The sequence below is a fragment of the Nicotiana sylvestris genome, chromosome 6, assembly GCF_000393655.2.
Source record: "Nicotiana sylvestris chromosome 6, ASM39365v2, whole genome shotgun sequence".
Lineage (NCBI taxonomy): Eukaryota > Viridiplantae > Streptophyta > Magnoliopsida > Solanales > Solanaceae > Nicotiana > Nicotiana sylvestris.
The window spans coordinates 69,964,654-70,036,742 of record NC_091062.1 but is presented as its reverse complement, the minus strand read 5'-3'; the positions used below and the strand labels follow the sequence as shown (position 1 = coordinate 70,036,742).

Genomic DNA, 72,089 nt, shown 5'->3' with positions numbered 1-72,089 from the left:
ATTGCTAAACTATTAGGTGTGTGCCTGTATGAATTTCATAGTTAAATAATTTCAGTTTGGTTAGTTCATATTATCAGAATAAGGTAGTTCAAAATCACATTCAACTTGAGTTGGGTTATGTATTAGATATTGACCACAACATATAATAATTTGCAAATTAGCACTCACTGTTTAGTTTACATAAATCAAAATAAGTCACTAGATATTGAACCAGCTTGGACTACAGTTAGGACTATCTTAGGCAGTTTTGAACAGTTTTCCTCATACCTGTAGCCATTTGAATTGGTAAATAGTTAATATTGAGAATCGTTTCGATTTAGTTGATTGGTAAAGTATAACTTTGAACTCACGAAAACGGGAATAGAAATAAATTGAAGTTTGTGATTTTGAGTCCTGTTAGTAACAAAGATCCGCAAGTATTAGGAAAACATAATTAGCCAGTAATTTCGTAGAGTCAGTAGGTCTGCCATATTTGAAGTTTGATTTGATGTAGTAAAGTTAAGGTCATTAATTCAATAAGCATGAGTTGAGTTCGAACAAGGCGTGTTAGAGTTCCTTTAAATGTAATAGATTTCTCCAAGTGTCGATCAAGTTTTAACAAACTTTCGCAAGCATTAGTATTTAAGGTTGGTTTTAATTTCAAATAGTTATAAACAATTAATTCTAGCGGTTCAATTCATCTAGTAAGGTGGGTCTAAATTGGTAGAGAGTAATTAGTTTCGTTTTGATATTATTGTTTGTCAATTCTGTATCCTATTTATAATTTCAATTTTTTTTGTAATATTCACTTATAGAATAAGATACGAAACAATCTCCCTTTGTACAAGCTCGATTGCAATTTTTCATTTGCATTTGTCTTAAACTAATAACTAATAAGTTTCGTCCTTTTTTAAGCATGTAATTAATTTGGAGATTTTCTTTTATTTTAGAGACGAACTTAATAGAAAAATGTAGTCACTTAGGGTTGTCCTTTTAAAATAAACGAGATGAGCCTCGCCAAATAAAACGCACAAATTGTGGGGCCCTTAATAGATGGTTATCTTAAATGTTTAGATTTCGAGATAGGCCGTATAGCGAATTTCACGGCTTTTTCTCAAAAATAATAACGCGTTAGCATCTTTAGGCGTGTATTTAATAATATTATCTCCCTAAACTCGGGTACACATTTATGTGACCCAAATCCAAATCTCAACGAAGTTGAAATGTGTCAATAACCACGGGTGCATTGATGTGACGTGGTTCAAGACCCGTTTTCACGACGTTGCAAGTCTTTTTTTAAAAAAAATAATAATAAAAGCGGGTAAAAGTTAAAATTTGCACATAAGTTCATAATTGTATAAAATCAGATAATTAAGCCAGATATGACAGTTGAGCGACCGTGCCAGAACCACGGAACTCGGGAATGCCTTACACCTTCTCCCGAGTTAACAGAATTCTTTATCCGGATTTCAGGTTCGCGGACTGTAATACAGAGTCAATATTCTCCTCGATTCAGGATTCAACCGGTGACTTGGGACACCATAAATCTCCCAAGTGGCAACTCTGAATTAAATAATAAATCCCATTTCGATTGTCCTTTAATTGGAAAAACTCCCCTAATCCCTCTGTGCCCCTGCGGGCGCGGGTAAAAAGGAGGTGTGACAATGAGCGCATGGACTTGGTGCATATAAGAATGACAGTCCAAAAGTAGAGAATGGAACGATATTATAATCGAAGTGCTAGTTGTTGGTTGCTTCTCATCCTTCATCGCCATCAGCTTTATCTTCATCTTCACCAACTCTTCCATCAACAACTGCCATCATCTCCACTGGCCGTATCTGGCCGAGAATAGGGTGTTCCTCTTCCCCAGTCCCCAGTTCATGGGAATTTGGGGCAAAATTATGTAGCCCCCTCTGAAGATCCGCAAAGGAAGGGGAACTTTACTCTCTCGGTCTCCACCAGACGCAACTTGCTATCTCAGCTAGTGGAACTTGATAATTATCTGAAGCCTTTAGCTTCAGAGATAGATTAGGAAAAGATATAGGCTCTCTTGGGAGAGTGCTTGTTGAACAATTCCATGCACAACGCTGTAGTGGTACATACTTTACTTCCTTTGCTATTTCTTTTATTTTTTCCTAAAAATATCTTGAGCTTGCCCTTCTTGTTTTATAGGCCAACTTTCTTGCTTTTGAGGGCATCCAAAGGTTGATCCGGGAAAAGGAAGATCTTATATCCGCACGGGATCGGCTTTTGGCTGAGCGGGAGCAAACTGCCGCTCGCCTCTCAAAACTGGAAGCCAAAGCTGCTGAGGCCATTGTATTGGAGGCTCATTTTGCAGCAAAGCGATCAAGAAGTGGTAACCTTTAGCCAAGAGATTTCCATGTTGAGGGTTAAATTTGAAGAGGCTAAGGCCAAATGGGTTGAAGTTCATAATGTCGTTCTTGCTGCATCTGATTGTAAGGCTGCCTCTACTGAAAGATTGATCAATTTAGAGGCAGCCTTGAATTCCAAGACTAAAGAGCTTGTTGTTGCAGGGATGAAATATGCCCAATTGGAGAAGTACAAAAAGACCATTGAGCATAATAGAATTTTCAGCTCTACTATCTGTGAACTTGTTGTTAGCCTCAAGTCTGTTAGATCTGACTGGGAAAACGTTTCCGCCGAAGTTAACTAACTTAAAGAAGAGCTCAAGTGCCAAGAGGCTTCCCTCGTTGTTGAGAAAATTTATGTTATGTATAGCATTCCAGTTGTTGGGCAACTTTTCTCCATCTTGATTCTCCAATTCGTACGAACCTTTTTCGGTGACAGCTGAAACCCGGTAGGGGCCTTCTCATGTTGGACCTAGCTTTCCTGCATTGAGCTCCCGGGCATTTTGAGTTACTTTCCTTATGATCAAGTCTCCTACTTTGAAATAACGTAGGTTGTCTCTTTAATTATAATATCGTTCAATTCTCTGCTTTTGGGCTACTATTCTTATATGCGTGAAGTCCCTACTGTCGCGCCCCCTTTTTCTACTTGCGGAGTCCGGGTTTCGACATTTAAGGGGGTAGTAACTCATTTCCTTTTGGGTATTGGGTATTTTGAAGAGTCGCCACCTAAAGAATTATGGTGCGTTAGGGCACCTAGAGCTATTAACTCTTGGATTGGTTTGCATTACCAGAGATTTAGGGTAAGAGCTCGAAATAACCTCGAGGGAAAGGTGTTATGCACCCCTCTTGGTCCACAACTGTGGGTCCCGACCGAACTTATACTTACGAATTAGTCCTTTAACAGATAAGTAGTTGAAATAAATAAATAAAGCATGTTGGGCATTGTATGACTCAAATAATAAGACATAGAATTTGAACAGGTTGTATTCATAAAAGAAAGTAAAGTCTTTAAGCAAAAGGGATTTGGAAAGAGGGGTCCTAGGTTGGTTAGCCTACAGGATCACCCCACGCAATGTCCGGTAAACACTCCTCAATGAGGGGCTACACGTGGTACTAGCGCGTAGTCATCATATCCTGTTTTACCCAAGTCCCTCCCCTTGATCATAGCCTAAATCGTTCTAATAACCTTGATAATGTCCTACGCGTGCACTACTCGTCCCTTCCTTGTGGTTAGGACCTTTAAAGCTGGGCAGTTCTAGACAACCCTTAAGGTGCTTAAAAGGAGAAAATTCTAGGAGACAGGCAAGAACAATTTAGGACTACATATAAAGCAAGTTAGAGGCTCACAGTTACCTCCCCAAGCATATCACATAAGTGCACGTCTTCAAACAACATTCAAACACTTAAGAAAATAAATCCTAGAATATGACATCTAAGTGAGCAAAGGTTATAAGTACTGAATTAGGCCAATATGTGAAGGATCCTATTTAACTTGCCTATTGATTAAACCTGTTAAATCTGAACAACTTTAGATAGCAAAAATAGTTTTGGAGTTGCAGAATTTAAACTTGCCCTATAGGCTTGCCTAAACGCTAAATAGTGGTATCCCAAGAGCATAATAACTACGTTTGATATAGTAAAACAGTGGGCAGATTTTAAAACGGACTCTTGAATCCCTATAGGCATGCTTTCTAATAGTATATTAGGGCAGTACTCGAAAGAATTCATCTAAGGAAAACAAACCACTTATTAGACCAGTTTCGAAGTAAACTAACATGAATTGAACTGACTTATTGAAACTAAACTGATTTTAGACTTATAGGCAGAATTTCTGACGTTGTTCCCTATAAGCATGATATCAAGTTGTTAAGAGCTGATGTTAGAAACTTGTAGGCATGAAAACAAATGTAACTACCCGTTATAATAGAAGTTGAACTGGATCACATTCTATAGACATGGTATCTACTTGTGAAGTTGATTTTAAAACCTATAGACATGATTTCTATTATCGAAACCACTTGAAACCTATAGGCATGATTTCTAACATGGTAAGACAAACATAGCAAATATAAAATCCTATAGGCATGGTTTCTACCCATATTACCCCATAAATATGTAACTACCCACCCCTTTTTCACTAATCACCCCAATATTGGTTTGCAAATTATTACAAACCAGATGAATGAATTACATAAATAGATAAAGAAAAAGAAGAAGTTACACTATAGGGAGCCTGAAGAAGGCCCAAGTGATTTCTCAGACCTCCAATAGCCTCAAATGCCAATTTCATAGATAATATTATTGTCTAGGTATGCCAGAGTTCCCTAAGGATCTCAAGGACCGGGCAGTGCTCACACCTAGATCAAATTAAGTTAGTGCAGTGTGGAAGGGCCAACCTTAGTGTGCCAGAGTTCAGAGGAATCTCAAAAGGGTCCCAAGGCAGTACACACACTGGAGGGGGCATAACCTAGGGTCTTAGGAGTAGAGTGCGAGTGCTTGACATAGTTTGAAAGGGGGTTTAGTAGGAAAACAGTGTTAAAAGAGATTTGCTTGAAATAGTTTTGTAAAAACAACATACGGAGTTATTAAATAAGACAATTTTGAAAAGGGTAAGATGATCAACAATCAACAAACCAAATACAGAACCAGAAGAGGTTCATCAGCACTTCAATACATGGGGGTAATGGGGTAAGTATAGGGCACATAGTAAGCACAGATGCACATAGGTACAGAATCAGAGAAGCCTTGAAAGGGGTTCAAGGGATTTTAAGCTACAACATGAACTTCAGAGTTTAATACAGAATCAAACAGTCTTAGGATAGTCAACTACTTTACACAGGAAGGTGCATGCCAGAAATAAGAGAAACATAGTCACATTGGGGTATATACTAGAAAGGGATTCATGAGCAGGCTAATCCTAAGGGGGTATACTCAGAAGCATGCAGTAAAGAAGATAGTGAAGTAGATATGTTAGTTGTAGGTTGAACAACAACACCACAGACATAAGCATATTAGTAATATGATAAATTGAAGTAGTAGGGGAAGCATATTGTTTTGGGGATTTGAATTGAAATTAGAACATACCAGTAAAGAGTCAGTAAACACAAAGTGAAAAAGCACCCAATAGTTAGCCTTGGCTTGTAGCTGGCTAACTTAGAACAGTAGTAAGTAACACAAAAGATAGCAGAAAGCTTTAAGTGAGAGAGAGAGAGTTTTTTGAACCAATGTGTTCGTGTGTTCTGTTAATAAAAAGCATGGTATTTATAGTTTGAAAATAGGTAGAAAATAAGGCAAGAATCAAAGTTTAGCAATGATTATGGAATCATGTACTAATTAGAATCAAATCAATGCAAGTACTCCCTTAATTAAGGGGTAATTAACCAACGGTAAAGAGTAGGACATGTTTAAGGAAAGAAAATCAAGTAAGGCATTAGGTACAAAATAGACAATTAGGGGTAAATACACAAGGGTTCAATTAAGGAAACAATTAGTTAAGAATCAACAAATAATACGGTTGACCAAATAAGGTTACAGAATATGGAAATAATCGAGAATCAGCATATAGCAAATCAGTGAATCAAGGACTCGAAATAATACTGATTTAAGGAGTATAACATAGGTTCCCATGAATAAGTAAATAAGCCAAGTTTAAACAAGAAGAGTTGAATGTCTAAAGGAAAGTTATCAGATCAAGCCAAGAAATAAGGAACTCAGAATCAATCGAAGAGAGAGTCATGATTCAGTGCTTAGCATATAAATAAAGTAAGACAAGGATAACCAGAGGTCGACACATAACTCTAGCAAGCACGGAAGTTAAACAATACTGGTTTGATGAGAGAGAGGCAAGTATTGAACAGTAAAGATGAACACAAGCACATAGAATCGATGTAAATTAGGCTAAGAAACTCAATAGAAACATATTCAAGGCAATATGGTCACAAAAACTCAAAAACGAGAACTGGTCAGTCATGCTGATACACAGAACCAAACGAAGAAACCTAAAAAAATTAGGGCTTTCAACATAGACGAGTTAAAGATGTAGTAAAATCATAGAATTAGTCAAAATGTGCAAGAAATAGAGGTTTAAACACAAAGAATTAGTTAAACAAGGTTTTAAAAGAAGCTCTGAAACCCTAGTTTTTAGAAAAAAGTGAAAAACACTTGAAATCAACGATTCTTGTAAAGAGTCTCAAGGACAGTGTAAAACATTAAAGAAACAAACTCAAATCATCCTAGATCTGTACAGATCTAAGAGGTATAGAAAAGAAATTAGGATTTCGAAAGAAACCCGTATAGAGATGAAGAAACCAGTCTAAAAACCCAAGGATTGTAGCAAATACAACATGATTTTGCTTGAAATCACATTGGAGTAGCCAAGAACAGGCAGTAGATGAACCCTAGATGCAAGTCGGCGTGGCTCTAGGCCCTTGAAGACCTTAGAGAAGGCAAGCATAGCATGAGAGGAGCCATTGGATGCTTAAGAGACGATGAGAGGTCACCGGAGATGGCCGGAGATGGGAGGCTAGCCTTTGAAAATTAGGGTTAGGTTGAGAGTGTTTTGAGATAGGAGAGGATCTTAGGGCGGCGGATATGGAAAAGTGATTAGGGTTAGGGGGTCGTTTGGAATTAAAAAGGAAAGAACAAATACGGGTTGTTGATCTTTTAGATCAACGGCCATGATCTGATGGGTTCTGGGTCAGGTAAAGGTATTTATGGCCTGGGTGGGTGGTTTAATCTTAAATTGGGCTGGGTTGGGTTAAAATTAGGCTAAAATTGAAATGCAATTTGGCTAGGTTTTAAATAGCCAATTTAACCCTATATAATTTATAATAAATAATAAATGATTTTTAAAAAATAATTTCGTGTACTAAAATAATTTAAAATAGATATTTAACATTTTAAAAATATAGAAGATCAATTTTATGCATATAAATGTAATTATACATTAATAGGGCTAATATTGCAATTATATGCAAATTAGTTTTAAAAAATGCAAATGCAATTATAAAAATGCACTAAAAATACTTAAGCACTATCTTGGCATAAATATCAGATTTATATGGCTAAATTACTACAACAATAATTTGAAGGATAATTATTGGGAATTTTATAAGTAAAAGGAAGAAATAAATTAATTTAAGACCTTTTAAAATTATAGACAAATTATAAAGACCTTGTGCATGCTTATATATGCCTATATATATGCTATTTTGAAAGTATATATGTATATTAAAATATATTGGGAAAGATTGAGTATCAACACCTGCCCTCATCGAGTAGTTCCAAGTTGACAAACATTGCTTCATTGTTTGACTCTTCATTTGCTTAAAATTATCTCAAGGTGGGATCCCCTACATCTACCGGGATTAAGGCTTCTTCTTCGTACACAAAGGAAAATGGAGTTTCTCCTGTGCTTGATTTGGCCGTTGTTTGGTATGCCCATAAAACTCCGGGTAGTTCCTCAGGCCATTTACCTTTAGCTGCTTCCAACCTTTTCTAGGTTTTGTATAATCACTTTGTTCGTTGACTTTGCTTGACCGTTTGCGCTCGGATGGTAGGGTGAATATGTGATCCCCTTTTTTCATATCTTCAAGGAACTTTGTGATCTTTGCGCTAATAAATTGCGGCCCATTGTCGCATGCTATCTCTTTTGGTATTCAGAACCCACTTATTATGTTCTCCCACAAGAAATCCACCACTTCGCATTCGCCGATATTCTAATAAGGACCTGCATCCACCTACTTAGAAATATAGTTAGTGAAAATTAAAAGAAATCTTACTTTACCGGGAGCCGGCGGCAGTGGTCTGACGATGTCCATACCCCATTTTATGAACGGCCACGAAGATAGAACTGAGTGTAGTGCTTCTGCTAGTTGATGTAACATCAGTACATAGCATTGGCACTTATCGCATTTTTGCACGAAAGCTTTGGTATCATTTTCCATTCGGGGCCAATAATATCCTGCCCTTACCAGTATTAGCACTAAGGAATCTGCGCCTGAATGGTTTCCGCATATCCCTTTGTTGACTTCTCGCATAACATAATTAGCTTCGGATGCCCCCAAGCATTGGGCCAGCGGGCCTTGGAAAGATTTTATATACAGCTGGCCTCCATTGAAGTTATATCATGCTGCTTTGGCACTCAATGCCTGGGACGCCTTAGAGTCTTTGGTAAACTTCCCATGCTCAAGATAATTGATAATCTCATTCCTCCAGTCCTAGACCAAGTTAGTCGTATTTACCTCATAATAGCTATCTGCATCCAGGACCGAGTGCATCAGTTGTACTACCGTCTTGGACTCTCATCCTTTCATTTCCGTTGATGAACCGAGGTTAGCCATTGCATATGCGTCTGCATTTTCTTCCCTCAGGATATGAGTAATCAACCACTCCCAAAAGTGAGCTAGTAGAGCCTGGACCTTTACCACGTATTGTTGCATGCGCACCTCTTTGGTTTCGAAGATCCCGTAGACCTGATTTACCACTAGTTGTGAGTCACACTTGATTTCTATGACCTCGAAATCTAGTCCCCGGTCTAGTTCGAGTCCTGCATTCAAAGCCTTATACTCTCTTTCATTGTTAGTTAAAGGGACTTTTTTGATGGCTTGCCTTAGGGTTTCTCCTAAAGGCGTGGTTAATACTATGCCAAGCCCAGACCCTTTTATGTTGGAGGATCCGTTTGTAAATAAGGTCCAAACTCCCCAGTCGTTTCTGACACCATTACTGCCTCTCTGGTTGATAGAGGCAGCAATCCCGGACTGAAGTCGACCACAAAGTCAGCCAAGACTTGTGACTTAATCACAGTCCTTGGTTTATATTCTATGTCGAATTCACTTATTTCAACGACCCATTCAGCCAACCTACCCGAGAGTTTGGGTGAGTAAAGGATGTTCCACATAGGAAATGTGGTCACCATGGCTATCGGGTGACATTAGAAGTACGGTCTCAACTTCCGAGCGGCAACGACGAGAGCTAAGGCCAGCTTCTCCAAATGTAGGTAGAGAGTTTCTGCTCCCGTTAAAATTTTACTAACATAATAAATGGGAGATTACGTACCTTCGTCCTCACGGACTAAAACTGCACTAATTACCGCTACTTCCTAGATGCAAGGTAGACCAATAGTATTTCACTTTCTTTTTATTTCGAAAGTAACGGAGGGCTTGAAAAGTATATTTTCAAATATCTCAAAGACTGCTGGCACTCCGAGGTCCATTTGAAGTTGTTTTTCTTTTTGAGCAGTGCGAAGAAACGATGGCATTTCTCTGACGGTCGGGAAATGAACCTGCTCAAAGCGGCCAATCTTCTCATGAGCCTTTGGACTTCTTTCACGCTTGACAAATGGTCCAGGATGTCTTCGATGGACTTGATCTTATCAGGGTTTACCTCAATCCCCCTTTGTAATACCAGAAATCCTAGAAACTTTTCAGAGCTGACCCCGAACGTGCATTTATGGGGGTTAAGCTTCATGTTATGCTTCCTTAGGATGTCGAAAGTTTCTTGCAGTTGCTTAAGGTGATCACTTGCATTCAAAGACTTGATGAGCATATCGTATATATAAACTTCCATAGTTTTCCCTATTTTTTTTTCAAACGTATTGTTCACGAGCCGTAATAAGTGGCTCCAACATTCTTCAACCCAAAGGGCATCATATTATAGCAATATGTGCCGAAATTCGTTATGAACAAAGTCTTTTTCCGATCCTCCGGATTCATCTTAATTTGGTTATACCCAGAATAAGCATCAAGGAAACTCATTAACTCGTACCCGACCGTTGCATCGATCATAGATCGATGTTTGGTAGCGTGAACGAGTCTTTTGGGCACGCCTTATTCAAGTCCTTACAATCTACGCACATGCGAAATTTATTGTTCTTATTAGGAACTACGACTACATTAGCTAGCCAGTCTGGATACTTTACCTTTCGGATCGAACCGATATCAAGTAAGTGAGTAACCTCTTCTTTGATGAATTTATTCCTGGCCTCCGCCATACAGAGTTTCTTTTGTCTTACCGGAGGGATTTTGGGATCCAAACTTAGCTTGTATATGACAACCTTCGTCGGGATACCTATCAAATCCGCATGTGACCATGCAAAACAATCGATATTAGATTTAAGAAATTCAATAAAGCCAGACCTAAGCTCGGGATGTAGTCCTGTCCCCAAGTGGAATTTCCTTTCTAAGAACTCTTCGAACATTGCAACTTACTCGAGCTCTTCCGCCGTGGATTTTGTTGCATCCGTCTCTTCTGGTACCTGGAAATACCTTGGCACCTGATAAGATTCTGACGCTTCTACTCCTGGGCTAACTTTATTCGACTCAGGAGTGGACGCCGGTTCCTATAGTTGCCATGCCACGTGCTCCTTCCCTTTGCTACTAGAGACCGAAATCACATTCATCTCCCTTGCCGCTGGTTGGTTGCAAATTATCTGTTTAATTCCTTCGGGCGTTGGAACTTTCAGCATCTGATGATACATTGATGGTACAGTTCTCATCTCATGCAACCATGGTCTTCCCAGAATAATATTATAACCCATATCACTGTCTACCACTTCAAAAAGAGTCATTTTCATCACTCGTTCGGCGTTCGTGGGCAACAAAATCTCTCTCCAGATTGTCACGCCCGCGAGGTTGAATCCGGCGAGGAGTTTTGTTACCGGAATGATGCTTCCAGTAAGTTTAGCTTGCTCTAATACTCTTCATTGTATGATATTGGCCGAACTCCCTGGATTCACTAGAACACGCTTGATTTTAAAGTCTAGCACATTTAAAGAAATTACCAGTGCGTCGTTGTGCAGTAGAAGCAATCTGTCTGCGTCCTCTTTCGTGAAAGTGATGTCATCTTCGGAAACTTCTGGAGTCTCTACCTATGTTTTATTAATATTTTTGCCTTTTTTTATGCCGAAAAGGTGACCCCGTTGATCTCGTTCTCTCCAAAGATCATGTTGATTATCTGGATCGGGGGATCTTCCCCTCCTTTCGAGGTTTCCACATTATCCCGGTTACGATTATATGTCATGCCCCGACCTCGGGGAGCACGACTGGCGTTCAACCGAGATACCCCGGCCGAACAAGCTTGTTATATTTTTGTCTACCTGACTCACCTAAGAATAAAGAGAAGGTACATATCATTGATTAGACAATAAGAAGGTCACGTGAACATCACCATTCATGATCATTGGTTACTTCATTTATAAGCCCCAGAATACAAACACTTTCATAGTTTAAAGTGGAACATGTTATACACATACAACATTACTAGCTTGATTTTCCCAACACCAATGCACAACCCACACTATGTCTACGGAGCCTCTAATAGCTACAAAAGAGTACAATGATAGTGCCGACAATAAGGCTCCGGCTATACCTCAAAACATAATACACATGGATAAAAGATGCACGACCCTGAAATGAAGTGGGGCTCACCAAGTCAGCTGGGAAGAGGGCGTACCGCTATCACTGGTCAATGCCTTCCGCTGTGGAACGAACCTGCATCCATTAAAGATTCAGTGCCCCCATCAAAAGGGACGTTAGTACACGTCGAATAGTACTAGTATGAAAACCAAACACCTATTTGAAATAGCTTTTCGTAGTGCAACAATAATGTCCCAACACTCCTAACAATGCCAATCTATAAAGGAGGAGAGAATTACAAGCACGATTAGCGAAATTCGCATGGCAAGGTCTATTACAACTATGACCCAACCTTTCCCTTAACTAATTCAATAACAAAACCACCCAAGATTGTTCAATAACTTCCCCATATTCTCTATTAGCTCATGCATATGATAAATTCTACCCTCATCACCCCCAACCAACCCAAACCCGAAATTGAAGAATTGGGGGAAGAAATTCTTACCTTTTTGAAGCCCTAGCGAGTTCCTTTTGATGAAATTCCCAAGGTTTGATCAAAGTAGAGTAGTGTAATCCTTAGTCCTTCCTTACCCCTCTCTAGAATACCCCTCTCCTCTCTCTAAAATATCATGTAATCCCCCAAAAAAGAACCCTTAACCTAGATAAATAAGGGGGGGTATAAAATTAGAAAAATAAAACACTGACGCAGATCTGCGGTCACATATGCGACAGCATAACACTTCTACGGTATGCAAAATGGACCGTGTAATGGCCCTCCAGAACTAGGATTTCTGCTTCACTCTGCGGCAGGTTTGTGGTCCGCAGACAGATTCTGCGGTTGCATAATGGACCGCAGAACCTCCTTTCCAAAATTTCTCATGCTGGTTCTATGATGGGATCTGCGGCCGCATAATGGTCCTCATTATTGGCAATCTTTCTGCTTCATTCCGCGGCCGATATGCGGCTCGCAAACTAGTTCTGCGATCGTATGGTGGACCATAAAATTGCCTTGTTCTGTAAATTTTATCCTTCAACTCCCCGACACACTGAACGACCCCAAAATCCATACCGCGAGAATTTATACAATCCTCAAACACATTAGCTTACCTTGGCACCACAAAATCTCGGGTTCTAGGTGAAATTTCACGGGGCCTTACACCGTATTTGTTCTTGGCCTGGTCACTTAAAAATTCTCTAAGATGACCATTTTTCAATAGTGTCGCCACTTCTTTCGGGATATGTCGGCAGTCCCCAGTGCGGTGGCCATTTGTCGTGTGGTATTCACACCACAAGTTGGGATTCCTCTGGCTGGGATCAGATCTCATCGACTTCGAAAATCGTGCTTCTTTGATGTTTCTCATAGCTAATACCAACTCTACTACACTATATTGAAATTTTATTCTGATAGCCTGGGGTAGGAAGGATCTCGCATTCCCTTACACTTATTTGTCCGGCAATGATCTATTATTTCGACTACGATCAGTCCTTCTATCGATAGAGAACCTGTCTGATGAACAAAAACCTTTGTTGCGGCCTTCAGTCCATTCGTAGGGCAAAATCCGGCCCCTCGAAGATCGTCTGTCCGTATCGAAATCATGTTTTGATTTTCTTGTTCTTCTCCAGTCCCTTTGCCGATGACGGGAAATCAACCTGATCATCTTCGTTCCTTATCTTTGACTTGTACTGGTTATGGACATCCGCCCAAGTAGTTGCTTGGAACTCAAGCAAACGTTCCTTCAGTTTCTGGGAAGCGTCTGAACTTCTTGGATTCAGTCCATTGGTGAATGCTTCAGTTGCCCATTCGTCTGGAATAGCCATGAAAAACATCCTCTCCTTTTGGAACTGGGTAACGAACACTCGCAGCAACTCGAATTCTCCTTGTGCAACTGAACACTATAAAAAAATTGGAATTAGCTACGAACGTCGTTTCTAATCTATCGCTAAAACGCTCATAGCTAGCAGAATTTCTTTATAATTTATTGCTAATTTGTCGCTAAATAAGATTAGTGACGAATTTTTCTATTTAATTGCAGAATTTGTCTGTCGCTAAAACCTGATATTTTAGTAGTGGAATATGTCAGCCTTTCAGTCCTACACCTTTGTGGCCCCGCCATTAGCCTTAATAAATAATCAACGAGCATCTCAAAGGAATCTATGAAATGCTCGGGTAACAGTGAATACCACGTCAAGGCTCCCATTGTGAGATTCTCTCCAAATTTTTTAGCAAAACAGATTCAATTTCGAGAGGAGCCAAATCATTCCCCTTCACCACCGTTGTATAGGTAGTAATATGCTCTTGAGGGTTTGAAGTTCCAACATACTTTGGCACATCGGGCATTTTAAATCGCTTAGGATTAATTCTGGTGTTGCGCTTGGTTTGTACGGCAATTGAGTATACTTCTTTGAGTCTGGTCCGTTCAGCACCAGTGGTGTGCTCGGGATTTGGTCCATGAGGGCGTTCATTTCTCTAATAAATCATAAGTGTTCATTCTTGAAGGGATCATTTTCGTTATTGGGGCCGGATCCGCTCCCCCCAGCTCCATCAGAACCAACCTCGCCCCTCAAGGTATTGTTGTCGACCCTCTGCATTGTTTGATTTGCGGGAGCGCCTGGAAGAACTAGATCTTGTCTATTCGCGTTATTGGAAACCCCCTGATAACGCCTGATTCAACTCTGTCATAACCTTATCCTGTCGTATGAGGTGGCCTAGAATGATCATTTGTTGCTCTTGTAGGACCTTTACCGCATCAACAACATGCTCCTCTTTAACGTCATCGGGAGTTGCCTCCCGAACATGTCGCGAGTACTGCCTGTCATGGATCGGCGTGGCACCGTTCCCCTCATTGTGGGTGTCACTGATTGAATCCTCGAAATGAGGTGGGTCTCCTCGAACCTCAGGATTGTGTGTGTTGTTAACACCGTTATCTGTCATTTCTTATGATTTTTTCTATGACATAATCAACACGTTAGTAAAAGAGGCAATGATCAACTTAATTACACGGCTGTCTAGGCCCCACAGTGGGCGCCAAATTATTTACCCGTAAAATGGTATAGTTGAATTTATACGTGATTTCTAGACAAGTGAATTAATTCGATCATGAAATAATTAAGGAATAGAATATGTAATACTTAGCCTTGGAATGAAGATGAAATCATGAAAAATAGTAATTCTCGGGGCAGAGCTTCCGGGCACAACAGTGATGAAACCAAAAAGCAAGAGGATAAAATTGTATAGAGCTTTCAGTAGATTATAACATAAGTTTGTCAGAAAATTTGTGTCATTTACAATGATAACTGAGCTCACTATTTATAGCTACGTCCAGGGAACAAGGTCCTAGGATCGTGCCCCTCTTTAGTGTCAATTATGAGGGTCATTGATGAAGGTGTAACAGTGAGCATAAATGATAAATTCTTTGTAACGGGCAGTGCACTAAATGTTGTGGAATATTCTTCATTAAATACTACCGAACGGAGGACATTTGTTGTATCTTTATGGGTGTCATTCTTTCCGGTGTCAAACAGGATAATTGTCTTTGGTTCTAACTGAGCCCGCTTTAAGTTCCACGTGTCACTCTCTTAAGCGGTCACTTAGCATATCGCATTTTACCGTATACATTCAACCTTATTAACATATATTATTGTTTATTATTTTTTATGTTTTATAGTAGAATTAAGATTTTTTTTAAATAAATAAGCATATAATATAGATTAATAAGGAATAAGAATATTATGATATTACGAAAATTAAAAAAAATTAAAATTTGACAGTCAAATTGGTAAAATAGGATTAGCAAATTCAATTGATAAAGAGAGGAGGAAGAATATTTATCAATTTAATTGGACAAAGGAATATGATTTTTAAAAAATATATAGTTAAAAAGGACATTAATTTCTCCCAATTTTTGACACCAATAGCGGAGACCTTCAAGCTACCCGAAATTAACTGACTTGGACATTCCAGATGTCTTAAGTGAAGCAAAAGTACCGTTTTGCCTACAGTAATCACATGATTAGTAGGAAAATCCGGTCCTCTACCGGTTCAGTCGTTACCGCCAATAGAAGTTAAAACGCAGATTACAGGAGCCTCCAGAAGCAGAGACTTGGCCTCCTATAGAAGGACCTAGAATTCCTAATGCACTCATATATAAACCCCAACACGTCTCCCATTGTCACGCAAAACAAATCGCAACTCACGAGTCTTGTTTCTGAATTTCTCATTAAACTTCTCGTTCATTCTTCACTCGCCTTTTTTTTTCTCCCGCTTACAATCATCAATGGCGGATGTGCATATGGCTGAGGCAGAGACATTCGCATTTCAGGCTGAGATCAACCAGTTGTTGAGTTTGATTATCAATACATTCTACAGCAACAAGGAGATTTTCCTTAGGGAGCTCATTAGCAATTCTTCTGATGCGTTGGATAAGATCCGATTCGAGAGCTTGACGGACAAGAGCAAACTTGATGCTCAGCCTGAGCTCTTCATTCGCCTTGTTCCTGATAAGGCCAATAAAACTCTCTCCATCATTGACAGCGGTATTGGCATGACCAAAGCAGGTAATTTAGTTACGTTTGTTTTTCTTACTTACTCTGTTCCTTTCCAGAGATTTATCAGCCTACTTTTCGTAGATTTTTCACTGTTATTGCATTATTTCGTTTGTTCTATTTGTAACTTTGCATGAAAAAAGAAGTACGGCAATGCATGGATGAATATGTAATATTCACGTGCTATTGATTATCTTTGTTGGCAACATTTTTGTGTTTCGTTTCGATTTAACTTAATATAGATTGAGAGCGTATATCTGTTTTCTACACTGTCGTGTGTTTTAATGATTATAATTAACCATTTATTGTATTTTTAAGCTACTAAATTAGGCTTCTCATGGACTTCAGTAAATTGTTACTCCATAAATCAATTCGATACTATGTGTCTATGTAGCTTTTTTTTATATAGTAGTCCTTTCGAGCTCTTGCCTGATGCATCTGAGTCTAATTGTTTTATTCTGCAATTTGGACATTTGTTTGTGTTTTGGATTTGTAAATGTAGGTGGATGATTTACATTCAGTAGGCTCTGAGTATTATGTAAACCTATTTCTTTTTTGGTCTGTTCCAAAAGGAATGACCCATTTCTAAATTTGGAAATGATTTAGCTTAAATTTCCAATTTTATCCTTAATGAGATAACCACACAATTACTGTGGACCCTTTTTGACTTGTTTAGGACCACAAATTCCAAAAGTTTTACTTTTTTCTTAAATTCCGTGCCCAATCAAACAGGTTCACATAAATTGAAAGTACCGTATAAGCGCATGCGTTAAAAAGAGTGGGTAAGATTAATAACATTGTCCTCTGCTTGAAGAATGTTTTCTGGCAATCTAGGCCCATAATATATAGTTCATGATGCTTTGGTTATCTTGATAGGCTTTCGAGATTCTATTTAGGTGTGAGTGGTACTGATATCTCTGGTTTTTATGTGATTCCATAGATTTGGTTAACAACCTGGGTACAATTGCGAGGTCCGGCACAAAGGAGTTTATGGAAGCTTTACAGGCTGGGGCTGATGTGAGCATGATTGGTCAATTTGGTGTTGGTTTCTACTCTGCATACCTAGTAGCAGAGAAGGTTATCGTAACCACCAAGCACAACGATGATGAGCAATATATCTGGGAATCGCAAGCCGGTGGTTCGTTCACTGTTACAAGGGATGTTAATGGAGAGCAACTGGGCAGAGGAACTAAAATCACTCTTTTACTCAAGGAAGACCAGGTAATCTCATATTTTTTATTCTAGACGTGCATTTGGTATTTGTTCCATCTCCATACAAGTGCTTTTCTCATAAATTTTTAAATGCCGTAATATTTAATTACTCCTACGTTTCAATTTAGTTGAGATAGTTTAATTTGGCACGGAGTTTAAGAAAAAAAGGAATATTTTTGAAGCTTGTGGTCTTAAAAGCTTAAGGGATTAAAGCTTTATGGAGCCATGACATTTGTGCGGTTATAAAAGCTTCTCATTAAGGGTAAAATGGATAAAATGAAGAGTTTAAAGTTAATTATTTTTGAATTTAGAAATGTGTCATTTATTTTGAAACGGACTAAAAAGGAAATTACCTCATCTGATTTGAAACGGAGGGAGTACTATATAAGAAGATGTATTCTTGAAGACTGCTGTTCTTAATCTCCCAATTGAAGTTAAATTAGTTTGGTCTGGTACCAACCATATGTGCAAGCAAGTTTTTCTCTTCCTAATTGGGCGTTTTGCAGTTAACTAACTTGTAATGATAATTTGCAGTTGGAGTACTTGGAGGAGAGGAGAATTAAGGACCTTGTGAAAAAGCATTCTGAATTCATTAGCTACCCAATTTATCTTTGGACAGAGAAGACAACCGAGAAGGAAATTAGTGATGATGAAGATGAGGAACCCAAGAGAGAACAAGAGGGTGATATTGAGGAGGTGCATGAGGATAAAGAGAAGGAGAAAGGTAAGAAGAAGAAAATCAAGGAGGTTTCTCATGAGTGGCAGCTCATTAACAAGCAGAAACCTATCTGGTTGCGCAAACCAGAAGAAATCACAAAAGACGAATACACCTCTTTCTACAAGAGCTTGACTAATGACTGGGAGGATCACCTTGCTGTCAAACACTTTTCTGTTGAGGGCAACTTGAATTCAAAGCAATCCTCTTTGTGCCCAAGAGGGCTCCGTTTGATCTCTTCGACACCCGCAAGAAGATGAACAACATCAAGCTTTATGTCAGGAGGGTGTTCATCATGGACAACTGTGAGGAACTGATCCCAGAGTACCTTAGCTTTGTGAAGGGCGTTGTAGACTCTGATGATTTGCCCCTTAGCATCTCTCGTGAGATGTTGCAGCAGAACAAGATTCTCAAGGTCATTAGGAAGAACCTCGTGAAGAAATGCATTGAGATGTTCAATGAGATTGCAGAGAACAAGGAGGACTACAACAAGTTCTATGAGGCTTTCTCAAAGAACCTGAAGTTGGGCATTCATGAAGATAGCCAGAACAGAGCTAAGTTGGCTGACCTTCTTCGATACCACTCCACCAAGAGTGGTGATGGGATGACAAGTCTGAAGGATTATGTAACTAGGATGAAGGAGGGTCAGAAAGACATCTATTACATCACTGGAGAGAGTAGGAAAGCTGTCGAGAATTCACCATTCTTGGAACGTCTAAAGAAGAAAGGTTATGAGGTGCTCTTCATGGTTGATGCCATTGATGAATATGCAGTTGGGCAGCTGAAGGAATATGATGGTAAGAAACTAGTTTCTGCTACCAAGGAGGGGCTAAAACTTGATGATGAAACTGAGGAAGAGAAGAAGAAAAAGGAAGAGAAAAAGAAGTCTTTTGAGAGCCTTTGCAAGGTCATCAAAGACATCCTTGGAGACAAAGTTGAGAAGGTGGTTGTCTCTGATAGGATCGTTGATTCTCCATGTTGTTTAGTGACTGGCGAGTACGGTTGGACGGCTAACATGGAGAGGATCATGAAGGCTCAAGCTCTGAGGGACAACAGCATGAGCTCTTACATGTCAAGCAAGAAGACAATGGAAGTGAACCCAGACAATGGAATCATGGAGGAGTTGAGGAAGAGAGCTGAGGCTGACAGGAATGACAAATCAGTGAAAGATATTGTGTTGTTGCTCTTTGAGACAGCTTTGTTGACATCTGGTTTCAGTCTTGACGACCCAAATACTTTTGCTGCAAGAATTCACAGGATGTTGAAGTTGGGCCTGAGCATTGACGAAGAAGAGGAAGCTGGTGAGGATGCAGATATGCCTGCTCTTGAAGAAACTGGCGAGGAAAGCAAGATGGAGGAAGTGGACTAAAGCAATTTGCTTCATCGATGAAGGTGTTACATAACAACATTGAAGATGCGTTAAACAGTTTTCCTTCTTTTGCCTCTCTTTTGTTGACTTTGTTCTTCAAAGTTAGTCGGGGTTCTGTTGTTTAAGCAACTATAGTATCCCTTTTTAGGATCTTAAAAACTTAAATGGAGTGTCGATCTGTTTTGTGATGTCTTACTCCCTAGGTCAAATATTTGCTTTTACAGTTCCTCTCCTTTTATATTATCCTGGTTTTATTGTACAATTTTTATAGCTAGAATTTTGCATGTAGGAACGTAATTCACTGGAAAATCAGGAATGAAAAGTGGACCCCTCCCAATGAACCAAAATGCTTTTAGAACCTCAGTGTTATGACTCGTTAAGGATGTTAAATTCTAATCGTGAACGGGTAAACGTTCCGAATCATCTGTAACAAAATTGATCTGAAAACCTATTCAAACATTTCATATGGGAGGTATAGAATCGGAATAAGAGTGGTGAGAAAGCAATGGTCTGCTTTCTTTGTTAAGGTCTGGACGGATCACACCTTTCAACAAAGAGGTCAATTGTTGGGGGTAAAACTTTCGACAAAGAGGTTGGGTGTTGGAGTGAGATTGTTGAAATTTCTTGATTTTGCCTAGAAACACTGTCCAACTACCTCACTGGAAACCACGCACCCTTGATTCTTAGTCATGCGTTGAGGTTTGAAAAACTCACACCAAAATTAGATGACAGTGGGAATTAAGTGGACGATGAAGAGAGTGGAAATGAGTTCACTACGAAGTATAAGTTCGGTGTTTAGATTCTTTTTACGACTCTGGGGAGTATGTATATGTATCCGCAGGCACAAATTTTGACGGAGGTGCTTTGGGACCAGGGGTGAAGCTACATATCCTAAGGGTGGTTAACTGATTACCCTTCGTCGAAAAATTACACTGGTATATATAGGTAAAATATTAAATTTTAGTGATATATAATATATTGAACACTCTTTATCGGGTAATTTTTTTTTACTTCGTTCAAGTTTGAACACCCAAGATGAAATTCCTGGCTTCGCCATTGTTTAGGACGGTTTTCTATTACTAATTTCTCAACACGTGCGTTATATGTCGAGTCAATATACAATTTTATAAAATAATATCAATATTATTAAAATAAAACTTTGAGTAAATATTTATACCTGAATAAATAAAGTACAAGTTTTTGTGAATAATCAATGGGGATTGTCTTATGGTGACTTGTTTACAAGAATATCGTTAGAGTAATTTAAAAGAGAATGAAATGATGCAAGAGACTTCTATGAAAAAATATAGAAAGAGTGTTTGGAGAGGTTTTTAGAAAACTATCTTAATTAGGATAGTAACTTTTTCGCAACGATACATATGGTTAAATCAACATTCCATCTCCATGATAAAATGGCTATTCAACAAATCAATATTGATTCTTTAACCTTTTTTTAGCCACAAATAACAGAAACTTATATAGCCAATAGTTTCTATTCGGTGTGTCAATGGATATTTAAAAACCGACTAAACCGATCGAATCGATTTTTAGGTTTCTTTTAAAGAAACCGTAGGTTTTTATATAAATCTATAACCGTACCGATAATTAGGGTAGGTTTTTTATTTTATAAAAATAAACCAAAAAAATACGGAACCGTACCGAATAAATTTTATATGTGGAAAATATATTTATATAGTAAGTTTAAAACTAATAAAGCATTAAATTTTTCATTGGGTTTTGGATTTATGAAAACTGTTACAAGCGAACAAGTAATTAAACTCAAAATACTAATTCCTAAAATTTATTATGCTACTTATACTTAAACTAAGTTATTTCAAGTATCTTTAATAGCAAGACACAAAGTGTTCTAGCGATTATGAGTAGCAAACTACAATGTATTGAATATGTTTCCTTTCATACAAATTAGATTTATCTTTTTGAATATTTAATATAAACTTTATTCTTGAGTTCCGGCCTGGTTAATATCTTTCCACTTGTGTGATTTATATTTTCTTTGCTTTTGCTTGGTTTCTTTTACGTTGCTTTCGAATAGTTGATGGATCTATACTCTAGCCATCTTTCATGTTTTTTAATTCATCACCCTTTAAACAGTAGAAATATCTAGAGAGTTTTGCTAAGTTTTATAAAAGAACATATGTTATTGCATTCTACTTCTACTGGTGAATTTTACATAATATTTAAAAAAAATACCGAAAATTAACCGAACCGTACCGATACCGAAGTGAAGCCGACATAATTGGGACGGTTTTGAAAAGTCTAATTTTGGTTATACATAATAGAATAACCGACAAATTAATATGGTACAAATTTTATAAAATAGCTGTCTGAACCGAACTATTGACACCCCTAGTTTCTATGATATCAGAAGTTGTCCCCAAAATTAGATTTAGATTATAGGTGAGTAACTCCATATTCTCTCATCATTTTTTCATATGAAGAAACTTTAGTGATCCTTGAATATTCTAATGAGGAATTTCTTTTATCCTACTTTTTAACGTGAACATCATATTTTATTTATGATCTTTATATATATATATGTTTTTTCCCTAAATGAATGCTTCATGATATATCACATATTTCACAGTTGAAAGTAAACTCTACATTACTTTATGCATACAATATAATATATATTTGAGATCACACATGATAAACATCCAACCTATAGCTAATATTTATAAGATTCAAATATGATAAATCACATATGGTGAAAAATCAAAGAATGAGTAATGTAAAGAAACTAGAATATGATGATTTAGTTAGTTCTTTAATTTATTCATTGCATTGGAGTTGTCTTCTATAAATATTTTCTCTCACTTGATCACGTGATAATACTTAATGTTTGGGTACATGATGAATGACTTGCGTTTGGCAAGAATAATAAATTGTTTAGCATATAAAAGATGTTATTCCCAAACATAGCATGCACTTCAAATATCCTCATAAAGTATGGAAAGAAGTTTCACAAAATCACAGAGGACAAACGAAGATTACAATTTTGCTAAAAAAACAAAAGACAGAAATATTACAATTAAATAAGTAGAAAATAAATAGAACCTAATTTTTGTATCATTCTTCTAGTTCACATTATTGAGTTTTAATTTTTTTTCTTGGAGGCACCATTTGGCACGTGTACTTGGGGACCATGACAGCAAAACCTAAATTTGATTGCTTCTCCACAATCAAGTATTGTGCCAAATTTGAAATAAATAACTTTCTTGCAAAATGTTTTTCATAATCCATTAAAAGTGTCCGCTTTCTAACATTTTATTTCTCTATCTTGTACAATTTAATATTTTGGTTGAAATGTTTGATCTTCTCGTACAGATACATCCCTATAGTCCACATCTTATAATCCACATGCAAGTGATTATAGATCATCCAAATAGCACCGTCATAAACTTTGTATTCACCGTAGAATTTACCGAAACTTATTTTGGCGAATAATTCTTGGTCAAAAAACAGATCGATAAAAGTTGTTAAGGTGATCAATGAAACTTCCACTAAGATATGTATGAATAAAAATTGCATGGGGCGGCTAATTTGGTCGCCCCTTTTAACTTATACCCGTTTTGTTTTTTTGTTTGCATTCGTATTCATATTTTTGTTAAAAGTATTTTAAAAAGATAATTTTGCCCTTCAGGACTATTGATAAAACTATAGGCTGCAGGACAAAATTTCAGTATGTTTTAGTATGAAGTTTTAGCAAATGAACTAAATAACTTCAGCATGCATTAGAAAAAACTCATTAGATAATTACATACTGTAAGACAAAAATTTAAGCATGTTTAGTTTGAAGTTTTAGCAAATGAACTAAAAAACTTAAGCATGTTTAGTCTGAAGTTTTAGCAAATGAACTAAAAAACTTAAGCATGTTTAGTCTGAAGTTTTAACAAATGAACTAAATAACTTAAGCATGTTTAGTTTGAAGTTTTAGCAAATGAACTAAATAACTTCAGCATGCATTAGCAAAAACTCATTAGAAAATTACATACTGCAAGACAAAAACTTAAGCATGTTTAGTCTGAAGTTTTAGCAAATGAATTAAAAAGCTTAAGCATGTTTAGTATGAAGTTTTAGCAAATGAATTAAAAAGCTTCAGCATGTTTAAACTGAAATTTTAGAAAATGTGTAGAGAAAGATATAACATAGTCTAGGAAGGGCAGTCTAGTAATTCCATATTAGTTGGTTAGTTTGTTACTAACAACCATTCCTAATGTTAGTTAGTTAGTTAATAGCTTCTATTTAGGTGTTAATAGTTAATTAATAAGCTATATATATATATAGATATATACACATCTATGTAACTCATTCAGATAATAAGAATCACTTCTTTTTCTCTTAGTTTCTATCGACTTCCCTATCTGTTTCTTCTTCTTTCATCTTCTTCTCCATTCATCCAAATTGGGTTCAACCCAGATATTAGTCATGGTATCAGAGCAGGATCACAGCTAATTCAGTAACTGAAACCTCGAAACCTCGATTCAACTTCTTGATTCACAAAATTGAAATAGTTCTGAAATCCACTTCTTCGTTATTTCAATCCTTGAAAATTCTTGATCGCTATGGCTAGAAATGAACAACAAATAGTTTCTACTGGAGTCCCAACTATTCCTAATGGAGTTCCAACTGTTCCTCTTGGAGTTCCTACTTCAATTTCTAATCAAAGAGGTTTGCATGTACTTGATTATAATCATCCGCTGTTTTTAAGTCCATCTAATGTTAGTGGCATTCAAATCATATTGTTTCAACTAACTGGGATTGAAAACTATTCCTTATGGTTTAGATCTATGGGAATGACTTTGTTAGGAAGGAATAAATTAGGATTAGTTGATGGGTCCTGTACCAAAGAAAGTTACCCAGAAAATTTGTGGAATCATTGGGAACGAGTGAATGCCATAGTACTTTCTTGGTTGATAAATTCTGTTAGTAGTGGGTTGCTGGGAGGTATAATGTATGCCTCAAGTGCACAGGCTGTATGGAATTATTTGCATGAGAGATTTGACAAAGTTGATGGCTCAAGATCGTATAATTTGCATAAAGAAATTGCAACGCTAAGTCAAGGAACAACATCTGTCTCTACATATTTCTTAAGACTAAATGATCCGTGAGAAGAGTTTGAGGTACTGGTCCCTGCACCTGGGTGTGACTGTCCAAAATCAAGAGAATTTGTGGTTCATTTGCAAAAATTAAAATTGTTTCAGTTCTTGATGGGATTAAATGATTCCTATGGTCAAGCTAGGAGTCAGATTCTGCTGATGAGTCCAATGCCATCAGTTAACCAAGCATATGCCATGGTGATTAGTGATAAGAGTCAAAAATCAGTTGCTAATAATGTTGGCTTACTGGGACCAAATCATACGTCTGGAACTAATCAATATGATGTAGCTATGTGTACCAAGACTGGTGGAAATAATCAGAGACTGACTAGGAAAAATTTTAATCTATTCTGTGAAGTATGCAAAATAAGAGGACATTCTAAAGAAAATTGCTACAAAGTTGTAGGCTATCCTCTTGAATATAGGTCAAGGAAAAGGAACACAAATACACACAGTGCTTACAATGTGTTATATGATATTGGTATACAAGGTAATCAGGTGTCTAGCAGCAATTGGAATGAGAACAATTATGAGAATTCTCAACTAACAAGCAGTGCAATGAGTGTTAACAATCCTCAGAACATTGGACAAGTAAACAATACTCCTTGGATGGCAAATTTCACTTTCACTAAAAACAGTATGATCACATTGTACAACTACTCAACAAAGATAATTCAACTTCTACTTCTACTACAGCAACACCAGCCGCTAATGCAGCAGGTATTCCTTATGCTCTATTAGCCTATAATACTCTTCAAGAATGGATCATAGACACTGGAGCTACAAATCATGTGGTAGCTGATTTATAATTGTTAAATAAGGCATCCTTAATACATACAAATCAGCAAAAGAAAGTACACTTGCCTAATGGAGAAACTACTCAAGTTACTCATATTGGAACTAGTGGTTTAACATAACATGACATTATAACTAATGTGTTCTACATCCCTCAATTCAAGTATAATCTCTTATTTGTCTCTAAAATAACAAAAGAACTGAAATGTTCAGTTGCTTTCTTCTGATTTTTGTATATTTCAGGAACTCTTCAGTATGAGGGTGAAAGCGATTGGTAGAGAAGACAGTGGTTTATACATTCTCAGTAGACAAAAATTATCAGAAAATAATGCAATTAGTTTAAACACTATGGAGACAGAAATCAGTAAAGAAGATAATTCAAATGACATTGATCTTCGGCATAGGAGACTTGAACATGTATTTTCTACTGTTCTCAAGAAGTTACTATCTGCAAATGCACAAGATATATCTGCTAGATTAGATCTATGTACTACTTGTCCTTGTGCAAAGCAAACTAGAAATCCTTTTCCTATCAGTAGCATAAGAACTTCTACTATTTTTGAGTTAGTTCATATGGATTTGTGGGGTCCTTATAGAATCCCTACTGTTGATGGTAATATATTCTTTCTAACTGTAGTAGATGATTTTCTAGGATGACATGGATATTCTTGTTGAAATTAAAATCTGATGTGTGTGTGGTTGTACAATAATTTTTTACTTTTGTGAAAATACAGTTTGGAGCAAGTGTTAAAACAGTCAGGACTGATAATGGCACAGAGTTTGTTAATTCAGTTTGTGAAAATTTCTTTAAGAATTTAGGAGTAATTCATCAAAAGACATGTCCTTATACTCCTCAGCAAATGGAGTAGCTGAAAGAAAGCATAGACATATCTTAGAACTCACTAGAGCTATAAGATTTCAAGCAAATATACCAATCAAACTCTGGGGATACTGTGTGCTTGCTGCAGTGTATATTATTAATAGATTGCCTAGTTCTGTAATTGATAATAAGAGTCTTTATGAAAGACTATATAACAGAAAACCTACACTACAACATCTTAAGGTTATAGACTGTTTATGCTATGCAAAATTGATTAATCAGAATGATAAACTAATGCCTAGAGCAAAACCTTCTGTTTACATGGGATTTGCTACAGATCAAAAAGGATATGTTTTATATGATCTAATAGATAAAAGATTCTTTGTAATAAGAGATGTTCAGTTTAGAGAAGACATATTTCCTTTTAAAAACAAACAAGACAAAAACAAATCTGTGTTTATTCAACCAAACATAACAGACATACTCTTATATATAACAGATCCAATACCGCAAACTGCAACTCTAGAAGGTCACATGTATTCAAATTAACAAGAAGATTCAAGTACACCTGAAATTACACAAGAGTTCACACAAAATTTTGAACCCAACTCTACAGAAGTTGTACAGACTAACAATCAACAAATCTCAATCATACAACAAACAGATCAAGTTCCACAATCAATTACTAGTCAATTAAACATAAGGAAGTCAGGCAGAAGAAAGAAACCACCTATATGGATGAAAGATTTTGTGTCATTAACTGCACAACAGAATGAACCATATGCAATATCAAAATACTTAATATATGAACACTTAAGTCCTACATATCAAGCCTACTTAACAAAAACCTCAAATACTACTGAACCAACTCTATATTATGAAACTATAAAGGATCCTAAGTGGATAGATGCTATGAAGACTGAGATTGAAGCCTTTCAAAATAATCACACATGGGACATAGTAACTCTGCCTACTGGTAAGACTCCTATAGGTTGTAAGTGGATATATAAAATAAAATATAAATCATCTGGTGAAAAAGAAAGATTTAAAGCTAGGCTAGTAGCTAAGGGATTCAGTCAAAAGAAGGGATAGATTATCAAGAAACCTTTTCTCCAATTATCAAAATGAAAACTGTCAGAATTATATTAGTTATAGCTGCTACAAAATACTGGCATATACATCAAATGGATGTATATAATGCATTCTTATAGGGAGATTTATTAGATGAGATATATATGGATCTGGCCAAGGATTCACAAGTCAGGGGAGAATAAAGTATGCAGACTTGTCAAATCCTTATATGGATTGAAACAAGCTCCTAGGAAATGGAATGCTAAACTAACAGAAGCTCTTCTAAAGTCTCAATTTCAGCAAAGTCAATATGATCAGTCCTTGTTCTTTAAGAAAACTGCAAAAGGTATCACAATGGTACTAATATACGTAGATGACATGCTTATAACTGGTGATTTCTTGAAAATAATAGAGGAAACTAAATCACATCTATAACAGTCCTTTAAGATGAAAGACCTAGGAGAATTAAAGTATTTCCTAGGTATAGAATTTGCTAGATCAAAACAAGGCATTCTCATGCACCAGAGAAAATATGCACTAGAATTGATTTCTGAGACAGGTACTGCAGCTACTAAACTAGCAATAACACCTCTTGATGTAAACATGAAGCTTACAACTACAGAATATGATGAACATATCAAGAAAACTAAGTCTACTGCCTTGATGAATGAAGAATTGGCAGATATAAATTCCTATCAAAGACTGATAGGCAAACTCTTATATCTAACAATGACAGACCAGATATCTCATTTAGTGTTCAAATACTAAGTCAGTTCCTACAAAGAACAAAGAAGTCTCACATGGAAGCAGCTCTAAGGATTGTCAAATATATCAAAAACAGTCCAGGGCAAGGAATTCTACTCTCCAGCAAAGACAACAACACTCTTTCAGCTTATTGTGATGCAAATTAGGCTGCCTGTCCCTTTTCAAGAAAGTCTGTTTTAGGGTATTTGGTTAAATTTGAAGATTCTTTAATTTCATGGAAGTCCAAAAAGCAAACTACTGTTTTCAGAAGCTCGGCAGAAGCTGAGTATAGAAGTCTTGCAACAACTGTGGCAGAACTTATTTGGTTAATTGGATTACTAAAAGAAGTGGGAGTTGATATTAAGTTACCAGTTGAAGTATTTAGTGATAGTAAAGCTGCAATTCCAATTGTAGCTAATCCAGTGTATCACGAAAGAACAAAGTACATAGAGATTGATTGTCACTTCATTAGGGAAAAAAATTATACAAGGCCTTATCAAAACAACTTACATATCAACAAAAGAGCAACAAGCAGATATTTTAACCAAAGGGATCAACAAGGTGCAGCATGAATATCTTTCCTCCAAGCTAGGTATTTTTAATGTATTTTCATCACCTAGCTTGAGAGGGAGTGTAGAGAAAGATATAACATAGTCTAGAAAGGGCAGTCTAGTAATTTCATATTAGTTGGTTAGTTTGTTACTAACAACCATTCCTAATGTTAGTTAGTTAGTTAATAGCTTCTATTTAGTTGTTAATAGTTAATTAGTAAGCTACCTATATATATAGATATACACTTCTATGTAACTCATTCAGATAATAAGAATCACTTCTTTCTCTCTTAGTTTCTATCGACTTCCCTATCTGTTTCTTCTTCTTTCATCTTTTTGTCCATTCATCCAAATTGGGTTCAACCCAGATATTAGTTCAAAATGAATTAAATAACTTCAGCATGTTTAGACTGAAGTTTCGGATAAAACTTATAACAAAACTATAGACTGTTGGATAAATAACTTCAGCATGCATTAGTATGAAGTTTTAGCTTTAATGTGAAACAATTTCATGCTATATTAACATGAAGTTTTAACAACCAATAAATCATAATAAATCCATATACATGAAGAATAATTTTAGAATCTAAATCATTTATATTTTGACACGATAGCATGTGTTGTGAGTAGTTGTTGATTCAGATATTCATTGACATTCTCCCATGTAATCAAGTATGTCCCAAAAAATTCTTCAACATATGAGATCAAAAAAATAAACCATAAGAAATACTATATAAATAAGTAAAATTTGACAAAGTAGGAAAAAAGCGAGTAAAACAATGGCTGAAGCGAATGCGTGCATATTTTGATAGTCCTGTAACTTTATCTGAATTTAATGAACGTGTTACGTTATTCTGATGAATAACGACAAATTTGTCAGGGGTGTAATTGTCATATTATTACAGATTTTTTGTCAGCTGGCTACCAAATCAATAACTTTCAAAAATATGGTACAGGTTAAAAGATGACATAAATATAGCGTACGACTGCAAATCCCCATATGAATATAGGGTACGATTGCAAATCCCCGTATGTATGACAACTTCAGGCCCAAAAAATGTCAACATCGCTTCCCTTGATCCTTTTAGTTTTGGGAAACTTACACAAATATCTCAAATAAGTCTCAACTTACCAACATCTAGTCATTAGTCATAGACTTACCAAAACTAGTCAAACACATAAAAATTTAAAAACCAAATAAAAATAAGGTTCTTTCTCTCAAAGAATCACATTCAAAAATTACCTTTCATATTTTTAATCGTGATTCATTAAATGCAAGACGAAAAGGAAATTTCATGGATGAGGTAGCAAATAAGGTGATGAAATTAAAAAAAAATATATACGATATGCCAAAAATCTAAGCAAAAAAGGAACTTTTTCAATGGGTATAGTTGAAATTCATTGAAAAGATATAAATAAATCAATATACAAAATTTGAGGAAGATTGGAGGTGATTTGGACTGGTTTTGTATCAAAATTTGTAATTAAATCGAGTTCAAAAAATTCTTCTGCGACAGACAAATGTATCAAACATGTATCACACATGTATCTCATACACAGGTATACATGTGATACACAATTGATACAAATATGATACATATGTGATAGACAAATGATACACAGTGTGATACACATATCATTTTTTTTTATATATAGTCAGTTTTTACTTCGAATTTTCAATTCAAAACACCTCAAAACTTCACCAAATCATCCCAAAACTGAGATTCAAGCTCCTTAAGATGTACCCAATATATTCCAATAACACCCACTCAAAAAAAGCAAAAATTTGACCTTTTTTGCTACAAATAACTAATTGGCTAATATTAGTAATATTTTAAGAATTGGTCAATTTTTATAATGACCTACTTATAAATAGACATAGTTGGTAGTTTCCCTTTATTTTGACCAGCTGCGATAAATTTTAACAGAACCATGTACCCTTCCCATGTTCCATGTCAATAAAAACAAATCTTGAGCTAACATTCTTTTGCTTCTGTATTTTTTCCAACTTTAAACAGGATACCAATGTGTCAATTGAAATGTATGTTGTAGAGGAGAAAAACCAATCTGAAATCAATGAATTGTTAAAGAATGAATTTCTTAATCCCTCTGCTCCTTTAACCCCACATAGGAATTGCTTAATCCCTCTGTTCCTTTAATTCCACGTAGGAAACTAGGAATAGAAATATAAGAATACATTGCCTCCAATATGTTGATTATGTAATATTCCAATAAACCAAGGGAAACATCACGTAAAGATTAGAAGTATATAACTTTTCCTTTCCCTTTTGTGTGAATGGAAACGGTGGCAACTCTTCGGCTAGAAACGGGCATGAGTTGGCTTCTCTTTGTAGTGTTGGTTTTTTCTAGTTATTAAATAGAGTAATTAGGTTAGTAAGAAGGGCAATGTGATAATTTAACTTTTTGGTTTTGGGTTTCCTACTTTTATAGTATAGATAGATAAATATAGATTAAAATAGAATTATACGAGTATTCTTTGCCATTTGTCAGTAAAATTTTCTCCATAAAACGCATTTTGCCTTTAGAGAATTACCTCATACAAAAATGAGATAGTACTTGAACATATTATTTGCTGTAGTGGCTAAAGTTTAGTATTTTCTTTTATTTATTCCCTTTAAGAATAAGAGAAATGAAGAGAACATATTTACAAAAAAGGAAGAGGAACACTAGGGTATTCAGAAAACCAAAACACAATACTCCATCTGGTTCATAATAAGTGATCAATTTACTTTTAGCACGCCAATTAAGAAAATACTAAATTCTATACAAAAATACCTACTATGACTAAACTACCCCTAATTAAACATTTAATGTGAGGAGTAAAAAAACTTTTTAGGGATATGTACATAGGGGTTATTTTGTAAAAATAAATTGAATTCTTTCTTGATTACATAACTGGACACTTATTTTGAACCAAAATGAAAAATCAAATTGGTCATTTATTGTGAACCGGAGGGAGTAGTTAACAAGAGAACTGATGTTTTAATCAAATCAAGCCATTAAAGCAATTCAGAGTCATGGAATACCCCATTCTAATACGACAAGGAATATAAGATTCAGCACTCGCGTAGCTTAACATGTCAAAACACTCGTAGCTACCTAATATGGCGAAAGAGGAAAAGACTTCACAAGTATGTATCCTATTCCTTATTTAGAGGCAGGAAATGGTTGACAACTAGGAGTAAGCATATTAACTGTGGAGTTATGACCAAAAAAAATTACAGAACCAAAACAGGTCATCTCTACGAGCCAATGTACCTATAATATTCAACTGTTGACTCATGAAAGCTTCCCGATTGAGCAGTTCAAACATTTTATCAGTCATGGAAAACATAAAGTAAGCTGTAGATATGCAGCAACCACAAAACAGAAACATGTTGGTAAAAATCAACAAGCTCGCTTGTTGAATCATTTACATTGGCATAAACAATTTGCTACTACTGCAGAGGCTGGACTCTGTCAAAACTTGAATTTACATAAACCCAGCTTTACATATTAAGTTCCCGCATCACAATTTTTATCTCTGTTTATATCTTACAGTATGTACACAAATATGAACTGCACAGATCAGAACTCTGAAATGTGAAAATAGAAGCTGCTATCAAACAAAAACAACTGGCTTCTCATGATATTATATGGGTCCCCACTCGTCGTTCGTCCCTATCCCCTAGGGTTCATTAATTTCAATATGGTATCCTCAGACGATAGTACTCTCGAACACAGAGAAATGGTGAATAGTATGCAAAGACCATACTATGCAGCACCCGAAGTGAGCAGCACTTTCAAGTTGGTTGTAATTGATGACTTGATTTGCACTGCTTCTCCATGTCCATATCATAAGATGAAAGCAGCTGCCTCTGCATCAAGAATAAACTATCAATTTCAGGTAAAGAAAAGCAAATAATTACTCTGCAAGATAAGAGGACACGCTAAAAGAACCAGCAGATGCCATACCCAACCGAAAGCTCAAGGTAAGAAACCATTTAAAAGCTATCAAAGATCAGAATGCAAAGAATAATGTACTTACATGATGCTCAAAATCAGGGCTTGTAAGATTGATGGAGAGGTTTCTCATCAGCAACAACACCTGGATAAGAGCCAAGTAAAAGAATGATTAAAATTCTAATATATATATATATATATATATATATATATATATATATATATATATATATATAATCCGTGTGTATGATAAATCAAAGCCCAAACACCCGGGTGGGGTGGAAATGATCAGGGTATTGTGGATTTGGTTTTCAGGTGCATTCTATATCTTGAAAACATCCTTTATTCACATATACAGAGATGCAAAGCAAGCCCAAACACCAATTTCAAGCCTTCCAAAACTTCTAATTATTCCCTCATATTGGCATGCTAGATCAAATGCCCACATACATTTCAACAACATGCCAAAACAAGTATTCACTAAGCAAATGAAGATTGAATCTAATACTCTATGAAAATCTTATATCCAGTGCTCTGATCTTTTGCAGGCAAAGAGTTGGTAGGGATACAAGGGAGTAAAGTATGCTCCTTTCCTTTCCTTCTATTATCTAAAGAGGAGAACTATTCATCGCAATAAGAAGAAATTTGAGATCCCTCCGTCCCTCTTCCCTTCCTAAGTAAATGCCAGGCAGTACACATTAATTTGATGAGAAAGGCTTTGTTGAATAGAGCATAAGAGAAAATCCTCCTTGTATGCGCATAGAAATGGCAATAATTAGGCCTTCGATAAATATAATAATGAAAGCTCAGAGGAACCTATGCGAAAGCTTTATCTTCAAAAGTACACAAAGTTCAAGGTATCATGCAAATAAAGGAAAACTTAAATCACAAGAAAGAGAGTTAAGCCACAGAACTAACGAAACAGCACAGATTAGAGAGTATACCGTCTCAACATCAATGCGATCCATTTTTTTCAATTTCTGCAAGTGTCCGGTAACAGCAGGGTCGAATACGCTGCCGATGAAGTTGTATACTTGAACAAAGTCAGGCAAAACTGCAGGAACAAAAAAACAATTGATAGCAACATCAGCACTGCAAATATCAAACTAAAGCATCATGTTTATTTAAAAACCTAAAAAACTGATAAGAACAGAATCTTTCGTTCTACTTGCTAAAGAGAACTGTAATTCTACAGAACTGAGTGTGAAACTAACAGGAAATAGAGCTAAGGATAAAATGGCATGAAGTAAATCAGATTTAGATCTAGCCAGAATCAAAGCAGGTAGGTGCACCAGGAAGCCATCAAATGCAGCGAGGACCATAGCAGCAGATCAAATATGTTTTAAAAATGTAGGGGGAAATGCAAAGAAAAGGAATGATTGCATATCATACTTCGCCATCTCAAGAAATATCACACTGAAATATTGGAGGAAATTTTCTGGACCAGTACTGCAACCCACGGTTCACTAAAAAACTACACATTTTCACCAGAACAAGAAGTAGATATTGTTCGATTCTCAAATATTTCTCTGGATCACAATTCATTGACACAGATCCAGCAGCTCACAATCAGAAACACGCAAAAGAGCAGATAACAAGCAGTCTTTCATCTTGTTCATTCACAATCAGATTTCTAATTTTGTACGAGGACTCAACAACTGCAGAGTTTTATCAATTAATAAGAGAGATTGTTAAGGCGAGTGATTTTCACAGACAAGAGGAGTGAAGTTCACAAGGAAGAAGAAATTCATGCTGGAACACATTAAGTCTAGTGGTGAAAGGCCAAACAATAAAATAGGGTAACAGAAGATTTCAGGTACCTTCAAATTGAAGCCAGTCCACTGGGTTTTAAAAAAATAAAGGGAAAAGTTTCAAATTTGCCCATGTACTATTAGAAATTGAGCAACTTTACCGTCCATTAAACTTTTGGTCTAATATTATCCCTGCCTTTAGGGAAAAGTCTCATTTTTCCCCTTGACCCCTAACAGACCCAAACTTAGGGTGATGTTAAACCATAGTTAAAAGTTAAGTTTGGACCTTTTCTCCCAAAGAATTTGGACACGTAAAGTCCACCCATTTCACGTTGGAGCTCTGTTAATGGCAAAAGCAAATACAAAATAATTTGCAAATGGCAACAGTATGAATTAGCCAAAAGCATCACGAAGGGCAAAATTCAGCAATTTCGGATAGTACATGGGCAAATGTGCACCTTTTCCCAAAAAAAAATCACTCTTGGAGCCAAGGAATAGAGGCTGGAATGATGATAGCCTAACTACAGATCTAACAGAGAATTGCTTCGTTGGCAATCAATATGACAGTGCAATCATAATAACACTGATTGAAGCTGAGATCTTGAAGAAGAGCTTTTTAAGAAAGGAGATGAAAATACTCGATATCCCGGCTACAAATATAATCAGGATTGTGGTAACTGCAACTACGCGAGGTGGCCAGTTTTAAGATATGCTGCACAGCTTTTGCACCTTATGCAGGTATTAGACCACTGGGGCGGTGCTTACCAAAAGTATTATATCCTTACCAAGAGTTTCAGCAATAAAATCTTGATTTTTAAAAGAAGTAAACTCTGAGATTTCCAAGCTGGGAAAAGACAATGTAAGTAATTAAACAAGATATGAGAAACCCAAGGCATGTTCAATTTCCAGGATAATTTTGTCTTGTGAAAAGATCCGGCCTTTTAGTTGACTAACTTCATTTTCTTCCAATTGTGTTGGTATTCGTCTTGTCAAAGATATTTTTGCCAATCTATCCTTTAGGACTTTTATCGTGCCGTTTTATTCTACATTTTGCCATGTTATGGCCAAGTCAAGAATTTTGGGCTGCAAGTCAAGAGTCTTGACGACAAGTTTTGGATAGCAAATGTTGCGAGGAATATTGTCAAAAGTTCTGGAACAGCTTGTCCTCCAAACACCACTTGGTTTCCAAGTAACTCCCCCGTAAAAGGCATATGTATCATAATGTTCAATTAACTTTGAAAAAGAATGTCTCAGAAATACAATGTTCCTGTTCACCTCTTCATGTCCTTCTCAACCTCTTCCCTCCTCTTAGTTCTCTCAATTTTGGCTCATGAATTCTCCTTTTTGAACTTTCTCATTATCTGTCCAGTCTAGAAACAGGACTTCTGTAACTTATCAGTTCATATCAGGCTCGCTCTGACTTTCAATTCCATCGGTCTAACCTTTAGAAAATAACAAACTTTTCTAAGTTGTTCTCTATTGATTTAGAATCTTTATTGCAGAAGGTTAAAGAATCTATATATCAATTAGTCTTATTTTGGGTTTTTATTGGGGAAAACCTTTTTATATTGAAAGCTTTTCTATGTTTTCCAAAACTGGGCAAGTAGAGAAAATTGTAGATCACTCTCAAAGTCAGGATATGGTGCAACTTAAGGTTATTATTGGTGCTCTGTGCACACGGTGTTTGTCTGCAATCACAAATATATACTCTCTAAGCAGTTGCCAACATCTACTGAAGCAATCCATGCAAGGTACAGACATTCAACAAAAATGAGGTTTTCCCACATTGAACCTGCCACATCTCCCTTACTTGCTAATATCAAGATTTGCAACATTTAATAAAGTGCAGGAAACATTGCTCGACTAGACTTTTTGAATTCATTTACCTCCATAAAGGACAAAGCAACATCTAGGAGTACAGATTGCAACAATTAACTATCCCTCAATCTCCCATCTTTTCAGTTAGGATTTTGGAAGCCAAGGATTGTTAGAGATGAGTGAGTAGAAACCTCTGTAACACAGACTTTCCGCCCTTACGGGCCAATTCGACTGTCTGTAAGTAATTTGTAGGCTACATACAGCATTTGTCTAGCTTTAGCGTATTTCGTATCAGACACGTCAAATATGAGTACAAAGACCCAATATAAATTAGCTAGAATCTAATTTGTGGATAGCATAACTTGACGAGATATAAGTTTATGAAATAATTGTGCTCTAGTTATTATCAATACTTGGAGCAAATTAAATTGCATGACTCAACTTCATTATAGTTATTATCAATATCAATATCTCAACTGAATTAACAACTTCAAGTAGGTCAACCACCTCTGTAGACACCAAAGGACAAAATATTGAATACCGCAAACACCAAAGAAGACAAAATATTGAATACTACAGTTCTTTCAGCTATAGACCACCAATAAGCAGATGCACTGCCCAGGCTTTTAGTTTTTTCATGTGATCAGTACAGCACCGAGGCTTTAAATTAAGTAGATATCAATTTTAAAAGCATGGAATAGAGTGCATATTTAGCTAGCAATTTCATTACAGATTAGAAGTAAAATAATTATAAACACGTTAAAAATAATTCGGAGTTTGGAACCAAAGTACTTGAAAATACAAATGTTCTTCTTTGACTCATAAAACAAAGGAGGAAAAAAAAGTTCTTGAATATATGTTGTGAGAGCCTCAAAGCAAATCCACCTTTCTTCTTCATCTGTGTTATGGAGATTGGTCATCATAAACATAGTTCACATTTCTTATATCTCTTACGTTTGGTATAAACAAGTACTACAGAACACAGTATAAGACACTAAGAAAAAAATATCGATATGGTGTGGACACTTAAAAGAGTGCTATGACTTTTCAATTTATATGTACTCATATGTATAACTTTTTGATGGATCTAGAGGATCTGATAGTGACAAATTATTTGTTAACTTATAGATAGTACGATATGATAATGGCTTGCAATGTGACTTAACCAATACACAATAGGCATTACTAACTCATATGAAACGGATTCAGTTTATCTAGAAGCTTTTCTTCCCATGAAGAGACACCACATTATTTTCTTTCGAGAATTGAGATGAAATAAGAGTAACTCGTTGAAGAGACTCCACATTCATTAGAAAGAAAGAGAAAAAGGAGACCCCATATTGATCAAAATGAAAATATCAAAGAAAAATAAAGAAATTTAGAACCATTAAAAATGACACAGAACACTTCAAGAGAATGGTGGAGAGAATTACAATGGTATGTTATTGTAGGATAATATTTTACAGCCCAGAATTTTGTCTAATTTCAAGTCTAAAAGTCAACATGATAGGTTGATAGTTTTGTCATTCTGGGCTGATAATTTCTATCTTTTGAAATCCTTGCATCTACTTGATGCCTTAGTTAATGATATCCGACTTATTTCATCAAAAAAAAAAAAGGTCAACATGATAGGTATCTGAAGAATATCGACTTGCCTCTCAACGAAGGTCCCTGAGTCCGCTCCATCACTTCACCTGTTGATTTTGATCCTGGAGTGCTTTCATTGCTACTGCAACAATGAGTATTGGCCACAGGTTGACCTGGTTCTCTCACGTTATCTATAACAGAAGAACAGACAATTACTTTAGTGCAACGTCTAAGATGCGATGGACGTGAGACAACAGCAATTAAACAAAAGTGAGCCCATCAATAACTAGACCTTTATTCATTTGGGACAAACTGACTGGTGGCACAGAGTTGTCAGTCCATGATGGCACAGATGCAACAGTAACTGGATTGCTAGGTAACAAAGAAGTATCAGGCCTTGTTACAAATCCAGGATCCGGTAATGGAAGTGAAGCTTGAAATGATGCAGTCACCGGTGAGAGAGCTGGAGCTGCCGACATATTCAGAAAGTGTATAATTATTTCCAGGTACAGGTGGTCGTAACAAAATTAAACCACATATAAATGATTCCTACCACTTTTTGAGGCTTTCTGAGGGTAGGGATGAGCGGCTTTTCTTTTTGGCCGAGGAGGAGGTAGATGTTCATTGGTTCCGTTCTTCTGGACCTTCAGAAAATATTTTTGAGCATGGCTACGTATCTGCAAAAAATGATCAAACTTTTTAAGACATGCTCTGGACCCCTCTCCAAAGATTCATGTATAACGCAAAACCAAAAGTATTGCTTTTGATTCGGTTCCCCTTACTTGGTCTCGGTTTTTAAATTTTAGATACGCAAGCCTCACAACCACCTGAATATGGTTTCATTTTTACAATTCGATTCTTTTGATTTAGGCTCTTCTGATTTTGGCTTGTGTTTGGGCATCATATTTGGGTTGAGGATTCTATTTGATTAATAAACAATATGATCATATTAGGTGTTACCCCCACGTTTTCGTACATAGAAGTACGTCGTAAGTAAATTGATGAAAGCTCGGAAATGAGATGTTACATCCTGCATTTTCGTACGTTAAAGTTTTGTCGTAAGATAATCGACGTAAGTTCGGGAATGAGATTATTTTAGAATTATAAGTATTACACTATTTCAAACAAGTGATAAGTAAATTCGTGAAGGTGAAAGGGTAACAAATCGAAGGAAATGAATTTTCGTCAAAGTTTGACATTTTGGAATAAAATACGGTCCGAGCTAAAATACCCGGTATTTATGGACTAGTGCCATACAGGATACTACATGACCATGATAGCAAGGTGTATAAGGTATGTTAAAAGTAAGTAGTATTTTAAGTAAGTTGGGACAATTCTTAACTATGTGGGTAATTAATTAATTATTGGATAATGGGGGATTACCTAGTTAATTAATAAATTGTTGGGTGATTAATTAAAGGAATTAGATAAGATTAGACCCCCTCCCAATGTGGCAGCCCATAACTAAAATTAGTGACTCATGAATTATGTTGCAAAGTGCCCAAGTTAGGTGTCACATTTAGTGGCTTAGTCATTACAAAGTGTGGGGCCCACACCTACTTAAATAAAAGGCACATCAAATTACAAATTAAGATGCTTATATCAAGATGCAAGCAACAGAAGGAACTCTCAATTTAAGAGGTCTCTTATCTTATTAAAAGTAGGATTCTAAGGCTTGCTAAGTAAAGAATAGAATTCGACATTTCGTATGAAACTGTAGCAACGTGAGATTTGGCAATTTTAAGGGAGTACGGTGTAATCTTTCTCAAGAGTATCATACGGATTTTTCCCTACTTCGATCCGCCGTTACGTGTTTTGTCGCAATTGACCTATGTTAGAAGGATTGTCAAGAGAATCGGCTCAGGTATGTTAAGGCTATTCCTTCTTTCTTTTGGCATGATCTATACGACACAAACGAAACGAGTAAATACACAACTTCCATAAATGACTCTATTCATAAAAGTACTAGAAGTGCCTATGTTTTTGATTCTCTATGTCTTATTATTCTATCGTTTGTTCATGGGTCTCAGAAAATACGTAAATTGATAAAGTTTATTTCATGATATTACTCAGAGACATAATGGTCTTATGACGTTCCGAGAGATTTTATTGACGTAGTTCTCATGCATTGCATTCATTTATATATTTACATTGACCCATGACCAGACGACGTTATATACGCGTATATATGTATAATATATGTATATAGGATACGGGAAAAGGTTACGGAGTTATACACGCACCACCACCTGATTAGCTGGTATATGATGATGATTTTTCCCACAGTGGCCGAGATGATATGATGGGATGCCCTCAGAGGCTTGATGATGTTATGAACACATGTACCCATGCACGACATGACATTCATACGAATATGCATGACACTATAAGTATTTCATGATTTACAGAGTTACCAGACTTACAGGTCAAGTCATTTACTCCATGTTTCTTCCATGTCTTTTATATACTTATTTATGTGCCTTATATACTCGGTACATTATTCGTACCGACGTCCCTTTTGCCTGAGGACGCTTCGTTTCATGCTTGCAGGTCCCGATAAACAGGTTGAGAGTCCTCCAAGTAGGATATCAGCTCAGCGGAAGATGTTGGTGCGCTCCATTTGCTCCAGAGTTGCCTATTTAGTCCGTATGATTTAGACATATATTGATTGGTATGTCGGGGCCCTGTCCCGGCCTTATGACATTTATGTATTTTTAGAGTCTTGTAGACATATGTCTGTACGTGAAAGATTGTATGGCCTTGTTTGGTCTTATAGGCCAGTATGTCATAGGTATAAATTTGTATTCCCTCATGCTTTACTCCGATTCATTTACCTATGATAGAATGATATGAAAGATACGTTACATTGGTACTCGGTTGAGTAAGGTACCGGGTGCCCGTCGCGGCCCATCGATTTGGGTCGTGACATTAGGTTTGAAAGGCTGTTGGATAATAGGGCAATAGAAGGGAGGGTAAACAAAACAGGTAACTAAGTGAGAAAGATAAAAATCAACAGTGCCTTGTCCCAGCCCAAAGAAAGAAAATGAAAAGAATCAAAACAAAAAACAAATCACAAAGACCCATATACTAAAACTTCTACTGGCTTTTGTGGGGAATCACTCGTGCCACAGACATGAAAGAAAATCAACTAGTATATACGGGTGAACGTTAAATCCCATTGGATTTTCAAGCAGAGGAATAGTTGATGGGTTCCCTTTTTTAATTGCTAAAATAGTTGATGGGTTCTGGAGTAGCAGCCTTTGTTGGTGGCAGTTTGAAAAGCTAAAACTCTGCAGAAATGCATCTGGGTATTTGCTGCAGTACTATATTGGTACTGTTTCTTAACGAAACGTCCTTATAAAAAAAACGATGCATCTGCCCTCCCAAATCCTTTGGAACATATGAAAGAATTGAAGATATGAGGGAAAGCTGGAAGAAAAAACTATGAGAGAGAAAAAAATGGCTGACCAAAGATGTGAAAGGCCAAAACTCTTCTATACGCACATAACTTCTACTCTTAAGTTCAGTTAGTCCTTTTATCTTTTTTCAAAAGCAGAAAATCGAATAACAATACGAACCAAATAAACCGAAAATTTTGGTTTGGTCGGTTTTCCAGTAAAAACCAAATAGTGCACCCCCTAAAGCTTAGGTTAGCACAAAGAAATTTAGTGCACTTCGCTTCATTCAAGAAAAGAATGGCTGACCAAAGAAGTGAAGGACCAAACTCTTCTATACACTGATAACTTCTACTCTTCAGTTCAGTTAGTCCTTTTTTTCTTTTTCAAAAGCCGAAAATCGAACAACAATATGAACCAAATAAACCAAAAAATTTGGTTTGGTTGGTTTTCCAATTAAAACCAAATAGTGCACACCCTAAAGATTATGTTAGCACAAAGAAATTTAGTGCACTTTGTTTCATTTAAGTAATTAACTAGATCTAATCAAAAGCCACTAAGGCTTCAGAAAGTTGCTTTTAGCCTCTACTAGCCCATATTCCTTCTAACAAGTGACTCTATCAGCAGTATCAAAAGGCAGAACCCATTATAACTTCATACCAGATAAACACTCCTGCCACAACTGTAAAAGATATGCACGGTGATCCTAAGAAGTTAAAAAGTACTTGAAACAATCAGGATAAATCTTTAGTCACTTGATCATCCATTTTATCCACACAAAAAAACTAGTAATTTAGGCAAATGATAGTTAATCGTGTCAGCTCATCATCTCCCTATTAGTCATACCTATAATGACATTTCCACTTTCCTATCTTTGTGACTTGAACCTCCAACCTAATGTTGGGCTTTTTCCACTAGGCTATCCCTCACTTGTTGATTATTTGCCATGTTATATTGGCAAAATTAACAGTTAAACAAGATATAGTTAACTCGGTGGTTCCTTATAATGGTTAACTCGATGGCAGTAACCAGTCAGTATAATAAGATGTGCATGTGCTAGGCTAACCTGATATTACCTGAATAACAGTTTTTGATCCAACAAACGCTTCAATCTTTTTCCAGTCCCGGTCAAACCTGTATGTTAACAAAACAGGTAATCAGTAAAAAGACAAACTCTTAACTCAAATGAGACACATAATTCTTTTTATTCTAGAATTTAGAAAATATTGGCAATAAGCAAAGTATTCATATTCAGTAAAATGAAGCTATTTCGTTGGCAAACAAGACGAACCACTTCCAATAAAATGTTGAAAATACATTGATGAGAATGGAATCGCATTCAAATTCACATAACAATCCTTATACCAACTCAAATTAAAAACTCAATCTTTCAACCCTAAACCCTAGTTAAGAAAATAATAATCAAATATATTTTAGCGATAGAAATTGTATAAAATTACGAACTCACAGTTGAAGAGCTTCAAGGAACTTATCGTGCTCGGGTTCGGTCCAGCTTTCGCGGGACTTGGTAATGGTGTAGGGTTTTCGAATTTTCTTTGACGGGTCATCGGAAGGCGATAACGGGTTGGAGGCCGACGCAGTTGCGGCGGTGGAAGCGGTGGCGGTTGGGTTGGAGAAGGAGCCAAGATTAGGAAGGGCCATGACCATGGGATTCAAGCGCGCGGGTTGGGGTTCATGTGATGTTTAAGGTTAGCTCCTATAGACCTCTAGGCTTTGTTTGGTTGCTGGTTCGGGCTTTTTTGGTGTAAAGCTGATCCGGTTTATTATGCCAAACACTTTTTTCTTTTTTCTTTTTTTTTTATGCGACAGCCAAACATAAATGTTGTCATTCCTTTCTATTTGCTTTTCTTCTCTTTTAACTTTTCTTTTTATGTCCTTTGGCAAACAAATATGCCGCTGAAAAACATTGCGAATGCTAAAACTATAAAAAATAATTTATGTTTGAGATAGAATTGCTGAATAACAAATAGTGATGTGTTTGGTAAAAAAACGTTAATGAAGTCTTTTCTTTAAAAGGCTAAATATCCTTAAAATTATATATATATATATATATACACACACTTACTATATTAAAAGCACAAAACCCATTAGTGAAATATTGTTCGTCTTTTTACCCTTTAAATATATGTTTCACACTAGACAAAATAGTCATTTTATTTTTCTAATATTTAATAATTTAAATTAATTAAAATTTTACTAATTAAGTCTTTCCTTATTTGAATTATGTAGGAAGTCCTAATATTTAGGACTTTAAGGCTAATTAATATTTTTTTACGTTATATATAATTCTTTCCTTTTAGATTTTACTAGTATTAGCACCCGCGCGGATGCGCGAACACTAACCATGTCAAATATTTGAGTTATTTAGATTATATATAAATAATCTTAAAATTTACGCATTCTCGATAAATATAGATAATCCTTGGATATCAATAAAGAAACACTACACGAAAAGGTTAACCATTTCTCAAATCTCCTAGTTATAATTCTCTTTTTCTTTTTTGGTACCATTCTTGCCGGTGTTATTGGATCCTAAAAATAGTTAGGAAGCAAAATAATAATATAAGGCCCCGTAAAATTTTACCTAAAACCCGGGGTTTCGTGGTGCCAAGGTAGACTTATGTGTTGAAGATTGTAGAGATTCTTCGCGGCGAGTTCGCTTGTCGCGGTATAGACTTTTGGGTTGAACAGTGCGTTGGGGAGTTGAAGGAAAATTTTTGGCAGAGCAGGGCATTTCTGCGGGCCGTAGAACCGCCGAAGAGTGGAGCAGAGAAATGGATAATTTTGGAGGTTTTTTTGTGGTCCATTATGCGGCCATATAACCATTTCGCGGGCCGCACAATACATCGTAGATCCAACACGAATATTTCGATGGGGAGATTCTGCGGCGCATTATGCGACCGCAAACCTGCCGCAGACCCAACCCGAACAACCCAGTTTTGGTACCCTTTTCTGCGGTCCCCTTTGTGGACCGTATATCATAGAGTTTACGTTTGAAAATTTTCACCTGATCCCATTTTTATAAAAATAACTTGGGGTTTATTTTGGTTGGTCCTAACTGGTATTTTAAAGAGAAGAAAGTGGTCTAGAGTGGGAAGGGGATTCCTATGCTAATTGTTTACCAATATTTGCTCAAGTCTTGAAGAATTCACAAGAAAGAGTCACAAGGTCTTCATTCAAGAGGTAAGATTCCATACCCCAGTCTTCAATTTCAAATTTGGGGTAGAAGATGGATAATGGGGAGTGTAATTCTTAGGTATAGGGGTGTTATCTATGCATACATGTACCAACAAAGTAGTAGGAAGGTTGTTGAGCTAAAAAGGGTAGATATTGGGTTGTGTGATGAAGGAATCCACCATGGGAGGACCTTAAAACTTTAATGCACACCTAGTGTTTGATAAAATGCTCAAATGAGCTGAAACCATGAGTTTCTTCCTAATTTGTGTTCAATTTTGCTATATCTCTAAATAGATTTAAGTGGCTAAGATTTTCGGAACATTGTAGTAATTTAAGGAAAGCTCAAGGCGAGGTATGTTGGCTAAACTCCTCTTTTAGAATTAAACCCCACAATGTCCTTATAAGTCTTGAGTTGTTCATTATAAATTGATTATTCTAAATAAGCCTCGTATCAAAGGAGATATGTTCAATATGCATTCCAAATGTTCTTGTTATGTTATGTCACTATTGAAGAATGTGTTCAAAGTATGGGTTGTATATCTAAATGTTATAACTTCAAGTCGTGTTTCAAATGAAATCTATTATGCCAAACTGTGTAAGAAGTCTCAATGTGCTTAAGACTCTTATTTGCTCACATGTATATTTAAAGTCTTAATTTGAAAAGCCTTGTAGTTGATTATCCATGATGATATCTGAAAGTGAAAGAAGAGAGCATGAAATATGATGTGCGACCAACGTGCCAGAAATGATATTGCGTTATGGCCATTGGTGCTAATGAAATGAATTATATGTAAATGATTATGAAATGAGTGATAAATCCTTTAAATAATAAATGCTTTGAGAGTATCGTTTAGTCACCGAGGAAGGGTAGATCAAAATAATCTAACCCCGAAACTATATGTGCCAGTGTAGGAGTGATTACAGGGTAAATCCCCGTGTTAATGTGATGAGGTTGTTTCCCCTTATATGGGATAAGATTGATGTATTGAGATGTTTTCCCTTAAAGGGGATGCGATTATTGCTAGCGAGATGTGATGTGATGTCGACCCACACGACATTATGGTGATACGGCTTAGTCGATCGGCCTGAGATCGGACGCCATATCGTGCACATGATGGTATTGTGAGTGGAAGTCTTAGGGTGAGACTGCTTAGTCGATCAGGTTGAGATTGGACTTGCTAAAAATACAGTGGTGGTATGTCGGTGCTAAAGATCTCCCAACTTAAAAAAAAGATTGGAACTTACTTGAAATTTACCTTTCCCCTAACTTTACACCTTGTTACTGTTTGAGTCTCTTATTGATTTCATATTTCCTTCTCCGTTTATTGTTACTCGTTCAATTGAGAGAGTGTTTAGTTTTACATATTAGTACTATTCATATGTACTAACGTCCTTTTTGTCGGGGGCACTACATCTTTAATGGATGTAGGTGGTTTCATAGCAGGTGGTATTGATCAGTGATAGCATTACATGCTCTCCTCAGCTGACTTGGTGAGCCCCACTTTATTTCAGGGTCTTGTATCTCTTATCCTTTGTACATAGTATTTTGAGGCCTTGTTGCTGGCATTGTCATAACACTATTTGGGTTCTGTTAGAGACTCCGTAGACATGGTGTGGGTTGTATCTTATTTTGGGAAAGTTTAACGAAAAGTATTGTAATTGTATCACATGTTTCACTTCAAACTATGAATGTGTAATGTATTTTTGAGACTTATAAATGGAGTAACCAATGGTAATGAAATGATGGTGTCCACATGATCCTTCTTGTTGTCTAATTAATGAAATGTATCTTCACTTTATTCTTGGGTTAGTCGGGTAGACGGCATTGTGCAGGCTTACTCGATCGGGTATCTCGGTTGAGCGTTGGTCGCGCTCCCTGAGGTCGGGGTGTTACAATGGCTGTGAGTCCCATGATACTCGCATCGTATTTTGGGATACCTTTGGCTGGGATCGGATCTGATTGGCTTCAGGAATAGTGCTTCTTTAATATTCCTTATTGTTGATACTATTTCCATTACGCTAATGTTGAAATTGTAATCCTACAACCTGGGATATGTGGAATCCCGAGCCCTGATACTTCTTTTTCTTGTAATGATCTGTTGCTTCAGCTACGGTTGGTTCTTCTATCGGCAACGAACCTTTCCAAGGACCGGAACCTTTTTCTGACTTGTCCCTCAGCTCTCTCGTAAGGCAAGAAACGACTTTAAGATTGTCGATTCGTATCGAAATCACTTTTGAACTTATCATGGTTCTTGTCTCGGTCATGTCCTCTGGTTGATGTCAGGAACTCGAGCTGATTATCTTCTATCCTTATTTTTAGTCGTAACAATTATGAACGTCCGCCTATGTAGTCGTTTGGAATTTGAGCAGGCTTTCCTTTAGCTTTATGGAGGCGTCGGAACTCCTCGGATTCAAATCCTTTGTGAATGCCTCCGTTGCCCACTCATCTGCTACGCCCAATAACAACATCCTTTCTTTTTGGAATTTGATCACAAAATCTTGCAATAATTCGGACTCACCTTGAGTGATCCTAAATATATTCGCCTTTCTAACTTGGACTTTTTTGGCCCCGGCATGGGTCTTTATGAAGGAATCTGCAAGCATCTCAAAAGAGTCAACTGAATGTTCGAGTGAGAGTGAACACCATGTTAGGGTCCCCTTTGTGAGGGTTTCTCCAAACTTCTTCGGTAAAACCGATTTGATCTCATGTTAAGCCAAATCGTTCCCTTTCACAGCCATGGTATAAGTTGTGATGTGCTCCTGCGGGTCCGAAGTCCCATCATATTTTGGTATGTCCGACATCTTGAATCTCTTTAGATTTAACTCTGGTGCTGCGCTCGGTTTAAATGGAAATTGAGTGTATTTTTTCGAATATAGGCCCTTCAAAATTTGTGGTGCACTCGGAATCTGATCCATTCGGGCGTGATACTCCTTCGTATTTTGATCCATCCGTTTGTTCATCTCCCTCATGAATCTCATGAGCCCGATTTTAAAGGGATCATTACTATTATCATTACCAAATCTGCTAAAGTCCCCCGGCACTATCAAAACTGACCTCACCCCTCGATGTATTATTATTAACTCTTTGATTCGTTTGATTTGTAGGAACGCTAGGAGGAACAGAACTATAACGACCCGACAGATCATTTTAAGTATTTTAGCCCCCATCCCCTATTTATTATCTTCACTATGTTATACTGTGATTATGTAATTTATCGGGGTTGTTTGGTTTTGGTTTTAGTTTTGGGCGAGTTTCGGAGTGAAATAGGACACATAGTCCCTAAGTTGGAGGTTTAAGTTGAAAGAGCTAACCGTAGTTTGACTTTTGTATAGATGACTATGGAATGGAGGTTTGATGGTTCCAATAGCTCCGTATGGTGATTTTAGACTTAGGAGCAGATCCTGATGTTGATTTGGAGGTTTGTAAGTCGCTGCGGTGTGAATTAGCGAAAGTTAGAAAGTTGAAGGTTTGGAAGATTTGGGAAGTTTGACAAGGAGTTGAGTTTATTGAAATTGGGGTCGAAATACAATTCCGGAAGTTGGAATAGGTCCGTCATTTCATTTATGACTTGTGTGCAAAATTTGAAGTCAATCGGAGTTGTTTTGGTATGAATCGGCATTAGTTTTGAAATTCGGAAGTTCATAAGTTCCTAAGGCTTGAATCGATGCGCAATTCATGGTTCTAGTATTGTTTGATGTGATTTGACACTTCGAGCATGTTCGTATGATGATTTAGGACTTTTTGGTATGTTCGGTTGAGGTCCCGGGGGCCTCGAGTGTAATTCAGACCATGTTCGGCGCATTTCGGAGCCTTGAGGATTTGCTGAAGCTACTGGTTTTTCTACAAGTCTGGTTTCCTTCTACGCGTTCGCAAAGGTGTCCCACATTCGCGTAGAGTCTTCAGAGGTTGCTGGAATTTTACCCTTCGCGTTCACGAAGGTGAAGCCACATTCGTGAAGGTTCTGTCAATTGTTCATCGCGAATACGTAAGGTTAATTGCGTTCGTGTATAAGGAAGGCAGGCTGGGGGGACTTCACGCAGTTGGTCTACGCGTTCGCGAGTGATGCTTCGCATTCGCGTAGGCTTGGGCTTAGTGTTCCTCGTATTTGTGAAGAGGATTTTTGGCAGCTGTATGGTTTATGCTTCGCGAACGTGAAGCACCTTCCGCGTTCGCGAAGAAGAATTCGCTGGGCAACAAAATATAATTTCAAGAACGAGGGTTTATCTCTTTTTTTATATATTTTGGACTTAGAGAGCTCGGGGTGAGGCGATTTTTCGAGAGATTTTTATAGAGAACATTGGGGTAAGAACTCCTAACCAGTTTTGGCTAAATTACATGAATCTATTGTTGTTTGTATCATCTAATTAGGGATTTGAGTCAGAAATTTGGGGGGAAATGGTAGAAACTTCCTAGACTAAATTTTGAGTTTTGAAAGGAGTTTTGAGATCGAATTTGAGTAATTCTTGTATGGTTGTACTCGTTATCGAATGGGTGTTTGGATTTTGTAATTTTGGTCGGGTTCCGAGATGCGGGCCTGTTACACCCCATGTTTTCATACGTAAAAGTATATCGCAAGTCAACTGATGGAAGCTATAAATGAGATCATATGTGAAAGTACATCAAGTAAGTTAATCATGTTAACTTGGAGGGTTACAAATATTTAAGATCATGAATACCAAGTACCAAGAGGGTTTGAAGGCTTAGAAGCTAAATGAATTGATGAAAATAAGTTTCGTCAAAAGTCGACAAGCTGGGAATATTATAACATATACTTTTGGGGTGAGACTAGGGTGCTTAAGTACCTTATAAGGAGATTATGTTATGAGTTATTTTAGTCGTATGATAGTCGTGTGTCATGTTTTGAAGTCAAGCGAGTTGTGAAACAAAAGTTGGAAAAGGTCATCACAAGTTACATTCGTAAATATGGTGAAAATTAGGTCAAATGTAGCTGAGCATTTATCCCAATGTACTTGGAATTACAGGATGATCTATCTACCAAATTGAAGATCTACAAGTCTAGTTTCCAACAAATTAAACTATTCATTGATACAACATTTGAGTAAAGAGATATTCGTATTTTCGCGAGACTGCGCAGAATGGTAGGTAACAAGTATGTGCATCACCTACTTGCCAAAAGGAGAGGCCACAATTAAAAGCCCTAAAGTCGGCCAAGAGGGGTGTTTTAAGGACTTATTAATTCATTTCATTCACTTATTTCTCAGACCAAAAATCAGATTGAATCCCTGCACCTCCTCCCTAAAAATCCCCCACAAACCCTAGGTTATTTCGGGTGTTACGATGTGATTCTAGTACCGAAAAGCCCGGAGAGCTTGCTAGTTTCCCGTTCTTCTTGTAGTTGTGTTGGGGGACTGATTTTTGATGAACAAGGGCTAGGTTTCGTGGGTTCTACTCAGGCCAAGGTAAATTTATGCTTCTCCTTCCATTATCTATGCTTGTACGAGTTGTAACTCGATCATAAAGACTAGACCTAGTGAGTTTCGAAAGAGTGGTGTTTGTTTGTGTTGCGTCACTATTGTCTGGTTGTAAACATAATTTTAAGTTGAATTTATGGCTGATTTATTGGATAAGAGGCCTAAATTTAAAAGAAAAGACAAGTGAAACTTGTTTTAGTAAACTGAAAAATCAATTTTGAGTTGTTGAACTTGTGGAACATTTTTGTGGGTTGTTTCGTATTGCTGTTGGGTTGTATCTTTTGCTACTGTTTTTATGTAGTTTGGGAGGATAAAGGGTGTGGAAAAACAACACAAAATGGCAGGATGGTTGGCTGGTCGTTCGTCGTAACATTTTCGGATTGATTGACACTATTATGGTTGTTGTTTTGTGTATTAAGCGATAGGGGGATATGTTAGGCTGTTTTGTGGTATTTTGTGATGGATATAAGGTTGGAAAATGATGTATATATGTTGTTATTGTTGTGTTCTTGTTTTTGTAGGTGTTATGTCGAAGTGGGAGAAACTAAAGATTATAGGGGAGATGCTACCCGTTTTATTATAAAATAAGCTTGTCGATTCGTTGTGCGATAGTTGTACCTTCCATAACATGATGATAGTATTATTATTGTTGTTGTAGATTAATGTGCAACGAGATAATTTTAACGTGGTTATTGGACAGATTATGATAAGGTATGTTAAGGCTAAACTTTTCTTTCATTTTGGCATGATCCAGTAACTACATGGGTTTGATAACGATATATAAAGAGAAGTTCATATTTCTGAATTTATGTACATTTTCCTAGTTTCATAAGTTACAACATTCTCCCTTATCGGGACTTCATATTCAGTTCAGTTTTGTCTTCTTTCAGCCAAGAGAGCAGAGAGTGTGTGTATATATATATATATATATATATATATATATATATATATATATATATATATATATACAGTATTACAGTATTTTCACTATCATCGAGCTATAATCGATGGGCAATCCCCTGTTGGGCAACCTCTGATCAGATGGTGAGTTATATACTAAGCCTACTATGGCCTAGCACCTATGATCTAGCCTAGTATGGCCGAGATACAGAGCCTAGTATGGCCGAGCACCTATGAGCGAGTCTACTACGGCAGTGCAGTTACACATACCGAGTCTTATAGGGTCGAACAACTAGTTTACTTACTATATTGAGAGAGTTGAGTTAGTATCAACATGTAAGCATATCTTCAGGTTATCTTTGACTCCCAATTACTTTCAGTTATTATATTACCAGTTCAGTCTCAGCTTTCAGTTATTCTATTGCCTTACATACTCAGTACATTATTTCCTACTGACGTCCCTTTTGCTGGGGACGCTGCATTTCATGCCTGCAGGTCCAGATTGATAGTTGGACAGACCTTTCTAGTAGACAGATTCAAACATCAGCTTGGTTGGTAAGCTCCACTTCCTCGGAGTTACCAGGTCTAGACCTTGGAGTCTATTATATATATACAGGTTTGATGGGTAGGTCGAGGCCCTGTCCCGACCATGATACAGTTCAGTTATCTCTAGAGGCTTGTAGACGAGTCCTGTATATTTTTTATATTAGTAGATGTTCATGGCGGCTTCATCGGCCTGCATAATTATATATATCATCTTTTGGGTATATTTACCCCACATATGAGAGAGACGTTATTTTCAGACGATTCAGAATATGACCTCATCGGCCTAAGTTGAGGGTTACCCCTCCAGATTTTATAGTTATAGAGTGGTACGCTCGGGCCGAGTACGACACCGAGTGCCAGCCATGTCTCGTCAGATTCGGGGCGTGACAAACATGCTCAGACCCCGATGAGTATAGAAATTGTGATTTAGAACATTGTAGAATCACTCTAAATATAAGAGGTACAAAAGAGATAGTCCAATAGCCATATTCTATAACGGCTTTACGATAAAGCCCGGTAGGAGTGTACTAGCCACATAAGGAGTCAATATGATGCTCCCATTGGATCGTGTATGCACTAGAGGTGCAAGTATTATAGTAGAGCTTCAAGTTGTGGATGTGAATTCCACCTATGTAGAAGGGAGGTTATGAAAGAGACAGAATATATGATGCAAGCTTTAAAGATAAGTAAGGTACATGTGAAGAAGGTACGCGATGCAGAAGGTTACGAATAATCTAGATATCAGATAGAGGCTGGAAGCATCGTAATTCTGTATCAAGAAATGATAGTGGTGTCTTTAGAGGCATATTTTCCAGCCTGTGATTTCCAGATACAAAGAGGACTAGTTAAGAGAGTAAAGAAGAGTTAGAGACGATATGATGCTTCGCTTGAGGTTCCAAAATAACACAAGAAAATCTATGGTGCTAGCAAGTTAAAGGAAGGTTGCGAGTAGTATAAATAGATATATGTAGGTCGCAAGCTAAAGTATGGTAGAGCGACAAGGTTTTAGCTAGACAGGAGTAAGGATAAGAAAAGGTGAGTGAGAAGGTGACGAGAATAAGTAAGTCCTCAGGATTAAACTCATCACAATAAGAGAGCTGATGGTTTCCATAAAGTTATAAAAAGCTCAGTATAGCATGAGTGAACTCAGAGGAGTTTAAGACTAGGAGAATTTAGAAAAGATGGAATGTTGCCCTAATGGTAGAATAAGGGTGTAATTGTGATAGATAAGAGGATGAGTTTGGACCTTTTATTGGGTAATGATTCAAAGAAAAGGGATTTCATGAATAGTACAGGATTAAAATACCCCCATAAAGGTGAAACATGTTGGGATGCTATGAAATATGGTTAATGAAGTATTGTATCGTCCCTAGGTAGATCGGGCAAATAACTTCAGATGTTCCTTGATGCAACGTGAGCCCTAACGATATGTATTACAAAAGAGGTTTCAAGTGATCAATGATAGATTATAGATCAACATTAAGGTGAATCAACAATAGATGGGTACAATTTCCAAAGTACGAGATGAGATTTGTTTGTTATTCTTAAGATGAATAGTAATGAGGAAGCACTAAAAGACTTAGATTTATACATAAAGGATAAGCAACGAGAGAGTAACCTGGAGTTGGGTAGCAAACCTCGGTAATTATAAACCGAAGTAAGTGTTATGGTATAGTATAACCTACCTAGATGTAGTAAAGCCATAAGGATAGATATACAAGTCTACGAAACAAGATATAGCAATAGTCGTAAGTTCGACAAAGTACCAAGCGAAAGACTTCAATACACCTATAGATGCCCGGAGGGACAACTTGCCATAGTTCTGTATATATTCACAAAGTGAGGCCTAGAGATTGGCTAAAAGCCGGAGGAAGTAGGAGAGAAGAGTTGCATAGGCGCACATACATGCTGCATGATATAAGGTCGCAACAGCTACGAGATTTGAAGAATTCTGACAACAAGTAATGGTGTGAGAAAAAGACCTAAAGGCGGAAATGCCTTAGTCTTCGAATTTATCCACAAAACAGTTGCCTAGATAGTAAGGATATTATTAAAATATTCGTAAGAGCTATGGGTTATGAGACTAATAGGCGCATCAATCAACATTCGAGGACGAATGTTCCAAAGGGGGGAATGATGTTACACCCCATGTTTTCGTATGTGAGAGTATTCGTAAGTCAATTGATGTAAGATCAAAAATGAGATCAACTTTGAAAGTACATAAAGTAAGTTAATCATGTTACAATGGAGATTACAAATATTTAAGATCATGAACACCAAGTACCAAGAGGGTTTGAAGGCTTCGAAGCTAAATGAATTGAAGAAAATAAGTTTCGTCGAAAGTCGACAAGTTGGCAATGTTGTAACATGTACTTTTGGGGCGAGAATAAGGTGATTAAAATTATAAGAAGATTATGTCATGAGTTATTTTAGTCGTATGATAGATGTGTGTTATGATTTGAAGTCAAGCGAGTTGTGGAACAAAAGTTGGAAAAGGTCATCACAAGTTACATTCATAAAACTGCGATTTTCTCCCAAAATACTTAGAGTTATGGGATGTTCCACCCATAAAATTGAAGTTCTATGAGTCTATTTTCTAACACATTAAACTATTTATCAATACGACATTGGAGTAGAGAGATATATTCATTTTTGCGAGACTACACAGGTTGCTAGGTGACAAGTAGGTGTGTCACCTACTTGGTTAAATGAGAGCCCAAAAAGAGGCAATTTAGGGTCATCCAAAGAGCCCATTTAAGGCCTTATCTCCTGCAATATAAACCTCATTATATATCACAAATAGCCAGACCTAAACCCCTGCAAAAGTTTCCCCAAAAATTACCCACAAACCCTAATTGATTTTCTCTCCCTTTCAAGTTCTAATTGGAGGTAAAACCTAGAGTTTGAAGAACCAAGATAAGGGCTGAGTTATCCAACAAATAAGATAAGTTTACTGATCTCTTTCATCCATTTTTTCTGCTATAAATTCATGGTAATTGGTTCTGTACTTGTAAGAACTCATGGGACGGTGATCGGAAGCCATGAGTTCGAGTTATTCACTTGTAGCAGACTATTTTGTGGACTATTTTATGTTGTTGTTGGGCTGCGTTATTTACTATTGTTTTATGGAGTTTTGGATGAGGAAGGGTGTGGAGAAACATCATATAGATGTAGGGTGGTGGGTTTGTCGTTCGTCGTAACATTTCCGGGTCGTTTGACACTATTACGGTGGTCGTTCAGTGTATAAAAAGATTGGAGTGTGTTGGGCTATTTTATAGTATTTGATGGTGTAATATAAGGCTGGAAAATAATGTATATATGTTGTTATTGTTGTGTTCTTGTGTTGTTGGGGTTATCTTGAATTTGGAGGAAGTAAGGATTATAGGGGAGATGCTACCCGTTTTTATGTAAAATAAGCTTATCGTCCGTTGTGCGATAGTTGTATCTTTCATAACTTGATGATAGTATTATTATTGTTGTTGTAAATTAAGGTGCGAAGAGTCAAGTTCAACTTGGTGATTGGAAATATTGTGATAAGGTATGTTAAGGCTAAGTCCTTTCTTCATTTTGGCATAATCTCGTAGTTACATGTATTTGATAACGAGACATAAAGAGAAGTTCATACTCCCGAATTTATATACACTATCCTAGTCTCATAAGTTACAGTATTCTCCCTTATCAGGACTTCATATTCAGTTTAGTTCTATCTTCTGTCAGCCAAGAGAGCAGAGAGTCTATATATATACAGTATTACAGTATTTTCACCACCATCAAGCTATAATCGATGGGCATGCCTCTATTGGGCAACCTCTTATCAGATGGTAAATTATATACCGAGCCTATTATGACCGAGCGCCTATGAGCGAGCCCAGAATGGCCGAGATACAGAGCCTAGTATGGTCGAGTGCATGTGAGCGAGCCTACTACGGCGGAGCAGTTACACGTTCTAAGCCTTATAAGGCCGGACAACTATTTTACTTACTATATTGAGAGAGTTGAGTCAGTATCAGCAGGTAATCATATCTTTAGATTATCTTTGACTTCCAGTTATCTTCAGTTATTATATTATTAATTTAGTTTTAGCTTTCAGTTATTCTGTTGCGTTACATACTCGGTACATTATTTCATACTGACCTCTCTTTTGCTGGGAACATTGCATTTCATGCCTGCAAGACCTCATCGACAGTTGGACAGACCCTCCCAGCTAATAGAGTCAAACATCAGCTTAGTTGGTAAGCTCCACTTCCTCGGAGTCCATTGTATATATGCAGGTTTGATGGGTAGGTCGAGGCCATGTCCCGACCATGGTACAGTTCAGTTATCTCTAGAGGCTTGTAGACAAGTCCTGTATAATTTGTATATCTGTAGATGTTCATGGCGGCCTCGTCATCCTCCACAATTATATATATGAGATTTTGGGTATGTTTACCCCACATATGAGAGAGGCATTTTTTTCAGACGATTTAGAATATGGCCTCATCGGCCTAAGTTGAGGGTTACCCTTCCGGAGTCCATAGTTACAAAGTGGTATGCTCGAGCCGAGTACGGCACCGGGTGCCGGCCACGCCTCTTCAAGTTTGGGGCGTGAAAAACTTGGTATCATAGGATAACCTCCAAATACTCACTGGGAGTTCTCTTGTCTTTTCCTTCACTTGACCATAGACTATATCATCCTACCATTGTTTGATTTACCATTATCACCCATTTATCATACCTTACTCATAATGCTTCATTTACTCTCTTCTCATTCTCCTGCTAGTACTTCTATCTATCGCATTATTCTGAAAACTTCAAAAAAACATGTCTCCCCAGCTCAATCCACCATTTTGGGTTACTCCAACCCAAGCTGGATCCTGATATCCTATCATTCTCTTAAACTATATATGTTAGCTCCCGTAGGGCATAACTGAGATTGGTGTGGATAATTGTACATACCTCTATTTCTGTTGAAGGTAACTTAGAATCCTTTTAATTCTCCGCCTAACGTGGAAATTCGGATAATCTTCATTAACTAGGTACCTTATACCCTTCTTCGCCTTGCTTTTGTTATATGTTGAAACTTATACTTTTACCTTATAATACTCTCATGGCTTGCTATTCGGGGGGTATATTAGATATTCCCGTCTTAGGGTCTTAAGTAAGAAATCCGCATATCTGGTATGCAAGATCTGATAGGGCTTCAAACTGGGCCACATTGTCAAGAATTCTCTCTCTACTAATGCCCCTACATACTGCTGTATTAGCCCTCTGGCTAGCTTTAATTTTTTCTAATTGAAAGCATCTCTATATCATTAGCAAACATAAGCTTTGGCTCAAACTCTTATGACTCAGCTCTATAGCGCGATTTGGATTTAATAGAAGGGTAACAGACTCTTAAATGCCTTGAGACTATAAAAGAGTATAAGCCATAAAGTCATATCCTCATTTCGAGAAAATAAGTTGGCAACTCCAACGTAATTACTAGAAAGCTAAGTTTGACCCTAGAGTGATAGAAATCAACATAGGCTAGTAAACAAGATAAATCGAACATGATTTACGAACCGAAGGATTTGATAATAGTTAGCATCGTGAGAATTTTAGAGATCGTGTTCCGGTAAAGATAGAATGGACAATAGAAGAATAACCTTTAAAGGTCATTCAGGAAGATGCTTCCCTAAAGAAAGAACTGTGAGCAGAGTTAAGCTTAAGGAATTAAGTGTGCCAGTTACACTAGGTGTCACCCTCGCATGTAAGAAATTTACTTATCCCTGATAGAGAAGGGCTACTGCAAGGCAAGTAAGAGTTAGTGAGGATGTGAAAAGATGCTGAAGATGAAGAGGTAAAATATTTGTAGGTGAATCTTCATAGCATTAAATGTTATTACTCCCCTAAAGGGGGGAAGATGGGGTGATATAGTATTAAATCGGAGTTAAGTGGTTCAAGTAGCTACGGAATAGTAAAAGAGTAATGCGGTAAAAAGGTGAAAGGAGTGAGATTGAATTTATTTAGATCATACATATATATATACTATGACTCCAGAATATTATGCAAGCACGATGCCGGGGAGAGACAGTATGGGTACCCGACCAGGAGGTTATTGATAAATAAGTGTGAATGGGCACTTGATACATAAGAAGCCAGTACGAGAGGTAAGTTAAGGCAAAGGACATAATCTAAGAGAGGTTACATAGAATATAAATATGAGCATGGACTAATGAATAGTTAGTAGTTGATCCAGAAAGAGCTTGGTTATGGCTAGACATGAGGTCTCAGATAAATCAGTAGATCATGCAAGATAAACGTAGTAAAACTCAACATAGGAAATTCAGTCTCTCAGACACTACATCGTAATCCTCGAGAAATATTCAGATAAGAGTTGGGGTAGTAAAAGGTACAACATAAGTGTTATGCAAAAAAAAAAGTGCCACTGGGGAGACTATCAAAATTTGGGTTCAGAAGCAACCCGACGAGCACAAGGGCACGGAGGTAAGTGACTAAGGATAATTATAGGCGAGTAAGAACATCAAAAATTCGGTCGGGTATACAATTTAATAAGCTCGCATTTTTACAAGAGTCAGAGGATCTCCCCTAAGTGCTACAATGAAAGACTAACTCAGGAAATAAGGAAGAAGGCATCAACATAAGCATTGTGACCTAAAGAAGAAATGATCTTGGAACAACAGTCTCACTACGATATTGTATGCTCTCCATAACAAAGTGGCACCTATCGTGACTAAGGAATGGGAAGTAAAATCAAAAGTAATATTTGAGATCATATGAGTTGTACGAAATTCCAATACGCGTGTGCACTAAAATAAGTCAAGTATTCATGCAACAAGTGGTAGAACGACCAGGAAAAGTAATTGCTTACTTTTTAAAGGAGGCTGAGAAGACGCGAAAGGAATTATTCGATCAATGACCCAGAGTTAGTTACGTTATGAACACACTTAAGATTTCTTCTGTCAAGACCCAATCTGAAGGGCCGCGACGGGCACCCGGTGCCTTTCTCACCCGAGTACCAACATAACATATCTTTATTATCATACTATTATGGGTAAATGATCCAGAAAGGCCGTCATGAGATAACAAGAATAAAACAAAAGAGAATACTCGACATATGACGACCCAACATGATATACAAACTTATACATGTGACATGCATGCCTATAAGAATGAAATGATCATTTGGACACTCAAAACATAGGCCAACAAGGCCATATAAGTATCCATATACATGATATCTGTCTACAATCCTCTAAGAGTACATAAACATCATAAAGGTCGGGACAGGGCCCCGCCATACCAATCAATACATGTCCAAAGCATACTAACCAAATAGGCCTTTCCGGAGCAAGTGGAGTGCACCAACACCTTCCGCTGAGCTGATAGCCTACTGGGAAGACTGTCAACCTATCAATCGGGACCTGTGGGCATGAGACGCAGCGTCCCCAGGCAAAAGGGGCGTCAGTATGAATAAAGTACCGAATATGTATGGCAGGAAAGCATAAATATGAACAATAATGTAAAGAGAGGTGGAGAAGATACAACCTGTAATATTTGAGTGCCTCTGAGTGATACTAACATGAAATTCATGATGCATATATATACATAAACTTTTAAAAAGCATACGCCTCTGTGGGCATCATCATCATCATATCGTACCCGGCCTCGAAGAGGACTCGATAAAAACGTACCCGACCATCATAAGGCTCGGTAGAATCGTACCCGGTCATGTGGAGATCGGTAAAATCCAACTGATTAGTGGTTGCACAATAGGTGTCGTACCCGGCCGACTATAGCGCAGCTCGGTAGAGTAAAATAGATACTATATATAATGCATGCTAGACTCATGGAATCACGTTCTAAAACTTTCTGAGTGACTTAAGGTCGTTGCACCTTCGATTAACATTATGGACATCCATACCCTCAATATGAACCTTAGTAGGATTCAAGGATCATACACACTTGCTTAGAATAACTTTATAAGGAAAGAACAACAGGGACAACCTTAGTTGCTAGGAGTAGATCCGTTATAAAATAGTGTATTCATTTCACTTTAGATCATGCTAAAAGAAATAAGGAAGTGCCTTAACATACCTTAACCACGTTGAGTCCGTAATACCTCCCAAGCAACTCTTCAAACAACTCAATTCAATCTACCATTGCATAAGGAGATTCAAAATCAGTATTGAATAAAGGCTAAGTCTGCAACGTAAACTTGTAGCTCATTTATATAAATTCGGGCAGCATCTCCCCTGTAAAAAGAGCCTACTCCAATACCATATACCAACAATAATTGCTAGAGAAATCCAGCAATACATAATTATCAATAATAAGACACCATAAAACAACAAGTCACAACTATTTTATGACGAGCGACAAACTCCAATTGGAATTCGTATATCTCATATCACCCCTTATAGACTTTTTACTTTAACTTAATAGTATCATTAACATGATAATGAAGTCATTCATCAATAATTCCAGTTTCATACCATATATCCATAACAAAGAAAACGATCCACAACTCCAATTATTCTCAATTAGCAACTTTATTCACTAGTTCATGTCTAGTTCATCCATTTAACTCAACCAATGTCAAGATAAACTAAAGCACCTGTAGGAACACAATATAATTACCTCCTACAGTAGATGAAAGTCGAAATCCATGTTATATTTAGTTTACAACAGCCCAACACACCCCAATCGATTCATACCAAAATGACGACTATAGTAGTATCAAACACCCCGAAAATATTACAAAGAATGACTAATCCATCATTTCGCCATTATGTGGTGTTTCTCCACACCATTTATCCTCCAAAAATCCAATTAACAGCAGCAAAATAGACAGCCCAAAAGCTACACGAAACATCCCACAAAACAGTCCATTACAAGTCAAATAACTCGAACTCACGGTTTCCGATCACCGTTCCGTGAGTTCTAACTATTGTGAAATGAATTAATCAATCTTCCTTGATGTTTAAGAGATTGAAACCAGAAATTATGCATTTTTATTAACTTCAAAATACCTTCCAAAACTCAAACTACAAAGAAAAAGAGAGGCAATATAGCGATACATACGTTGTGGGGATCGTTCTAGTGTTATTGCTTCTTGATTTCGTGTCTGGGATGATGGTGTTGTTTGAAACTATTGCAGAGGACTTAAGGGTGATGTTAGGGATCTTATTTGGTCGAGCTCTTTGGAAATATGAATAAAGAGACGAGATAAAGGAGATGATCTCCATTTTGTTGAAAAGTCAAAAGGTGCTACTTGGCACCCTATAATTGGCTCGTCTTCCAACGCTTATAACTTTTTATCCGGGTGTCGTATGAGCAAACGGTTAAGAGCGTTGAAAAATAAATTTCAAGACCTTTAATTTGGTATATAATATGTCCCAAAAAACCCTCATATAACACATAAAATTTATTACTCAAAAAGCTCCATTACAAGGCAAATCCTTAGTCGGTTTTTCCGCAACTTAAATCTGATTTTTCTCAAACTTTATACTTCATATCCAAACATTATATATAGTAATATCATGTCTTTAAACTCATTTAAATCATTATTAACAAGTCTCATATTCATCTTAACTTACTTAACACTTCGGCAAACCTTTCTTATCCTTGTAGAAAGATTTCATCCTTTTGAGCTTACATTAGATAATCCTATAATGATAGTGACACCTGAAGTACGGTGTGTAACAATATGTACCCTTATAAAGATTTGTCCTTGAATATTAACTCTTAAAGGCTTGCAAAAAAAAAATGTGACGTAACACCAAATATACTTTCAAACAGGATCTCATTTTTTAGCTTACATCAATTGACTCACGACGTATTTTCATGTACAAAAACATGGGTTGTAATATTATTCTCCCCTTTGAAACATTCGTCCTCAAATTTTGACTGATGCGCTTCTCATTCTCATACCATATGGCTTTTATGAATACTTTAATATTGTCCTTTGTCATCTAGGCAATTGTTATGTGAATAAATTTAAAAACTAGGGCATTCCCCCCTTTAGGACTATTCTCACCTCGCAAATTATGACCGGAGCTCTTCCAATCTCGTAACTTCGACTACCTTCTATGATGTATCCTATATGACTCTGTCCTTTTATGCACGACTCTTCTCTCCTTTTTCCTCCAACTTTTTGCCAATCTCTTGTCTTCACTTTGTGAATATATATAGAACTATGACAAGCTATACCTCTAAGTATCTATAGGTGTACCAAAGTTCTTCGCTTGGTACTTTGTTGAACTTACGACTATTGATATATCTTGTTTTATAGCCTCATATATCTATCCTTATGGCTTTGCTGCATCTAGGCAGGTCAAACTATACCATAACTCTTACTTTTTTTTTATTATTATTGAGGTCTATTACCCAACTCCAAGTTATTCTCTTGCTGCTTATCCTACATGTATAAATCTAAGTCCTTTAATGCTTCCTCATTAATAATGTTAATCGAAGGTGCAACGGCCTTAAGTCACTCCGAAAGGTTTAGAACATGATTCCTTGAGTCTAGCATGCATTATATATGTACCTACTTTACTCTACCGAGCCGCGCTATAGTCGGCTGGGTACAAGAGAACATTGCGGAATCACTTTTAATATCAGAGGTACAAGAGAGATAGTACAATAGCCATATTCTATAATAGCTTTATGATAAAGCCAGGTAGAAGTGTACCAGCCTCATAAGAAGTCAATATGAAAGCTCCTACCGGATCGTGTATGCACTAGAGGTGCAAGTATTATAGTAGAGCTTCAAGTTGTGGATGTGAATTCCACCTGTATGTAAGGAAGGTTATGAAAGAGTCAGAAGATACAATGCAAGACTTAAATATAAGAAAGTTAAAGGTAAAGAAGGTAGAGATACTCAAGTGCAAAAAGTTATGAATAGTTCATATTTCAAATAGAGGGTTAGAAGCGATGTGATTCATTATCCACAAATGATAGTTGTATCGTCAGTAGAATATATTCTAGCCTATGGTTTCTAGATACCGAGAGGTCTAGTAAGAGAGTAAAGAAGGGTTAGAGACGATGTGATGTCTCGCTTGATGTTCTAGAATAATATATGAAAATTTGTGGTGCTATCATGTTGTAGAAAGGTTGGGAGTAGTATAACCATATATGTATAGGTCGCAAGCTAAAGTATGGTAGAGCGACAAGGTTTTAGGTAGACGGGAGTAAGGATAAGAAAAGGTAAGTGAGAAGGTGAAGAGAATAGGTAAGTCCTCAGGAATAAACACATCAAAACAACAAAGCTGATGGTTTGCTTAAGTTATAAAGAAACTCAGTACAACCTGAATGAATTTGGAGGAGTTTAAGGCTAGGTGCATTTAGAAAATAGGGAATGCTTCCCTGGTAGTAGAAAAAGGGTATAATTGTGATAAATGATAAGTAGATGACATTTAGGCCTTCGATTGAGTAATGATTTAGAGAAAAAGGGATTTCATGAATTGCTCAGGATTAGAATACCAACATAAGATGAACCACGTTGGGATACTGTAAAATATGGTTAATGAAGTATTGTATCATCCCTAGGTACATTAGGCAAATAACTTCAGATGTTCCCCGATGAGATGTGAGCCTAACGACAATATATTACGTATGAGGTTTCATGTTATCAGTGGTAGATTATTGATCAATATTAAGGTGAATAATTAATAGGCGGATAAAAGTTCCAAAGTATGAAATGAGATTAGGTCGTCATTCTTAAGATGAACAATAATGAGGAAGGTTAAGGACTTAGATTTATGCATATACGATAATCATCGAGAGAGTAACCTGAATTTGGGTAACAAACCTCGGTAATAATAAACTGAAGTAAGTGTTATGGTATAGTATAACCTACCTAGATGTAGTAAATTCTTAAGGATAGAGAACCGAGGCTGTGAAACAAGATATACCAATAGTTGTAAGTTCGACAAAGTAACAAACGAAGGACTTCAGTACCCTATAGATGCCTAGAGGGACAGCTTGTCATAGTTCTGTATATGCTCACAAAGTGAGGCCTATAGATTAGATAATAGTTGGAGAAAAAAGGAGAGAAGAGTCTCATAGGCGCACATACAATGATATAGTCGTACATGCTACATGACAGAAGATAGCAATAGTAACGAGATTGGAAGAATTCTGACCACAAGTCGTGGTACGAGAAAGTGGCCAAATTTGGATTTATTCGTAGTATAGTTGCCTAAATGTTAAGGAAAATACTAAAGTACTCATAAGAGCTGTAGGTTATGAGACTGGTAAGTGCATTAGTCAACATTCGAGGACGAATGTTCCAAAGGGGGGAATGATGTTATACCCCATGTTTTCGTACGTAAAAGTACGTCGCAAGTCAACTAATGTAAGTTATGAAATGAGATCATCTGTGAAAGTATATCAAGTAAGTTAATCATATTAACTTGGAGGGTTACAAATATTTAAGATCATTAATACCAAGTACCAAGAGGGTTTGAAGGTTTAGAAGCTAAATGAATTGAAGAAAATAAGTTTTGTCAAAAGTCGACAAGTTGGGAATGTTATAACATGTACTTTTGGGGTGAGATTAGGGTGCTTAAGTACCTTATAAGGAGATTATGTTATGAGTTATTTTAGTCGTATGATAGTCGTGTGTCATGTTTTGAAGTCAAGCGAGTTGTGAAACAAAAGTTGGAAAAGGTCATCGCAAGTTACATTCATAAATATGGTGAAAATTAGGTCAAATGTAGCTGAGCATTTATCCCAATGTACTTGGAATTACGGGATGATCTACCTACAAAATTGAAAATCTACGAGTTTAGTTTCCAACAGATTAAACCATTCATTGATACAACATTTCAGTAGAGAGATATTCACATTTTCGCGAGACTGCGGAGAATGGTAAGTGACAAGTAGATGCATCACCTACTTGCCAATAGGAGAGGCCACAATTAAAAGCCCTAAAGTCGGCCAAGAGGGGTGTTTTAAGAACTTATTAACTCATTTAATTCACTTATTTCTCATACCAAAAATCAGATTGAACCCCTGCACCTCCTCCCCAAAAATTCCACACAAACCCTAGGTTATTTCGGGTGTTACGATGTGATTCTAGTACCTAAAAGCCTGGATAACTTGCTAGTTTCCCATTCTCCTTCTTGTAGCTGCATTAGGGGACTTGTTATTTTATGAATAAGGGCTATATTTCGTGGGTTCTACTCAGGCCAAGGTAAATTTATGCTTCTCCTTCCATTATCTATGCTTGTACGAGTTGTAACTCGATCGTAAAGACATGACCTAGTGAGTTTCGCAAGAGTGGTATGTTGTTTGTGTTACGTCACTGTTGTCTAGTTGTAAACTTAATTTGAATTTGAATTCATGGCTGATTTATTAGATAAGAGGCTTAAATTTGAAAGAAAAGACAAGTGAAACGTGTTTTAGTAAACTGAAAAATCAAATTTGAGTTGTTGAACTTGTGGGACATTTTTGTGGGTTGTTTTGTGTTGTTGTTGGATTGTCTCTTATTCTACTGTTTTTATGTAGTTTGGGAGGAGAAAGGGTGTGGAAAAATAACACATAATAGCAGGATGGTAGGCTGGTCGTTCGTCGTAATATTTTTCGATTGTTTGACACTATTATGGTTGTCGTTTTGTGTATTTAAGCGATAGGGGTATGTTGGGCTGTTTTGTGGTATTTTGTGATGGATATAAGGTTGGAAAATGATGTATATATGTTGTTATTGTTGTGTTCTTGTTGTTGTTGGTATTATGTCGAAGTGGGAGAAAGTAGAGATTATAGGGGAGATGCTGCTTTTCTTGAAGAAGAGGTGCATCCCTATTTCCTTCCGCCTTATTTCCACTTCCCCCTTCGGCCTCTCCCTCTTCGAATCGTCTTCGCTTCTTTTGAGAAGAAGGCTGTTCAAGCATAAGATCATCGTCTCTTTTCTTTCTTTTGTTTAATTGGCTTCTTCGATAGAGGCGATAGAATTGAAAGGGCGGTGAGGATTGTTCCTAGAATCATAGGGGAAAGGAATCTCCATTTCGAACTAGTGAGGCTAAGGAGGAACGTATAGATGTGAGGAATATCGAATATCGTAAACGTCAGTACCCTAATGCAGTTCCATAAGCTCCAGTTACAATTCGCTGACCGAGTAGCTACAACTGCAAGAGGGGAATTCGCGTAAAAGTGGGCTTTTATTTTTGCTTCCTCGAACGAGTGGAGAAAGATTTTTATTACACTTTATTCCAGGGGCAGCTACTACAGCTAATAAGCTATGCATGATGATATGTGATGCATGCTTTGACTTCTAAGGCTTGATAGGTCCTTTTGGTCGATTTCCAGTTGATTGCCTCAACCTATCGATTGAGTGAGTTGGAGAAGAAAGTCTTAGAAGGCTATGTCCGTTTTATTATAAAATAAGCTTGTCGATTCGTTGTGCGAAAGTTATACCTTCCATAATATGATGATAGTATTATTATTGTTGTTGTAGATTAATGTGCAACGAGACGAGTTTAACATGGTTATTTGACAGATTGTGATAAGGTATGTAAGGCTAAACTTTTCTTTCATTTTGGCATGATCCAGTAACTACACAGGTTTGATAATGATACATAAAGAGAAGTTCATATTTTTGAATTTATGTACATTTTCCTAGTCTCATAAGTTACAGCATTCTCCCTTATCGGGACTTCATATTCAATTAAGTTTTGTCTTCTTTCAGCCAAGAGAGCATAGAGTATATATATATATATATATATATATATATATATATATATATATATACAGTATTACAGTATTTTCACTACCATCGAACTATAATCGATAGGCAGGCCCCTATTGGGCAACCTCTGATCAGATTGTGAGTTATATACTGAGCCTACTATAGCCGAGTGCCTATGAACGAGCCCAGTATGGCCGAGATACAAAGCCTAGTATGGTCGAGCGCCTATGAGTGAGCCTACTACGGCAGATCAATTACACATACCGAGCCTTATTAGGCCGGACAACTATTTTACTTACTATATTGAGAGAGTTGAGTCAGTATTAACAGGTAAGCATATCTTCAGATTATCTTTGTCTCTAGTTACTTTCAGTTATTATATTACTAGTTCAGTCTCAGCTTTTAGTTATTCTATTGCCTTACATACTCGGTACATTATTTTGTACTGACGTTCCTTTTGCCGGGGATGCTGCATTTCATGCCTGCAGGTCCAGATTGATAGTTGGAAGACCCTCATAGCAGACAGATTCAAAAATCAGCTTGGTTGGTAAGCTCCACTTCCCCGGAGTTACCAGGTCTAGACCTTGGAGTCTATTATATATATACAGGTTTGATGGGTAGGTCGAGGACCATTCCCGACCATGATAGAGTTCAGTTATCTCTAGAGGCTTGTAGATGAGTCTTGTATATTTTTTATGTTAGTAGATGTTCATGGCGGCTTCATCGGCCTGCATAGTTATATATATCAGCTTTTGGGTATGTTTACCCCACATATAAGAGAGACGTTATTTTCAGACGATTCAGAATATAGCCTTATCGACCTAAGTTGAGGGTTACCCCTCCAGAGTTCACAGTTACAGAGTGGTACGCTCGGGCCGAGTACGACACCGAGTGCTGGCCACGTCTCGTCAGATTCGGGGCGTGACAGGGCCCAGGTTTACTTTTTGAGTTGACCTTTTATTTATTTGTAAAGATCATAATTTTAGTATTCGAATTAGTTTCCTATAGTTTATATTTATAGTATGAAGTTGTTTTAGCTAGATTCGAGCCATTTGGAGTTGGATAATTCAAGGAGAAGGCCTACTAGTGGATTGAGTTAGCGTGATTTGAGATAAGTGTCTTGCATAACTTTGTGTGGGGGTATTTCCCCTTAGGATTGGTTTTGGTTATGATTATTATGATGTGTGGAAGTCGTGTATGCAAGGTGACGAGTGTGTATATGGGCTAAATTTGGAAATTACCGATTTTAGCTACGTAAATTCCTTTCATGCCTTAATTGAGTTATCCTATTATGTTATCTTCATCATCATTAGTCTATTTTCACATGTTCTATTTGTCTTATCTCTTACTTGCTAATTGCTCTACATGTTTAGTTGAAGTTCTTGTTTCCTTTATTCCGTATCCATTATTTAACTGTTGAGCTCTTTACTTGAAGTTGTCATTCTTGAAATATCTTGTTGTTGAAATTGGTATTGAGTTACAAAGGTCGTGATTCCTATTGAGGCAAAGTGTTAATATGTGCGATATCATTCTTTTGAGTTATTCACTTCTGGTTTTTATTGCTGAGACTTTGTGTAAATTGTGGTTGAGCCGTGGGCTCCTTATTGTGAAAATATTGTTATTGTTGATTTCTTCTGGCAAGTTGTGATATTGGGCACTTGAGGTGCGAATTGTGATTTGTTTTGATATTGATATGCATGCGGTGGTATAAGGTTTTGGGGTTGAAACGCATGCGGTGAGATAAGGCGGGCTTGATACACGTGGCTAGTAGGGGAACTATTAGAAGCCATGCAGTGTGATAAGGTGGGGGTAAAATGTGGGATGCTATTTCGAAAAAATAATTTTTAAAAACTAAAATGCAAGGCTCCCGCGGAGATATAGGAAAAGATTGTGAGTTGTTCTTCTGATTTGGGACTAAGAGGCGGTACCTCGGTAGTGACCCTTGTTGATATTTCTCTATTTGTTGTACTTGTCTTTGGTTGTTTTGTTTCCTTAATATGTCAATCCTTGTTTCCTTCCGTGATGTATTATTTGCCTTGATTATGTGTAGTTAACTTCTGGTACACTCCTTACTTGTTTCATTTCCATTGTCATTATTATTATATTATTAAATCTTTCATCCTATTTCTTATTATTTCCAGTTGGGCCTTGGCCGGACCTTGTCATTACTCTACCGAGGTTAGGCTTGGTACTTACTAGGTACCGTTGTAGTATACTCATGATATGCTTCTGCACATCTTTTTGTGAATATCCAGGTACCTCCTATCAGTCCCGACACTAATGAGCTGAATTCGCATTTGGAGACTTCAAGGTACACCCGCATGCCTCGGAGTCACCTTCTATCCATTTATATATTTTTCCTTCTTTACTAGATACAATTGTATAGCGATGACTTTATATTGTTGTGGAGCTTGTGACTCGATGTCGCCAGGTTTTGAGGAAATTGTAAACACTGAGTGTAGAGTTTCTTTATGTTAAATGTTTATATTTCACTTGCTTGCTTGGCTTACCTAGTCTTAGAGACTACATACCATCATGACATTTTACGGAGGGAGATTGGGGTCATGACACGAACCCCTTTCATTTGCGTTGTTGGAAGCGCCTGACAAAGTCTTCTTCAATCCCGTCATGACCTAATCCTACCTTGAGAGGTGGTTCATGATGGCTTTCTATTGCTCTCTTAGTATCCTTAATGTTTCTACAACATGTTCATCTTCCGCGTTATTGGGAGTTGGCTCCTGTACATGTTGGGGGAACTGTCCTCCATGGACCGAGGTTGCCTAATCCTCCTCGTCGTGTGTGTCGCTAATTGAATCCTTATGTTGAGGTAGATTTTCATGTCCGTCAACGTTGTGTGAAATGTTGACATCGTTAACTACCATTTTTGATTTTTTGCTAAGTAACAAAGAATCAAACAAGTTAGTAATAAACGCAAGGATCAACTCAATTACATAATTGCCTATGCCGCACGGTGGGCGCCAAATTATTTACCTATAAAATTGTATAGTTAAATTTGTTATGTGATTTATAGATAAGAGAACTGATGTGATCAAAAAATGGTAAATAAACAAGATTAAAAGTAAGACTTAGCAGTTAAGATTGAAGAAAACGACAAACCTAGCTCCGAGAATAGCGTCTCCAGAGACAGAAATGAGAGCAATATAAAAGAGCAAATAAAGTTGATTAATTAAGAGTAAAAGTAGAATACCACATAAGTTTTGCCAAGAATTTCATGTGCTTACAATGGTTGTTGAGCCTACTATTTATAGCTATACCTAGGGAAACAAGATCCTAGGATCAAGCCCCTCTTAAATGACAATAAAAGAACCATGAATGAATATGTAACGACAGACCATGAATGCAAATATTTTCTGCAACGGCTGCCCATTTAATATTAGGGAATATTCTTCATTGAATTTTGTCCAATGTCAAATATTCAAACCGCTCCCGTTGACCAGGCTCCCTTCGTGGTTTATCCGATATTAACTACAGCTTGTTGTTCCTGGTATACTTGACTCGCCTTTTACCTGTCTTCGATTCCACGTGGCACGCTATCATTCGACCATTTATTACGAACCAATTTTACCCTACATAGGCATTTAAATTAAAAAGTCGTAAATTTGTATACCAGGATGATACACATGTGTAAGTTTAGGTGTCAATTAGGTCGTTTTAATTAGGTACAAGCTACTCTACTAATGAATTGAAATAAATTCTTATGAGAATTGCAGTATGATCATACTTCTATTATATAATATTCCTTTAGTATAGGCGAGAAAATAGGAGAGTACGAGAGAGAGAAAAATATCGCAAGTAGAGGAAGATAAGAAGCCAACTAGCAATCAAGTCGTTACTAAACTATTGTCAAAACAGTAAACCATAATATGTTACACCCCATATTTTCGTACATGGATGTACGCCATAAGTAAATTGATATAAGCTCGGAAATGAGATGTTACATTCTGCATTTTCGTACGTTAAAGTTTCGTCGTAAGTTCGAGAATGAGATTTATTTTGGTATTATAAGTATTACGTTATTTCAAACAAATGATAAGTTAATTTGCGAAGGTGATAGGGTAAGCGAATCAAAGAAAATGAGTTCCGTCGAAGTTTGGCAATTTGGAAATAAAATACGGTCCAAGCTATAATACTCTGTATTCATGGACTAGTGCCATACAATGTACCACATGACCATGATAGTGAGGTGTACAAGGTGTGCTAAAGATGAGCAATATTTTAAGTAATTTGAGATAATTCTTAATTATGCTAGCAATTGGTTAATTATTGGTTAGTGGGAGATTAATTATTTAATTAAGGATTCGTGGTTGATTAATTACAATTATAGGATAAGATTAACCCCCCTCTCCCCAAGAAAAAACATGGCAGCACCCCATCACTTATAAAGTGACTCTTAAAATCTTGCATAAATGTCACATTTTGGAAGATTTATAGTGACTTAGTCATCCACCAAGTGGGCCACACCCGCTTAAGATTTCCTACAACTAATGGAATGCTCATTTCCTTAGTAACAAAGAATTAAAGATCAAGAATGGAATTCAATCTCTTAAAGAGTAGGCTGACCGTAAGTTTCCATCTTCCTATAATTAAATTTGCTTCATGTTTCATCAATATGAATTCATGTGTTGCCTTAAAATCCAATTAAATCTCTTATAGAGAGTGGCTGGTCGTGAGTTCTTCAAGGAGCAAAGTAATTCCATACCAAAATTAGATAATGTTGGTTGTTGATTCTGTAAAGTGTGAATTGCAAATTTCTAAGAGAATCAGTTTAAGTATGTTAAGGTTATCCCTTCTTTCTTTTGGCATGATCTATACGACACAAAATAAACGAGCAAATGCATAATTTCCATAAATGACTCTATTCATAGAAATACTAGAAATGCTTATGTTCTTGATTCCCCATGTGTCATATTATTCTATCATCTGTTCATGGGTCTCAGAAAATATGTAAGTTGATAAAGTTTACTTCATGACATTAATCAGAGGTATAATGATCTTATGACATTCCGAGAGATTTTATTGACGTACTTCTCATGCATTAAATTCATATATACATGTACATTGAATCATGACCAGATGACATTATATACGCGTATATATGCATATGGGATATGAAAAAGTTTATGGCGTTATATACACACCACCACCTGATCAGCTGGTATACATTGATGATTTTGTCCACAGTGGCCGAGATGATATGATGGGATGCCCTCAAAAGCTTGATGATGCTATGGACACATGTACCTGTGCACGACATGACATTCATACGGATATGCATGATACTATAAGTATTTCATGATTTACAGAGTTATCCTGACTTACAGGTTGAGTCATTTACTATATAATTCTTCCATGTCTTTTATTTACTTATTTATGTGCCTTACATACTCGGTACATCATTCGTACTGACGTCCCTATTGCTTGGGGACGTTGCGTTTCATGCCCTTAGGTCCCGATAGACAGGCCGAGAGTCCTCCAAGTAGGCTATCAGCTCAGCGGAAGATGTTGGTGCGCTCCATTTCCTTCGGAGTTGCTTGTTTGGTTAGTATGATTTAGACGCGTATTGTTTGGTAAGGCGGGGCTCTGTCCCGACCTTTATGTTAAGTATGTACTCTTAGAGGCTTGTAGATAAATGTCATGTATATGGATGCTCGTATGGCCTTACTGGCCTACGTTTTGAGTTTACAAATGATCATGTTGGCCTTATAGGCCCGTATATCACATGTATAAGTTTTAATATCGGGTTGGGTCATCCTATATTGAGTATTCCCCTATGTTTATTTTGGTTAGCCCATGACGGCCCGTTTGGCCCATTTGCCAATGGAAGTACAATAAGAAAGATATAGTATGTTGGTACTCAGTTAAGTAAGGTACCGGATGCCCGTTGCGTCCCATAGGTTTGGGTCATGACAAAAGTGGTATCAAAGCGGTTTTGTCCTAGAGAGTCTACAAGTCGTGGCTAGTAGAGTCTTGTTTATGGGTGTGTCATGCACCACACTTATAAGCAGGAAGCTACAGGGCATTTAAGACTGTCACTCTTTTTTCCTACTCTAGACGTGTGGTAGATCTCAGTTGTGAGAACTCAATTTCCTAAACTCTATCTTACTCGTAATACAACGATGCCTACATTCAGAAAGGCAGTTGGTAAGAGATATAGCTGTGGAAGTGTTGAGTT

General features: G+C 36.9%; 1 protein-coding gene and 1 pseudogene across 1 annotated transcript; one reads left to right on the top strand and one right to left on the bottom strand.

The window, feature by feature from the left end:
* Positions 1–15,975: 15,975 nt before the first annotated feature.
* On the top strand, positions 15,976–19,604 carry LOC104248351 (heat shock protein 83-like; annotated as a pseudogene).
* Positions 19,605–32,035: 12,431 nt separating this feature from the next.
* On the bottom strand, positions 32,036–42,906 carry LOC104248350 (protein REVEILLE 6). The gene is made up of 8 exons (XM_009804599.2): positions 42,620–42,906; positions 42,228–42,285; positions 38,310–38,433; positions 38,049–38,225; positions 37,825–37,947; positions 33,545–33,654; positions 32,686–32,745; positions 32,036–32,515 (listed from the first exon to the last, which is right to left on the bottom strand). The coding sequence occupies exons 1-8, from the start codon at positions 42,817–42,819 to the stop codon at positions 32,441–32,443; spliced, it is 927 nt and encodes a 308-aa protein (XP_009802901.1). The 5' UTR covers positions 42,820–42,906; the 3' UTR covers positions 32,036–32,440.
* Between the last annotated feature and the right edge of the window lie 29,183 nt (positions 42,907–72,089).

Bases quoted from the DNA above. Each gene is read 5' to 3' on its own strand.
- LOC104248350 (XM_009804599.2), bottom strand. From the start codon at position 42,819: ATGGTCATGGCCCTTCCTAATCTTGGCTCCTTCTCCAACCCAACCGCC. The intron at 37,948-38,048 runs GTCTAGTTATTG...CTTCTGTTATAG, and splicing joins TTTGTCCCAAATGAATAAAG to ATAACGTGAGAGAACCAGGT. The intron at 33,655-37,824 runs GCAAGTCGATAT...TTGTTCCTGCAG, and splicing joins TCAGGGACCTTCGTTGAGAG to TTTTGCCTGACTTTGTTCAA.